Source organism: Zophobas morio, unplaced genomic scaffold (assembly GCF_036711695.1).
Source record: "Zophobas morio isolate AGI-343-1 ecotype UQ-CSIRO unplaced genomic scaffold, CSIRO_AGI_Zmor_V1 ptg000011l, whole genome shotgun sequence".
Classification (NCBI taxonomy): Eukaryota; Metazoa; Arthropoda; class Insecta; order Coleoptera; family Tenebrionidae; genus Zophobas; species Zophobas morio.
The window spans coordinates 3,675,094-3,747,182 of record NW_026972116.1 but is presented as its reverse complement, the minus strand read 5'-3'; the positions used below and the strand labels follow the sequence as shown (position 1 = coordinate 3,747,182).

The 72,089-nt window shown below is 34.5% G+C and overlaps 1 protein-coding gene and 2 long non-coding RNA genes across 3 annotated transcripts; 2 read left to right on the top strand and 1 right to left on the bottom strand.

Annotated features, from left to right (window-relative positions):
- Positions 1-37,818: 37,818 nt before the first annotated feature.
- On the bottom strand, positions 37,819-42,963 carry LOC135127182 (uncharacterized). The gene is made up of 4 exons (XM_064053561.1): positions 42,714-42,963; positions 41,943-42,656; positions 38,684-41,788; positions 37,819-38,579 (listed from the first exon to the last, which is right to left on the bottom strand). The coding sequence occupies exons 1-4, from the start codon at positions 42,961-42,963 to the stop codon at positions 37,819-37,821; spliced, it is 4,830 nt and encodes a 1,609-aa protein (XP_063909631.1).
- A 7,594-nt stretch (positions 42,964-50,557) lies between these two features.
- LOC135127416 (uncharacterized) lies at positions 50,558-51,231 on the top strand. The gene is made up of 2 exons (XR_010280223.1): positions 50,558-50,702; positions 50,773-51,231. It is a non-coding gene; the product is annotated as an uncharacterized LOC135127416 (long non-coding RNA).
- Positions 51,232-61,558: 10,327 nt separating this feature from the next.
- Positions 61,559-62,686, top strand: LOC135127415 (uncharacterized). The gene is made up of 3 exons (XR_010280222.1): positions 61,559-61,942; positions 62,080-62,275; positions 62,589-62,686. It is a non-coding gene; the product is annotated as an uncharacterized LOC135127415 (long non-coding RNA).
- The last annotated feature ends 9,403 nt before the right edge of the window (positions 62,687-72,089 follow it).

The following is a 72,089-nucleotide window of genomic DNA, read 5'->3' as shown; positions in this document are numbered from 1 at the left end:
TTGTATTGGATACAACTGCTGTACAATTTTGCTGAAAAGCAGCAGTACACACACGTTACGACCTTGCAGTTAAAAATTTGCGATCGTGGTGGCAACATGTCCGAAGAAAATGGACTTTTATACCTGCTTTCACGGTTTGTATAACATACACTGTCCCCACACGATTAAGTTTCCAACCAATACAACACGATTGTACTGCTGCAGACAGACTTGTTCACCAACCGGCCACATCCAACCGATTTGCTTGATCGCATACACAGATGTTCGAAAACACTTCAATTTTGTCATATCCTACACAATTGTACCGCGGCGTTGGAACGTGAGTGGCAGGCTTCAGTGACTAGGAACACGTGAAAGGGGTTACAGTCGTGATCTTTCCTGTGCCTGAGTTTGTAATTCATAGCGTCTATGCAGCCTGCAGCATGCCCTTGTATGCTGAAACACTGCAAGTGTAGCTTATTTCTAAACTGTTGCTTCACACTAACGGTCTTCTCATGCTATAATCATAAATAGAACAAACCAAAACAATAACAAGCCGACATGTTTGTTGACAGTTTTCAAACCGATTCATTTGTATAATAAACGTGGTAGACGCATGACGTCATACAGAGTCCGTGACGTGTACGCATTGCTTCGTGATCCTGACTATACAATATTTTTATTTTTATACACAAATAACTATCAAATAAAGTGTCACACAACTTAATGCCAACATAATTATTTTAAAGCTAAATTTCATGATAGGTAGTACAGGACTTTTTTCAATCGTATGGTATTCTGCTTTACATTTAATACAGTTGTTCATACCAATCGTTGAAACGAGAGATCCGCGACGGTTTCGATTACTCAGTTAATTAGCTTTTATGGTTACTTAACGGCAGCGTCTGGTTTTGAAAATCGCACTCCCGAACGATGATGCTTAAAGATGTCTAAAAATGTTTAAATCTCAGAATGTGTACATTATACAGTGCCTACCATTCATTACCACGTTTTAAACGACAGCTACATTTGTATCAGTAGTCATTACAGTGAGTGGTCGACCTTTTCGAAATTCGTCGCTATCAACTTATTGAACCACTCAAAAAAACCCCGACGTAAAAAGAAGAATGTTATAACTTTGACTGCTTTGTCTGTTTATTTATGGCACCGTAGCTCCCAAACGGATGAACCGATTTCAGTAAGGTATTTTGTTTGAAAGCTGATTTAATGGGGAGGTTCTGACAAGGATGGTTTGATAACAACTTAGTTCGCTTCATTTTGAAGGATGAAAACAAAAATAGCAATCACTGCATATGTAGACTTCCAGCAGGTTTCTGATAGATCACATTTTTATGATAAAGGGACAGTATGTCAGTAATATTGTTCAATTAATTAAACAGTAGTGTGTCGAGTAATTTTTAAAAGTGGAGAAAATTGTAGTTCGTAGTGTGATTTAGCTCTTCTTTTTGGAAGAGAAAACAGCGAAAGAAATCCATCAAAGGATTTTCCTTACATTGGGCGATCTGTATTCTCCTTATGAAGTAATTCATCTTTGGGTTAACAAGTTCAAGAGCGGGAAACATCCGTTGAAGGCGTACCGTGGTCCAAAAACTGCCATCATGTCAGAAATTATTGAAAATTTTCATGATATTGTTACGAAATAAACCCATACGCCGCCCCGGTATGAAGCCTATGCGTTTTCTAGTATGCACGGCGGTGATGGGTGAATCATCATCGGTGACGGCGGCGTTCGCATAAAGAAAAGCCTAGAAACGGTTGCCGAAAGTCTGGATGGCTGGCTCCAGAAACAACCTCGAAGCGACTATCACGAACCATCCAGAAAAACGCATGACTATTTAAATTGCGACCACCACCGGGAACAAGGAGTTGAGTCAATGAGAGAACTAGAGTCTAGTCTTGTCCAGCCGAGTCGATTAATGAGTATGAATCAAGTAGATTTGAAATTATTTGTTGTTACATTTTTGTAGTGTAGTTAATAGTTTAAATTTTTATTACTGAGAAATAATTTGTTGAGTTTTACCCACTCCGATTTTAATTACCGACGTTGCCTGACTTTTCCGCTTTGATTTTAATTGATTTTACTAGATTGTACCAAAGTATGTAAACTTTGTATAATTAGATCTTTCTAGTTGTACTTTTCAAATTCTCTTATAGGTACAAATATTTGCAGAAATATAGTTGACAGTTGTAACAATTTTCCCCAGTTCTACTTCGGTTTTATGATGATTAAAAGAAGTTAACTTTCTTAACGATAGATTACTACTGCCGGTGATGGGACAGTTACCGTTACCATTATAGTGTATAACAGTTAAATATAACGGTTAGATCCTTATTTATAAGTTATAAATAAGGATTTAACTGTTATAAATTAGAACTGTCCCATCAGCGGCAGTAGTAATCTATTGTTAAGGAAGTTAACTTTTACAAAATCGGGTACTATCATAAAACCGAATTAAAACTGGTGAAACTATACCTACATGCTTGTTTTTCAAATTTGTGTAGGTATACACACATGTGACAAGTCAGAAACTTAAATTTGTTTGAATCTGAAATAAGATCAGTTGCTATGCGATATACCTATATCGGAGAAGGTCTGAAGGCATAATATGGAAACAACAAAAGTTTGTAGGGAGTTGAGGTTTACTGCAAGCTTAATTAAGCTTAGGCGAGTAAAAGCCTAATACGCCTTCTAATACAGAAATGAGCTGAAACAAGTGTAGTAAGAGTTTTGGTCAAATGCCAAAATTATTCTTCTAATTTTAATTTGCCCATATTTCAAAATTCATGGTACTGACTACTATGATGAATGATGATAAAGAAAAGGGACACATTTTTGCGTTCAGTTTTCCAAGCAATTGAACCTGATAGTGAAAGTTTCGAGTTTCGTTGGTTTATACAGATTTCATTAGTTTTTATTTTACATTACAATTTTGGAACCACCGTATACTACAAGTACCAAGGTTTTAGAGACCATGAAATCCTTAATTTCTTAGATAATATGGACAGAATTCAAGTAAAATGCAGGGATTATAAATCGAAACGCATCGGAATTAAAACACTGATTGATTGTTGTTTTAATTTGGAAATTGCATAAATAATATGTAGGGTTACTTGCAATATATAAAGAAAGTACACAAGCAGGAAATTTTATGTTATTAATAATTTCTGAATTTACATGAGCAAATTGAAGAAAACCACGTTAAATTTGATATAAGCTCACGATCCCGTAAAATGAGTGTAAAACCTTCGAGTAAACATTTGGTTTCCTCTAATCTCCTACCTCGAGTAGTTGCGTAATTAAGATTTAAACCTGAAATTAATACGTTAAATAAAATATCAATGATTCTTGGAAGAACACTAGTTTTCGACAAAAGCATATACTTCTGTGGTATCGAGCAGTGACAGTATTTTTTGAAACTTCTTTGTTGCGTTTTAAAGCAATCTTTTTGAACAGTGTAAATTAATTTATAGGTATACAGGCATACGCCACAGAAAATGTTTAATTTTGTAATACTGTGAGAGAAATTTCACGTTAAACATTTAAAATAGCTGTTTGCCCTTACCATGAATATTATTTAAATTAAGCGGAATCGGGAGTAGATGTTACTTAACGAAATAAGGCAGCATTTATTAGAGAAGCCATTATTTTGAAGTTTTCTAAATGTAAGTATTGTTCAGATTGATAATGTTTCAAAAATGAAACTACGGCCAGTGATAAGCTCATAAAGAAAACGTGTATGACATAATTTGCCGAAGAAATAGGAAATTTATAATAGAGGGTTATGAACAAAATTTATAAATCCGTGTTTCTGGGCTATCGAAGGGTAAAATTTATGATCTTTTATGCACGAAGTACCTACATGTAACATTTAAACTTAAATTATTTACTTTATCTTCTGTTCAAAGAATGGATGAAAACTGTGGGAGAATACATTTTACTCCAATAAATTCCATTTTTTTTGGGTGATGGACATTTTTTGTGTTTATCGTAATTGTTGAATTCGTACTTAGTGCATAATCTCTTTCACATTAGAGCAAAATTGCTAAAGGTGACGGAAATGCTTTTGCCAATTGTTTTAAAATGACATCAGCGGATAATAATAATCAGATGCATACCTACGTATTATGTTTCCTCAACTCGACACTAGAAACTAATCTTACCTCTGAATAATACTTACGTAGTTAAATGTTATTTGGAAACAGTGTTAAATTACGAATCTGCGAAGGTGATATATAACGAGTGAAATAGCAAATAGCAGAAAACAGATGATCGGTTTTAACAATGCGAACTAAAGATGCAGAGTTCGTTTTAAGCTTAGTACTGCTCGCTGAGAATTTTACAGTTTCTTCACGGTTATCATTATTATCAGTCAAGAAAAATATAATTTGTGTAAAACTTATAAGTACATACTACAAAGATTTTGTTTTCATAGATGAACAAAAACAAAATGTGAAAAGAGCAACACATTGAAGAAGCTCTTAATTACGTTGATAAAAAAAACTACAACAATTATGTAAGCTCGCTACAAAACGTTGAAAATAAGGTAGAATTATTTCTCATGATGGCTAGGCCAAAATGTTTGAAACATTTACTTGGGTTTGTGTACCTGGTCGACAAATGATTGGATTTCTTTGTAGTGAAAAATTTTTGGATCGTGAATTCTTTACTTTTGAAACATTTATATAGAAAGATTATAAAAAGCAATAGCACCAGAATTTATTGTTTGAATGGAAGATTCACAGCAGAGAATAAAAATATAACTGAATTTAATTATTCCGGAAGGATTACATTTGTCTGCTAAGAAAAATATTTTTCGTTTACCTAGCTTAGCATTCTGAGCTGTAAGTCAGTAGCAGAAACATTAGATACCTGGCCAGTATAAACGAAATATGTAGAGCCATGCATATACAGGCTTTACTCTAAATGATTCTAAGGACGTAGTTGGCCATGGATTTCAAAAATCCCGCTTCGCTGAAATTATGCCTCATTATGACAGTTATAACCTGTCGTTTAAATTCGCCGTTTTTATTGTTTTAACGTCTTTTAAGTGTGAATTACAGTAATAATTCTCGATACATAGTCCTACACGTGCAGCCCCGTAGCTACGGGGGGGGGGGCAAGATGGGGCTCAGCCCCCCCTAGCAGTTGTGGTTGCCCCCCCTGGAAGACTTACACATTATAAATTTCAAATTAGTTATAAAATTTCAATATAATGCCGTTTGCCGAAGCATATTTGCTAGCCCCACACGCGCGCCATTTATTTTCTTGTAGGGTATGTTATTTGGAAATATCACCTTAACGTTGATGTTGACCATATAAAAAAACGAACTGACATGTCACATTTTATTCCATAGCCTACTACTAAACATACAAAAAAAAAATTGGTCTAAAGAGTTTAGACAGTACTTCCCTCGCTGTCGGAAACTTAACGACTGCATGCCTATTGTGTTTTTTTTTTCTCATTACATTTTTGTAGTGGGAATTTAAAAAAAAATTGTGATGACGTCATCAACATTTTTGCAAGGACACGTATATCAGTTGGGATAGATGTAGTGTAATACTAAGAATAAAATTATTGTATTCCCAAATTTTCGGGAAAATGAATTGGGTCGTTTTGAATATTGATTTCTTATAATCAATAAAATAACGAAACAATTTACTCACGTATACGGCGCCGGTGTGTAATATCTAGAGAGCGGATTTCTGTCGGGCTAGGCAAGGCCAAACTCGGTACGGCTCGTACGGGATGCGAATTCATTGCGGTTGCGGACTGCACTTCGTTTATTTGAGATTAGAATAACGCTGTTTCGTTGCACTCTGCTGTTAATTCTCGTTCTCATTTACTTAGCCGTTTGATTAATAAATCGTTAATTATATTTATGGAATTAGTACCGATTAAATTCAGTGATTATCTATCACCCGGCGATCCAGCACGTCCCCCCCTATAATCGTGACGTAGCCCGACAGAAATCCGCTGTCTAGTAATATGAGGGGCAACTGAAAATCGTTTATGTATAAACATTCTTAATTTAAGATGACAAGCGTAACAGCATACCTGAGAGTCAAACAGAGAAACTGTAAACAAAACGACCATCGGTTTTATTGCTTCGACTTCTGCTTATTATATAAGACATTGGGTTTTATTTTAATTCTTGACGGTGAAATTCACAATTGGTTGATTATAAACATGTCTATTCCACATTCGCGGAACCAAGTGAGCGCATAAAACAAATGCAGGTCTGTAATGTTAAAGTCGATGTAAATAAGCGTGCTACCCTTATGTTTCAACCGAGTTTTTCCTTTAACAAATTTTGTGTCTACCAAATTGGGTTGGTTGGGGTGTAATACTAATAATAAGTGTTGCCTTTAATTTAATCAATAAAATAAATTGACTTCATTAATTTTTTTGAACCACATCTTAAAAAAGTCTAAAAAATATGAATGGAATGATAAATCACAAGTACAAACTCATCAGATTTTTTGCATTTTAGATAGGATTTATTCAGCAAAATTTAAGGGTGACGTGATCAATTTTTTTAGGAGGGATGAACAAATACATTTTGAACAAAAGTTTACCATGCTTATAACTTTAAAATATTCCCAAGATTTCAAAGCATTCGGTTTTGTAATTCCTGATTAAATCGATAAAATAAATTCACGCATTCATTAATTTTTTTGAGTCACCCTGCATATGCAAATCCAAAAATATGAATGGAATAATAAATCACAAGTACAGACTCATCATATTTTGTACATTTTAGATACGATTTATTCGGCAAACTTTTGAGCTGACGTCATCAGTTTTTTGTAGAAGATAACCAAATATATTTTGACTAAAAATTGATTATGCTCTTTATAACCTTAAAACATCTGCAAGATTTCAAAGCATTCGGTTTTGTAGTTCCCGATTAAATCAATAAAATAAATTTACGCATTCATTAATTTTTTTGAGTCACCCTGTATATGCAAATCGAAAAAATTTGAATGAAATGATAAATCACAAGAAGAGACTCACCATATTTTGTACATTTTAGATAGGATTTATTCAGCAAAATTTTGTGGTGACGTCATAAATTTTTTAGGGGGGACGACCAAATACATTTTGATCAAAAATTTACCATGCCTATGATAATTTTAAAATATCTTCAAGATTTCGAAGCATTCGGTTTTGTAGTTCCTGAGTAAGTCAGTAAAATAAATTTACGCTTTCATTTATTTTTTTGAATCACCCTGTATATGCAAATCCAAAAAATATGAATGGAGTGATAGATCACAAGTACAGACTGATCATATTTTGTACATTTTGGATATGATTTATTCGGCAAATTTTCGAGCTGACGTCATCAAGTTTTTGGAGGGGATAAGCAAATATATTTTGACTAAACATTTATTATGCTCCTTATGACCTTAAAACATCTGCAAGATGTCAGAGCATTCCGTTTTGTAGTTCCTGATTAAATCAATAAAATATATTTACGCATTCATTAATTTTTTTGAGTCACTCTGTATATGCAAATCCAAAAAATATGAATGGAGTGATAAATGACAAGTACAGACTCATCATATTTTGTACATTTTAGATATGATTTATTCGGCAAACTTTCGAGCTGACGTCATCAAGTTTTTGGAGGGGATAAGCAAATATATTTTGACTAAACATTTATTATGCTCCTTATGACCTTAAAACATCTGCAAGATTTCAGAGCATTCGGTTTTGTAGTTCCTGATTAAATCAATAAAATATATTTACGCATTCATTAATTTTTTTGAGTCACCCTGTATATGCAAATCCAAAAAATATGAATGGATTGATAAATTACAAGTACAGACTCGTCATATTTTTACAGTTTAGATAGGATTTATTCGGCAAACTTTCGAGCTGACGTCATCAATTTTTTGGAGGGGATAAGCAAATATATTTTGACTAAACATTTATTATACTCATTATAACCTTAAAACATCTGCAAGATTTCAAAGCATTCGGTTTTGTAGTTTCTGAGTAAATCAGTAAAATAAATTTACGCATTCATTATTTTTTGAGTCATCCTGTATATGCAAATCCAAAAAATATGAATGGAGTGATAGATCACAAGTACAGACTCATCATATTTTGTACATTTTAGATATGATTTATTCCACAAACTTTTGAGCTGACGTCATCAAGTTTTTGGAGGGGATAAGCAAATATTTTTTGACTAAAGATTTATGATGCTCTTTATAGCCTTAAAACATCTGCAACATTTCAAAGCATTCTGGTTAGCAGATTAAAAATTAAATTTCAAAATGTTGTTTTATAATTTTGATTTTTTTTCCAAAAATCTGGACGTTTCGGGTGAAAAGTCGATCGGAGTTTTAAACTACATGTGTAGGACTATGTTATTTTATACAATTGAAAACCCATTTACTATGTACAATTTTGAAGTGACGTCATCGCATTAGTGGTGGGGATGATTAGACAAATTTTGGTTAGCGTTTTACCATCTACATGATATTCTTAATATAAGTACAAAATTTCACAACAATCGGTCGAGTACTTTCGGAGATTATCTGTCTAATAAAAATCCGGGACGGCAGACGGACAGACGGACAGACGGACAGACGGACAGACGGACAGACAGACGGAAATGGGAGACCTATTTCTTCGTCTTCTAGGGGTCATGAAAGATCGAGAAAACGTAAAAGTAGAGAGTCGGCCGACGGACTCGATTACAATACTTCCTTTGCTTACGCTCGGGAAGTAATAAACTCAAACAAATTGGTTGTTACCTAGTGTTACTGGCCACTGCACCAATTTTTGGATGTAGTACAGGTGTTTGTGAATCTACATTCTCTGTTTTAACCAGAATAGATCGCCCGGTGCATCCAATGATGCTTGGTTTTTCTGGATTTTGAGAAGTACCGTACCAATTCTTTGGACTTCAACAGGTTTTTATGAAAATTTAACAGTGTAAAAAATCGACGTTTACAATTATTTCAATGCTCTTTCAAATGTAAAAACTGAAAAAAAGTAAAGTAGTTATCTCAGTGTATTATTAAAATATATATACACATATTTACATCCAGCCCCCCCTGAATAAGTTTTCTAGCTACGGGGCTGTACACGTGTAGTATGAATTTGTGTTGAGTTTTTACTCGAAACGTCGGGATTTTTAGAAAAAAATCAAAATTATACATTTTGTAATTCAATTTTGAATTTGCAAAACCGAATGCTTCGAAGCTTTGAAGATGTTTTAAAGTTATCATAACTGTTAGGTCATAAATGGGTGACCTGACGGAAATTGTGACGATCCGGCTCGAAGTACCAAATGTTAGGTCATAAGTGGGTGACCTAACGGAAGGTTTTTGTATTTGCTCGAAGGACCAGCGATCACAAATGGGTGACCACAAATGTTGGTCACAATGGATGACCAAAATGATGAAGTGGTCACAATGGATGACCAAAATGATGTTGTTGAAACTATAAATATAGTTTCAGTGAGACACGACCTTTTCACTTGACGGTTTATTCGAATCTACACTATTTAAATTTACATATTTACAAGTGGTGGTGGTGGGTTAGAGGGTGGAGTCTGCTGCACCCCTTCTCCTTCGGTCTACCTGCCTGGACCGAACATCCCGGCCCGCATTGAACCGCAGGATCAATCTACTTAAATTAATTACTGTATGAACATGTGAATATGTAATTAATTTCCTAGCTTAATAACATGCTAATTATAATAAATGTTAATCTTGAAATGAAATTAAAATGAATGGAACAAGATAAAAAACAACCGTGAAAGTGTCTCTAATGTTAAACGTTTGATCACTCGGACGGCAACAAGCATAATGTTCGTAACGCTCGCCTCACAATCGCATCTCCAGTTCGTACGGATACCACTCTGATGTGTCCGTCAGCCCCTGGGTGTAGCTCCACGATGCGGCCGCGCCGCCAGGTCAAGGGTGGAGTTGGCTCCTTGAGAACCACTAGCATCCCTGGTCTTGCTGCCGTTGTTCCCTGTAGCTGCCACTTGGTCCGCTGCTGCAAATGGTGTAAATAATCGCGCGACCACCGGTTCCAGAAATGTTGTCGAATCTGTTCGGTGTGTTGCCACCGTGACAGGCGATTTACGCGTAGGTGTGTAACTTCTGGTTCAGGAATTGCAGTTAACGGTGCTCCAATTAAAAAGTGACCCGGGGTTAGCACCTCTTCGTCGTTAGGGTCTTCGCTTAGAGGACACAAAGGCCGCGAATTCAAGCAAGCCTCTATACCCGTCAACAAAGTATACATTTCCTCGTACGTTAACCTAGTCTCCCCTACTACGCGTTTCAAGTGGTACTTCACGGATTTTATCCCCGCTTCCCAAATACCGCCAAAATGCGGAGCCCTGGCCGGTATAAAATGCCAATTGATCTCCCTTTGGCTAAGATGCTGTTCAATTAGTGCAAAATTAGTATGTTTAAAAATATCTTTCAGTTCATTCCTGGCTCCTACAAAATTAGTCGCATTATCCGAATAAATATTTTTAACAATACCTCGTCGAGCAATGAATCTCTTCAACGCACTCAAGAAAGCTGATGCCGTTAGATCGCCGACTAATTCCAAATGAATAGCTTTTGTTGACAAGCAGATAAAAAGTGCTACATATGCCTTAACTGTTCGCTTATTACGTGTTTTACCATCTTTAATAAGCATAGGTGCTGCAAAATCGATTCCCGTGTTACCGAACGGTCGATCTGGAACTACCCGAACTGATGGTAGTTCTCCCATTATCGGATTAAATTCTATAGGTTTTACCCGAGCGCAATTAAAACATTTATGTATTACTTGTCTTACCTGGTTTCTACCTGCTAATGGCCAGAACCTAAGGCGTACCGATGAAAGGGTCGCTGTTGGACCAGCATGTAATTGAGCGACATGTATTTCCTTAATAATGAGATTTGTTATGTGAGGTTTCGGTAATACCATAGGGTGTTTTTGATCGTAACTTAAGTTAGCATTACGTAAACGCCCTCCTACGCGTATGATACCATTCGTGTCAATAACAGGATTGAGTCTCCTTAGTTTGCTGTTGTTGTTAATTGATTTATTAACGCTGAGGTTTTTAATTTCATCGGCAAATTCTACCCCTTGTAATAATTTAACAATTGCATTAGTGGATCGTGTGTATTCATCTTCCAATGGGTTTGCCACCAATTGCATATGATTAACTTCATTGTATTTGTGTAAAAATTGATGATAACTGGATTTTAAAGACGCATCTCGTTTAAATTTGTTTTCTACAGCCATAAATCGTTTTATGGCCCTGTCTTTGGATTTTCCCAAAATTGTGGGATTAGTCTTAAATGGCAAAGACACCGGAAACCGCCCAGCCGGGTTTCGTTTATGACTCTTTAGAAATTTTTCCTCGCATAGTATTTCCTCTGGAGTTCGACAAACTTTATCTGTAGTTGGCCGTTGTTCGATACCCCAACATGTCTCTACCTGCTTACTTAAACTAATTAGGGTTAAATTGCACACTGGTTTAGTGATGTTTTTATGCTTATTTAAAATACTTCCGCCCAGAAGGTACCCAAATACAGATTCTTGCAGGTGTACCGAATTATTACTTATTTTGAACTGACCTGTTCTAATGGATTTCCAGAACAGCTCAGCCCCCAATAAAATATCTATTGGACCGCTTTTGTGAAAGTTGTCATCCGCAAGTTGGATCCCAGATGGTAATTCTAAAGAGTTTTTGTCAATGGATATTGCCGGTAAATTTTGTGTTATGTGATTTAAGACCAAACATTTTACGTTAAAATTGTGATTATTGTACCTTGATTTTACCTTGATTTGCACCAATTTTTGTGATTGTACACTCGTGCCATTGATTCCTATTATCTCACCATGGAGATGCTTGGGAGACAATCCTAATTTATTACATAATTGTTCCGTAATAAAGTTGGACTGCGACCCCATGTCTAATAGCGCCCTACATACGATCCACTCATTAAAATGATTTTGAATTAAAACCTGCACTGTAGTCAATAAAACCATTGAAGATTCATCGTTTTTTACGTGTGAGACAATGACAGATTGATTGGGTTCGGGATCGGTACTTTGACTTTCCGTATGCAATAAAGAATTGTGTTTTTTATTACAATATTTGCAAGTCCTACCTCTGCATTTATCAGTTTGATGATTACGCTTAAAACAGTTTGTACATAACTTAAACCTTTTGACTTGATTCCAGCGATCTGTTATTGGTAATTTCAAAAACTCGAGACACTGATATAACGCATGTTCTTGTTTACATAAAAAACATTCAATTTGATGTCCTTCCTTAATGAAGGTAGCATTACACGTAACAGGTGCTTTATTAAAATGATTAGACGATCTGAAATTATTCTTTAAATTTGAATGCACTGAATGTTTTGCATGAGACTGAGATTTTCCAGCAGTTAACGATTCTAATAATGTGGTTTTCTTTGTCAAAAATGTAATTAATTCCTCTAATGTTGGAACATTGGTATCCAATGTACACTCCCAATCCCTCTTTGTAACAAAATCAAATTTTAATGTGATAAGTGGTACAATTAGCGCGTCCCATTGTTGAACTTGTATACCTACATTTTTTAATTCCGCAATATTTGTCAATATGTCGTCCAATAATTTACGCATGGCCACGGCTGAATTTTTAACTAAATTTGGAGAATTAATGATTGCCAAAACATGCTCTTGGACAATCAAACGCTTATTGTTGAACCTTTTTTCTAACAGGTCCCATGCTGATTTGTAATTTGCCTCTGATACTTTTATGGCCTCGATTGTTTTATGTGCGTCGCCCTTTAGGCACGATTTCAAATAATGCAGCTTTTCAACATCACTATATAATCTACTGTCATGGATTAATGATTTGAAAATGTCTGAAAATGCTGTCCACTCTAAATATGATCCCGAAAATATGGGTAATTCTAACGACGGCAGTCTAACTGGATTTAAACGCGCCTGATTATTGTCGTTATTAGTACTAGACGTTGAAGGAATAGGTTCTGTAACACGTGACTCGATTAACTTTAGGATCCTTGCTTCTAAATCATAATACCGATTTTCGAATTCATCGCGCTCGCATGTTTGTTCCTCGGTATCGCACTTTAATAATTCGATATCCCGCTGTATGGCATCAAATTCCTTGAAGGCATTTTGGAGATTCGGTAGCCTAGTTTTTAATTGATAGATATCATCGCCTGCTCTAAATTTATCCACGAATGTTTTAATTCTAGTAACCGAACCCTTGATTATTCCCCGTTTAGTTACTAATGTTTTTAACGCGTCGTTTGTTTCGTTAGTCATGTTTTTTATTGCGTATGAGGAAATGCAGTACAAAGTTGATAGATATAGATTCCTACCTTTACGTCCTTGTACCCTCGCTTGTGTGTGTCCTGGATCTCGTTGTCCGCGGAATACAGCTCAGACCACACTTGTCTGACTTGATGCTGAGCCACTTTACTTCGACACTTCGATTACGTAACACTGGATGACGATCCGGCTCGAAGGACCAAATGTTAGGTCATAATTGGGTGACCTGACGGAAATTGTGACGATCCGGCTCGAAGGACCAAATGTTAGGTCATAAATGGGTGACCTGACGGAAATTGTGACGATCCGGCTCGAAGTACCAAATGTTAGGTCATAAGTGGGTGACCTAACGGAAGGTTTTTGTATTTGCTCGAAGGACCAGCGATCACAAATGGGTGACCACAAATGTTGGTCACAATGGATGACCAAAATGATGAAGTGGTCACAATGGATGACCAAAATGATGTTGTTGAAACTATAAATATAGTTTCAGTGAGACACGACCTTTTCACTTGACGGTTTATTCGAATCTACACTATTTAAATTTACATATTTACAAGTGGTGGTGGTGGGTTAGAGGGTGGAGTCTGCTGCACCCCTTCTCCTTCGGTCTACCTGCCTGGACCGAACAATAACCACGGTAAATTTTTAATCAAAATATACATATTTGCTTATCCCCTCCAAAAAATTGATGCCGTCACCTCAAAATTTTAGCGAATAAATCGTATCTAAAATGTGCAAAATATGATGAGTCTTCACTTGTGATTTATGATTGCTTTATATATTATAGATTTGCTTATACAGGTGGCTCAAACAAATTAATGAATGAGTCAATATATTTTATTGATTAAATCAGGAACGGCTTAGTCCATTTTCCAGAAAATTTGGAAATACTAACCAGTTATTATTAATATTACACTGTACTAATCCAAATTGATATACGTGTCTTTGCAAAAATTTTGATATCTTCACAAAATTTTGCAAAGTAAAAACTCATTCGAAACGTACGCGTAACATGCTTCTTTACATTTATTTTAACATTACGTACATGTGTTTATATCAACTTATAGCGGTTCTCATAAAAAAAAATAAAATTCGCAAAATCAATAATATTTTTTATTTTATAATTTTTCGAAAATGCTGGGTATATTTCATTGTACTTGTTTGTTTGTTTTATACCATGACTGACGTGGTCTTTTACTTCCCGAGAATAAACTAAGGAAGTTTTGTTAATAGCTTCCATCGGGTGACCGGCTGCTTTCATATTTTCTAAATGTTTCATAACCCCTAGAGTATGAAAAAACAGTTTTACCATTTCCATCTGTCTATCTGTCTTTCGTCTGTGTCTGCTGTTTGTGTCGATTTTGTGGGGGTGTTATTTTACTCTATAAAAGCATTAGTTTTCACCCTGTAAAACTTATCAAAAAACAAGATTCTCAAAATCAAATTTTATAATTTTTGAACGAAACGGGATTTGCTAGACTGTACTTCAGGGATGAGTTCTGTCGAAAAAATCTTTCACCAATTGTTTGAATAATATGGAAAAACGTATAATCAAAGCTGGCGACTCAGTAACTGTGGGAATTTCAACAGTTATACAAATCAAGAATAAGGTCTTGTATTACCTACTGAATAAGAAATGGTATTGTGGCAACTGATACCGGCTGGAATAAACAACTCCAAACAAACAAAAAGAATAAATAAGTGTTAGTAATACGTATAATTTATAACGTAACAATTCTTCCAGATCATTTCCCTTCCGCCAATTACTTAACTGATTATAAAAAAAGTTGCAAAGTGTTGAAAAGATGTAGTTTAATTTAATTTTGTCTAGTGAATAATTCTTTAGACCATAATAGGTCGATTTCACTCCATTCTGACTTTTCAAAGGAAAAACACCGCGCTTCATGTCTTCACAATTATTGTTCTTCATATTTTGAAATGTCTACGTTAGTATTCAAATGTTTAGTCGTCTTCAATACAAGCGATTCGCACCATAAGGATGACGAAGACTGTAAAACATTTATATTTCCACAAAATACGCCAACATAAAGTTTTTCATTAGCACTGTCGACGTTTTTCCTCTCGCATCGACTTTTAAATAAATTGTGAATCATTCCTGCCTTTTCCTAGATTTCCCGGCGAAAACGGCAAAGAAGCAGTGTTAGCGGTCTCTTCAGTCTCAACAAGATCATGTGAATCTTGTTTCCCCGGCTCTTTTTCATTTCATGTTTATTGTTAGCATATGAATTATACACAACTGCTAAAATAAAATAACGAATAAATGCGCACACCAATGTTTCCATTGTCGTTTATTTTGACAATTATATTTCGCGACGCATGAAATTTATATCTTTAATAGACCTTCTAATATTCCCCAGGTGTATCTTTTTCCGTAAGTATTTTTGTGGTCTTGAACGTCCGGGAAACCTTGGTGTTTTTCCCACTGCAGTTTCGATTACGACTGTAGGTACTCACATATTTCCAATGATACACCTATGATTTTTTTATTTAAAGCTTTTTTGAACTTTTGATTATCTCCTCCATTATTAATTAACATGAGTTCACTAATGGCAAACAAAGGCTATTGCGTTCACAGAATTTCAATATCTCTATCCGTTTTCAAGATATATCTGGGAGACCTGTATTGTATTATGTACGTCCATACTCTTTCCAAGGTATGTATGATAATTGATAATCAACTTGATGAAGAATACTTACATCCGATAACGATACTAAAGAAGAACTACGGTTCTTTCAAAAGAATCCTTAATTCTTTTCACTGATCCAAAAATGTGAACCCTCGTTAAAAAGAGATATTTTAAAGTAACGCCAGATTGACTTTAATTTAATTTAAAATTTTAAATGTTTTCTTTAAATAAACTTGTGAGTTTAACAAGCTGACCGCAACATCTGCATTATTAACTCTTATAGAAGTAAGCATAAATTATTAAGCATCTGTGCTCACATGTCTAGGTAACTAAATACTAAAATTATATGACTATTTACACATTGAAAGGGTTGATCCTACGGTGCATTAAAGTGATATTCCGACCACGCCTTAATCGGTATGTGCTAAGGTAAGATCTTTGTGTAGAAATGCTCATAGAGGTGTGTTTATTCGTTTAAGGGAAGATTGCTCACGCGATTCATCACTTAAAGTTAATTCAGTTTTGGCACTAGTGTGAATGAAAGTAATTAAAGCTGAAGGTGCCGTGTTAGTGAAATCTGTACAGCCCATTGAAAATATTTATTACACAGTTAATAAATGGATGAGCCTAGAGGTGTTATTAAAGTGTCGGCGAATGGTCGCGATCAATCCTGTTAGCCACATTCACTAATCATGTGTCAGGGTGAAAACATGCAAAGGGAGGAGAACTCCAAGAATCGATCACGACCCATTATTCATTTGCAATGTATATTCGATAATATTTACGAATTACTTGGAACTGGCGACACGTTTTAATCTCCCCAATGTCGCAGCAAGCAAATCCACCTCCAGGATTCACAATTAATATCACTTCTCCTTTATTTAACGTTAAATTGAACGTGGGATTTTAATACAGCTCTGACCCGAATAATGATGAATTGCACTTACCTTCAGCCATTTATTATACATATATTGCTGGCGTAGCATCCAACTTGCTGTAAATATATGAAAAATCTTTGATAACGTATGAGATAAATCAATCTGACGGCCAGTATAATGAAGCCATTACAAATCGGAGCTTTTAGTTTTAAGCGTTCCAGATGATATTGCTCCATTTCACCTGGAGCTCGTCGATTTGATCAGTGTTACCAGATGTAAGATTTTCGCTCTATACGTTGACACAATTAATAAAAGACGCCGGAAAATTTTATAAGATCAATTATACGTAGGGATTTCCACGGCGCAATGCTATTTTATTTTATGGATGCATCAGGAATTATAAAAGACTCGACGTAGAATTTGGTTGCTTTAAATCCTACTTTATCTCAGTATAACTGTGTTGCTGTTCACCACTACCTTCAAAGTTTCTTAATGTTAAACGAATTCGTGAAATTTTAAATTACTAATGTACGAGATAAAGTAAGAATGAAAACAGTAGCTTTTGCACTGCATTGCGGAAGAAATGTCACGATGACGAAACGGAACACTCCATCTGATAAAAGTTACCAAAAATAATTTAATATATTATTTGAAAGTACATCTAAAATTGTCAAGCCATCGGTTTGCAGGTTACAGAAATGATCTCTCTAAAAATTTGCTTTTAGAAAGGGGCATTTTCATATTCCACGACTTGCGAAAGGTATGAAATTAGACATCCATTGAAATGGTAGTGTTAAGAAAACTTAACTATATTACTTAAGCATTTTTAGGAATAAACACAGTTATATGTTGTGAACATTCATTTCGATATTAAAATTTGACTGGAATATGCGCGAATTATTTAACTATATCGTGCCTCAATTCCGTTGAAGGGTGATATTAGTGTATAGCTATACCATGCTAAATTTCCCAGCGGTATTCTATACAAAACTCGTCCGATATACTTTTAAATAAAACTACAAAACTCAATTATTTAGTACCACGCTGTGTTTCAAATGTACTGTCTGATGGACTAATTACGTTGTAGAAGCTACCCTTGAGGAAAGTGTCGTTAAAGCTCCATGTACTTACTTTACGTTGAGCAAATTCATTTTCAGATCGTCTGTTAATGTCGGTAACTTAACATGACGTCGACAGCTGAATACATATTGCAACTCTTTAAGCACGTTTCACGTTATGATTTACTCTTTTAAATGTACTTTATGGAGTTTTTCTAGCTTTCTTTGTGACTGACGAGAAATGACCTCAGAGTAATAAAATTTATAGTTACTTCTCTACAGGTCATATCATCAATGTTTGTATTGATGAGGTGTTTACTTGGTTAAGCTCCATCTTATAGTATTTAACATTATTAGCATGGTAAAAGGGTTTTTACTGGAGCCAGTAAAAACTCGTTACCTTGCGTGTATTGTTCAATATTTTATTTGTTTCTCACTTGTAAATAACTATTATAAACTATTAAAAACTCTAGAAGGTCCAATATTTGAAGAAACATCGTATGAGCTTTAGACGTATTGCTTTGGAAACGCACGTCAGCATGGCACTTATCATAGCACTTATTGTGTTGTCTAGTTCTGTTATTTAGATTTTTCGATTTATCGTTTTCGATGTATTGAAATGAGTGTGGCGCAAGCTATATTACTGAGGAAGCAGCAATTGTGAGTGAAAATTTGCCTGAATCAACTTTGGCTGTCATTTCAACTTATAATAGTTTAAAATACATGGCTGTATGAGCACGAACAGGGCTGTAAAAATTTTACTCGCAGTTAAGTGACATTTTCAGGTTGAATACAGTGACTTGTTAAATTGATGTTTACAAGTGAGGACCAAATAAATATTATTAGAAATGAAAAACTTGAAAGTTTCTAATATTTATTTGTAGGACATTGACATACACGTGTTTCGGTACACAGAACTGTCTTCAGGCAAAAGAATAACTGGTTTTACAACATAGAATTTTCATTTACATACCTGAAATTTAGAAAGGATTTTACAACTTCCAATTTAGCAAAGAAGATTTGTTTGACTCCTTTTGGTCATTCATTAACCTACTCAAACAATTGTAACTATTAATTTCCCAACTTTCTAGACAATTTAGTTTTAAGCCTCTATCTCTACCTGTAAAATTCTAAAGTTGCTGTTAACATTATGGTTTTCTTCGATTAAGTGATTCGCGTATGTAGAATTCGATTTATTATTTTAGGATAAGATGCTTTATGTTCTTTTATTCTTTCTTCGAATTTTCTCCTGGTTTGTGTTGTATGTATACCATGGGACAATCATCGCAACTTACGTAACATGTAGACTCTTGAATTCAAAATTTTAGGTCAGTTGTCTTTGCAATGTTTATTAATTTATGCAGATAATTATTATTTAAAAAAGCTATTCTAGCCTGTATTTTGCAATTGTTCGGAAATTTTTACTGACCGTTTACCATAATAAGTTCTAGTATTATACTGAATCGTTTCTTTCACTGTTGGGAACACTAGTGCTGAAGTTGGTAAGTTATATAATCTCGTCAAAAAAACATTATTATTGCCAATTATTTTTATTCTATTACGTTCGTCATGAAAATTAGTCGCTTATAAGGATACTGTTAACGATCTATGTAACATCGATTGATAAGCAGCAAATTTATGATGTCGTGGGTGTAATGAATTTTTATGAATAGCAGTATTCGTGTACGCTGGTTTATGAAATATATTACATTCTTAGTAGGTTCTCTGGTAACTGATTTTAAGGTGAATTTGATTTTATTATGCAATGAATTAATGTAATGATGTAACATATCCAGTTATCTACTTGTGCTACTAAACACATTAAGATATCATCTACATACCTACCTCTTTGTCGGAAGAATTTAGCATTGAACCGAAAATAATTTTGAGATAGACAAATGTTTAAGAATCTCAAGATTTCGTTCATAAAAGATGAGGTCTTCTATTATGTTCGTCACTTTATCTGCTGGAATGTTAGTGAATAGATCTGTGACGTCAAGGAAACTAATTTATAGACAGAGGGCAGACTTTTTGACGATATTTTGCTTATTACTTCTTGTAGATTCTTTACAGAAAATTTGGAGTAAATCTTTAAATTATCTTTGAGAATTAATGCTATGAGTTGTCAGAATGGCATTCCTTATTCTGTAGGTATACAAAATCATCCAAAAAAGGAGCATCTTCAATCAGGCCTCTGCTGAACTTAAAAATCCACAAAAAACAAACAAACAACAACCGTCCTAATTCGTGTCATCTCCGATGACCCCTAAACCATTGCCACCCTTTTGATATTTGGCCTCAATTTGCGAACACCGAAGACTTCCTCGAGGATGGGTCGAAATCCACAGAACCAAGAATCTCTGCAATCCATGCTAAAGTTCTGATAGCATTTGCGACCAAATACTTCTTCGAATTCCTCCCTCACAAAAAAATTGGTTGGAGGTTATTTCAACAGAACTTGATATAAACACGTTTTTCGGGTTTGAAATGTGTGAAATTTAAAAAGGGTTTCGACGTTTCATCCACTCTCATAATGAGCATCTTCAAGAAGTGCAGGGCGAGAGAACAAAACCGAAAGTTAGACCTAAAGGGTTGTCTCTCTTCACTGAACTTCTCGTTCTGTCGTCTTTCACTTCCTGAAGATGTCCCTTACAAAAGAGCGCAAAACGTCGAAACCTTTTTTAAATTTCAGACATTCCAAACCCAAAAAACGTCTTTATGTTAATGACTCTCGTGAAAATACATACGATGACGACTGATGAAATCTCCCTCCAAGAAATCGAATCACATATCAAAAACTTAACCAAACAACCATTCAAGCCCCGGGCACAATATTTAACATGTATCTTAAAGCTTCATAGTTTCTGACTTCTTGGACATAAACTCTCACCATAATGATTTCGAAACAAGGCAAAGATACCCATGACTCTGATCTTTATTACCCCATCTTTCTCTTAAAGATCACAAGAAAAATCTTCGAGAAAATTCTTACAAACCGGCTAACAAACTATCTAGAATCCAACGACGTAATTTCTCAACAGCTTCCGCTTACAACGCTCCACAATGAATCTCATCCTTGTACTTCACACCGGCTTCACCCGTTTTATCAATTTTAAAGAATGCAGTACTGCCGTTTATCTAGAAATAATATTGGCGTACAAACAATTTTAATCAAAAATTGATGTCCTTAATACAAAAAGAATTTCAAAATCTAGCCTTTGATTTGGCAGAAGCATTAGACATTCATCGTCCTGCCATCTGTATAATGTTTTGCACTTATCTCCTTCTTTCCGTCCGGGTTTTCATAGAGCCTATGCTAATTTATGTGGCATCCAATGATGTGGTCCGTCTGTTGTTCGACGGATAATCTCCGAAACTACTGGACCCATTGTTATCAAATTTTATACGTATGTTAGGATTATTGTGTAGATGGTAAAACGCTAGCCAAAATTTATACAATCGGCTCCACCACCAATGGGATGAGTCATCTACAAAATTTATAATAGGAAATCTTATTTAAATTTTATAAAATTATCAACTCCAACACGTGTTGAGTTTTCACTCTAGACATGCAAATTTTTAGAAAAAAAAATCAAAACTCTTTACATCTCGCAATTTAACTTTGAAACTGCAAAAGCTTGTACACGTTTTAAAGTTATCGTAAGCATAGTAAATCATTACTTAAAATTTATACGTTTATTTGCTCCAAACAATTGATGACGTCATCTCAAAATTTGACACAAATCTTATCTAAAGTATTCAAAATATTATCAGTCTGTACTTGTGGTTTATCAATGTATTCACATTTTTTAGAAATACTTGCACAGGATGACTCAAAAGGTAGTCTGTTTTATTGATAAAATGAAGAATGCCGCATCCCATATTCCTGAAGACTGGAGTATGCAATACTGTTTTATTAGTATTGCACTGCAATTATTCTAATTGATATACGTGCCCTTGCTAAAATATTCATTACGTCATCACAAAATTTTGTTATGGAAAAACTCTCTCGAAATATACGCATAGCATGCTTTTTGTAGTTTAACAGTCCACACCTATCTTTTATTTAACTTATAAGTTTAGTTATAATAACTTTAGACCGATTTTTTATTACTTAATTTATATAGGTTTTAAAGCTCATATTTCTTCCAAATATGACTCCCAGATACCTAATTAATTTCTTGCTCTCCTTCTTTCATCTTTTCCTAGCTGGAGTGTGAGCTCTTTGACCTTCCCCCTTCCCTCTTCCCACCAGAAAATTGTTTATAAATCTTTAGAACTTTGTTGACAAAAAGATGTATGCGGAAATGTTTTAAAATATCAAGAAATAATTATTTTGTAGGCCCGTTTTAAATTTTGACTGTTTAATATGAAAACACAATGAAGTAGTCATGCAGTTTTAGATATTTATCAGTAGTGGAAAGTTTGAAAAGTATATAAATAAATGTTTCGATTTGTTAGTAACTGGTAATAAGACTTATTTATAAACGTCGCAAAAAATTCGATGCAATTTTTGTTCTCTTTTAGGTATTTTAGTTATCCTTGTATTATGACTGACACACCAAGTTTTGAAAACGAACAAACACACAATAAACAAATATAATGATAAAAACACAGAATATGCGGTTTACTGTACCAAGGAAAATAAAATAGAATAGCAAAATTCTGTTAAATTTGAAATATTAAATAAATTGTAACTATACAAATTTTTGTAGAAATAACGATTAAATTCCAAAAGGATTAAGTCGCCCACTGAAAATTTAGGTTTATTTGCAATAAAGTAAAAAAAAATTCAGGTTCCATGTCATGATTAATTGAAGCAATATTTTTGAAATATTTACACATATGGAAAGTTCATTCATATTAAAAATAGCAGGTTATAACATCGCAATCCATAATCACTCATTTGGCTGTATCAGGTCGTATTTGATTGAGTTGGCTAAAATGTTCCAATTTCAGTTTGATCAGCCTGCAATTGACTGTTATAACCTGGAATCTGATCAATACGCGTTGCCCTAACTGTGCCAGGTCAAGAGATCGACGATTTAAGATCCTCTCCATTTTGCCACAAATTTGCCCAGAATTGTAAATAATTTTGCTGTCTAAATTACGACGACTTGGATTATTTGTTGAGAGCTTTCGGTGAATTGATTTAGAAGGGCTTCCGGGGCACGGAAGATGCGCCTACATAAACTATAGAAGCTTATTCTCTCGAGTGTTTTCGATAATACTGATAGATTACACCGTAAATGCAATTTTACAAGATTGTCTACGAAAAATAATATGGAGTAAAATATTAAATCTATCGATCTGGGTGTAATAGCTTTAGGTATCCTGATTACTTGTTCATAACATTTCTAAAAGAATTATTGTAAATTGCGTTAGCTTAACGTAATTCAGGTGTACATAGCATTCCCTGGCTTCAATAAAGATTATCTAAGTGCGAGGACGGTGCAGTTAGTTCTCATAATTTAAATCCATTTATGAAAATCAATAACTTGTATAAAATGATGGCATTCACGTAACTGGTATAATTTAATCGTATTAACTGAAACCGCAAATTATTATTGCTTTACAGTGTACTAATATTACAAAAAGGAAGCTGCAACAGTTTACAATTCTATCCAGATTTCCACTATATATAGTAATAATTAGACACTAGCTGTTATATTTTACGAAACCTTTACTTATTTTATTTGATACGCATTCCATGTCCGAAATATGTAAAATTCTAAAGAATGAAATAAATAGTGAATGTAGATATGAATGGACATGGCTGATATTAAACAGAGCACTGTTTTTTCTGAATTGAACTTTGTCAGAAATTTATTAAAATGTTGTGCGAAGAAGCTTGAAGTTACAAAATGTTAAAAACATTAAAATTACCTATGTTACACTGAAATAATAAGCCAAACCTACAAAGTTTCGTTAGTGTAAAATCTGAGTTGAATAAAAACAGTCACAAGTTTATTTTGGATTATAGCGACAGATAGTGATTTTTCTCCATTTATTCTACACCTGGGAATACTTCCGTAACCACACTAACTGAAAAGGTTAAAATCAAAGTTGAGATATGGTTGCACAGTTCATTCTACAGAAATCGGAAATTTTTTCAGTGTGATCCGATCTTAACTAATCACCGCTTTCAAAAATGTGTGAGAAGCATCGTACATGTTATTATTCTGTATACACTTAAGTACAAGATAAGAAAGTTTAAAATTTACATTTTTTTACATTACCTGTTTTTCTTTGTAAATATTTCTTTTATTATAGAACAATTATAATTATTATTGGAGCTTACATACGCGCCGTCTTTCTGGACCTTTGTAAATTGCAGTTTTTCGTGATTTGCTCATAGTATATTACATTCATCAAATACTTTTGGACAAATTATAATTTTATGAACTTAGAGGAATTCCTGTGACCTTCATCGAGCCATACTTGACCAATCACAAGCAAATCGTAGAAATGAACGGTAAGTGCACTAACCTAGAGCCAATAATGATGGAGTCCCGCAAGGGTGCGTTTTAGATTTTTCTTGTTTATAATTTATGTTAATGACTTTTTCTATCATCTTTTACCCTTATTAACTGCACATGCACATGAGACAATACCATGATCATCCTGTAGCTTTATGACATCAAGGTAATAATGTACGTGAAATCCAGGATAAGGTAGAAACATGATTTACAGCTAAATGAGTTGAATTTCAAGTTTGCTGCAGCGCAAATTTGCGGCACCCCAACTACTACGACGCTTTGCTCTCTCGGTAATCTTTTGTAGTTTTCACTATCAGTTTTACTAGAATTTTCCAATAAATTAACAATACAAACACTGTGACGCGAGAATTTTATACATAAGGTCAAGAAATGTTATTGTGCCGTTTAATCAACTATGTGATTATTTGGGACTCATACCTCTACAAAAAAGACGGATTCATCTTCAGCTTTGCTTTCTTTATAAGATTGTAAATAATTTTGTAGACTCCGGTGAAATTCTGAGCCAGATTTTGTTTGCCACTCCTCACTACAGCACAAGATCCCAATCTCTGTTTAAATTTAACTGCTTTAAGACCAACTACTGTCTCCACTCATCTTTACAGAGACTTTTATGGTTGGGTGGTCTGTGCCGTACTGAGGTTGATTTTACAGGTGTGAGTTTTAAAGTTTTTAAGTCCCAGCTTAGGAATTTATTTTAGAATGTAAGTTGTGCGTTTCTGTTTATTGTAGTTTATTGTAGTTTTTGTCTTTATTTTACTCTGTAACAGCTTTATTGGCGTTAATAAATGCAATTATATTATAATGCATTATTATTTTAGAACAAATTTCATTACCATAAAAAAGGTTATACTGACTCGACCTTAAAAGATAGACATATGCTATCGCGGACTTTTCTTTAGAACTTTTAGAGGGGAACAATTTTGTCATACATGATTTTTACGTAACTTTAACCGTTTAAGCAGCGTAAGCAACGGAAGCTGTCAAAGGAGTAATAATTTTCCCGTTTTTCCGAATTTTTCATTGCTACTTCGCTCCTAATGATCGTAGCGTGATGTTATATAGCCTATATGTAGATATGATACATGTACTATCCAACACAAAAAGATTTTTTGAATTTGAACCAGTAGTTTCTGAGATTAGCGTGTTCAAATATACAAAAGGTTCAGCTTTATTGCATAAGTTAGTATAGAAGTATAGATGAAGATATTTTATTTACCACGTATTTGGTGTATGTCAAATGCAACGGACCTGTCGTCTAACTGACGTGTCATACAAAACTAATTCTTGCGTGCAATTTTGAAAAGTATATTGCATTTCAAATCGTTCTTTGTTTTTCGTAAAAAAAAACGTCGTTTATTTTAAAAAAAGTCTTGGTTAAAGTGAATTTAATTACACATTGCGAAAGTTTCTTATTAATTTTGATCTGCCATTCTATTTACCTATATTCACTTTGTTGGTTTCGACAAAACCTCAAACTTTACCGTTATTCGAGGATTTAATTCGAAGTTTTCAATATTTTAAAATTCTCAAGACAAAATTTACAGATTTGATTGACTGTGAAAATAATTCTGTGTCGTTTTATGAAGTTCATTAAAATGCCGAGAAGACGACAACCTCACATAGGTCCACGAAGTCAATCAAATGTGGGACGAACTACCTCAGATGCAAACCGCAATGATTTATTTCATGGGTAATTCGGATATGGAAGTTGATCAGCGTTGTACTCATAATCAACATAATCAAACATTGAAGCGAGACATTGGGTGGTATGAATAAAACTGAGTACAAACTAATATTCGAAGTACGAAGTACCTACTTCATTATTGCTCTTATATACCTGAGTATCTACTCTATGTACTGAGTAGATACTTCGTATTTCGAGTATGAGCATCTACTATGTTTTATTTATATCAATCATTGTCAAAAAATTGATCGAACGTTGTTTCAACAGAACTTCCTTCGCACCAAAATTATAATGAAACATATTCAGCATTTTCGACTTGAGTCTTTTCTTCATACAATTTTGTGATGACCTAATCAACATTTACGATCAACACGTATACCATCTTGGATTGGTGCAGTGTAATACTAAAAATATCTGTATTGTATCCTCAAAATTATCTGCGAAAATCGAGTGAGCCATTCCATCAATTATTTGGGGGGAATAAATAAATATTCTTAACTATTTACCATGCTTACAATAACTTTAAAACGTCTGCAAGATCTCAAAGTATTCATTTCTGCAACTCTTGAGTTATTCACTAAAATAAATTGACTGATCCAAATATTTTTTTGTGTCACTGAAAAAGCAAATCCAAAAAATATGAATGCAATGATAAATTACGAAAATATACTGATGATATTTTGCACATTTTAGATAGGATTTATTCGGCAAAATCTTGAGATGACGTCATCAAGTTTTTGGGCTTGATAAACAGATATATTTTGATTAAAAACCTACCATGTCAAACAGTAACTTCAAAACGTCTGCAATATTTCAAAATTCAGTTTTGCAATTCTTGATTCAATCAATAAAATAAATTGACTCAGTGATTAATTTTCTTGAGACACCCCCTGTAAACAAAACTAAAAAATATGAATGGAATGATAAATCACAAGTATAGTCTCATCCTATTTTCGACATTTGAGATAGGATTTATTCGGCAAAATTTTGGGCTGACGTCATCAATTTTTTGGAGGGGATAAGTAAATATATTTTGAAAAAAAAAATATTATGCTTATCATATGTTTAAAACATCTGCAAGATTTCAAAGCATTCGGTTTTGCAGATTCAAAATTAAATTGTAGGTGAAACGAAGTTCACGGGGTCAGCTAGTCTTTAAAAATAAAGGTAATAGTTATTTCGGTACAGAGGGCGTAGTAAGTTCTGACCACTATAGTAGTCAGCAAAGCCTCTCGCAAAACTATTTCTTGGGAAAGCAATGAAATTTTACCCAAGGTTTGTATACTATTTTATTCAGAATCGTTTTAAGTAGCTCTCAAATAAAATAAAAATATCCTAACTTAAAACATTGATCCCTGTAACATAAGTAACTCGAAAAAAGTTTAAAAATGCAAAAATTGACATTTTTAACTTGACAAGCATTACCATTTTTTGAGTTTTAGGCTATGGTTTTGGTTTGAACCTATGAAATGAAATAAATAATCGTCACGGGAATAATACATAGCTCCTATTATACCGAGCAATTTGTGAATAAAATAGTTTTTATGTTTTAAGGGTCCTACAGAAGAAAGAAAATTTTTAAGTAGAATTCTTTATAAATAGAGGGCTTCATAACTCACGAAATGTGAACAGTTGGGCAAATATAATTGTAAGTATGGCATCATTTATTAAATATTATTAGTAAAATACCGTTGAAATGGTAAGAATATTATATTTTTCAGTGAACATTTCGAGCAACGTAATTTCGGAATAATGTAGAACATAATTATAACTTATTTATATAAAGGAAGAAATACTATCTAAATAATATAACTGCAGGTAGACAATATAAATTATTGGCTTTCGTTGTATAAGATCATGGTGTAAAGACATTAATTTTGCTTGAGAGTTTGATTTATCCATCTCTTCCACATGTGCACTGTATCTTTCCTGCTTTGTTGGCTATACGCATTCACTGTCTTTGAATACAAATTAAAGAGAATAAAATAGCGTGTCATGTCATCCAGGGTTAGCTGACGATGAAGTAACACTCCCTGTTAGCATTTTACTAGTCGTTACAGTAAATTTCCCTTGACAGTGTCCGGTCCTGTGTGTGGGGATTGCAGAATCGTTGAACAGCGGACATTCAGCCGGCACATCGTTAGACCATGGGGGATGGTATCAAAGTCTGATAGCAAATTGAACCAATTCGTATTACGGCAGACACCATTAAAATAATAGCTGACATTTTAGGGTTTAATGGGCATGAGTTTTTTTGTGTGGAATTTTACCAATAAAAATGTTTGAATTGTATTGCTGCTTAAAATGGGTCTAAGTTCGTTTGTACTTAATGTTTTGAAGCGTGATATGATTAAAGATGTGCGTTACATGAATTTTAACGACTGCATTAATAGAGTATAAACTGAATGAATTTGAAATATTAGTTTTATCGAACCAAACATAAATATTATAAGCATAAATACAATATTTGTTTTTAATATTGGTGCTTATTTTAAAGTGCACTACACACCGACGTGATAAATTTTAAAATAAAATTAATGTTAACGGAATGAAACAGATTTACCCGCAATATAGCAAAAAAATTTTAATAATTGTTTGCTTCCTTGTGGTAGCTTGGGATTATATTAAGGTTACCTAATGAATGTCTAATCCATATTTTCTTAATGTTTAATAACCCACAAAATATATCTACATATTTATTTCTCTGCACGTGAAGAATTTTATATAAAATACCCAGTAGGAAGGTTTGTGTCACATTTCTCTTGTAGATCTTACAAGATAATGGTTGTCTGGTAAAAGAACTAACATTATTTATTGTATAAATGCGTTTTAAAACTTGTTTCACAAAGGTATTACCATAGCAGAAGGCCTTTAGTCACACGCCGTTATATCTGGTGGTAAGGAGAAAATAATGACGTTTCCTTGTTTGTTTGAATTTCTATAGGTTAACTTTAATTTTTTGTCTTGTGTTTTTCGTCATCTTAATTCGACTTGTGAATGTCGCGCTGAATGTTTGTGCTTAGGTAGCTCTATTTCAAATAGTGTAAATTGGGTAGATGTGATAAACTGATAAATATCTTAACAACCATAGTGGTTTGGAAAAATTGTTAACTTCGGAATTGGCTTTGAAAAAACTTTCTGCTCTTTTGTTCAGTAAATTGAAAACACAATGGGACCAACCATTCAAAATATTGAAAGTAAAGGTGGAACAACTTGGGACCGAACTGAATGAAGCGCAAAGCAAGATTGTGACTCTAAACCAAGGAAATCGATCGGCAAATCTAATATTTTACGGGATTCCAGCTGGACAAAATAACGAACCTAAAAAATTAGACCTGCCTTTATGTAAAAAGACATCCTGTTTACACAAAGGTTGCGATCTAAATGACTTTGAGCATGGAAACCAGGCCTGTATTGTATCGTTCAGCATACGAATCCTACAGAATACAATATTTGCAAATAAGAGTAATTTAGTAAATTGTTATAGTGACGACAATTTTCTTATCTCTAAATAACTTCTCTTTAGTGGAAGATCTGGTTTCGGAGAGGTATAGCTCTTATTTAGAGGCGACAAAAATTTAGGGTAAAAGATCTGGACTAGTAACGGACGAAGTCTATGTAAACATCAGAAATAAATTCTCATCTATACGGATGCTGACGACTTACTAAAATCTGTCTGCCTGAAGCATGAGCTAACCCACAAGAAGAGACGAGCTTGAGACAAAAAATATGGTTTAACAGTATAAACAGTTCTTGTGCCTGAAGCAGAGGTATTGGTTAATTTATATTTACATTTATACGAACATTTATTTTTAGAGGTTTTCCTGTACTTTAATATTTTATATTATATATAATTGCTAGCAAAATACGTTTGGTTCAGTTATTTTTTTTCGTTTCTTTTTTGTTTCCTGTATACACAGAAAACCGACAAAAACTAGAAATTATTATGTGTCATAAAATCCCCAATAGTCTTAAAACTGCGCATTTGGACATACGATAATTACACTAGTTTACAAATTTAAACTTTTTTTCGTATCCAAAAATAAAAAAAATATTTTTTACTTCTAAATTACTTACTGATAACAAATCCAAAAACAGATTATCCTTATCACGTCAGGTTTTTTCATAAATCAAAAATAATGAACTTTGCTCTTACCTTCACGTTAGTGTCAAACTGATTCATGTTAATACACCATTGTCACATAAAAAATGTCTTCGAGATCGTGCAAAGTAAGTGCAAATCAGTTTTGTTACGTTTATGTAAAATTATAGTACCTAAAGCAAGACCTGTTCAAATATGCTTAAAAAGAAGGTATCAAGGATTTTGGGACGAAAATGTGTTACTGTTGGTCCATTATAAGGGAAACTGTCAGTACTGTAAATAAAAGCAAAGCTACTGTTTATAATTTTTAATTTTCAGTCATAATGTTTATAATATATACTGGGTGTTGCTTTTATTTGATACAACCCCTGTAACTTCTTTATTCTTAAAGATAAACCTGTATTTCTTTGAGCAAATTTGTATCATTTTAAAAGATGTTTGTGAGGCCAACCTCACATTTTTATTATCACTTCCCGTAGAAAAATCAAAAGCAACCAATTATTCTAAAATCAATACTTGAAAAATTTTAAATAAAACATTGATGACAATCTAGTAGCTTGAAAAATTGACACTCATGTTATTTATTTACGTAAATGCTCTTTTAAAATGATACAAATTTGCTCAAAGAACTATATGTTCATATATATTTAAAAATAAAAACGTTACAAGAGTTGTATAAAAGAAAAGAAATACGGGGTATGTTTATATAAATATCTCAAAAACCTGACGTGATAGATTTTTTCTGCTTTCAGATTTGAATTTCCCGAGTCCAAATCCTTTAGATTCAGCTATTTTTGTCTTTGGATATAAAACCTTGTAAACTAGTGTTATTTATCTAACATTAACAGATTTTTTTCAACTTTGTTAACTCTAAACATTTTAATATAATTGCATTAACATTGTTTTTATAACATAGGTTTAGATGCTCATAATTTGTACCATAAGGGTAGCGTTTTAGTAGATGAGGAAGGGTACGTTTTGTTGCTAACAATAGGTAATGTCACCTATTATTGGTGTATTGTTGACTTTAGAGCCGCCTTAAGTGATTAAATGGAACATAAGTGGCTTAAATGTCAAATTAGCAAGACCCATATGCTTGTAGAGGTGATTTGTGGACCAAAAAGTAATATGTTAAAACTATTACTATTCTTCAAAATGTTCGTTTCTTCTCGTCGTGGCCTTGGAAGATTTCATTGTTGATATGGTCAATATTTTTGACACATTAGCAGAGCGTACGACTCTCTATGGTAAGTCATAAATTATTGACGAACCTACTATACGCTACTGTAACTAACCATTCTTCTAGAAAAATTACAAAAGTAGACAGCATATTTCACAAAACGTTTGTCATTTGAAAAATTGTATTAATTTTTTTACATCTTAAACAACTTAATTTTGTACTTAATGGCAATAAGGAATGCTCAATCTAATTCTCTCAATTACAAATCTTTTTGTTAACGACCCGGACCATCCGACTCTGATACTAATAATAAAATTTCACAAAGCTTCAAATAGAAACCTTTAGATATATTATTAATAATTTTGGTAATGTTTTTTAAAATATTTTGTTTGATGGCACCTGATCACTTAAAAATTTTCGATTAATCAGTTTCACGAAGAAAAATTTAATAAATGAGTAGTACACAGTATATTGCCGAAAATGTTGGCAAACATCTTTAAATTCATGTTTTCCACATAAATAATTTCCAAAGCTTTCGATCGCATGACAATTTCCTATCACAAGCTTTTTAATTTCGGTTTAAGTGCTTTATATTATACTCTGTCTGCATTAAAGAAATTATTTTATGGATTGTTGGAGTTCGGCAAGACTCCGCTTTTGGGCAGCTAATCTTCAGTATATATAGTCGTATTTATTAGTGGTACACTCAGATATTTGCAATATTCTGTTCGACTATAAGCGGACGATGTAAAACTGTATCGTCGTACCTCTTGAATAATTAGGAATATTACCTATTATTTCTTATTATTTAAATAGTTATTAGTATCTTGAAGTTCAGCTCAATTCACGGAACTTATATTCAATTTTAAATTGTCGTTCTCTGATTAAATAAAGTCGTTTATGTCCGCGGATATTAAAACTCCTGGCGTTATTATTATAGAAATAGCTTCGCAATTCAAAAATAAAGTCTTACTCAAAATGCTTTAATACTCTCGTGTATGAAGTAAACCGGAATATGAGCTGTCATCGTTTGGTTTCCTAAGTACAAAATCTATATAACGAGTGATCGAAAAGTTTTCAGATTACCCTTTATAAGACATCGGAAACGTACAATGTTTTTTCAAATTTCTGCATTTTAAGATATATCCATCTAGAAGGTATCTATAGGAAATACCTGGAGGATAGCTGTTGATCAGATAATCATGGTTATGAACCTTAGGAAGACCCTCATTACAATATGTTAAAATATAGAGTGTGTTCTATTTAAAAAACTAAGTTGTGTGCTATAGCTCAAAAGCAAACACTCTGTATAGTAAAAAATAATCTTTAATTCAAAGAGCTGCACAACTTTAGTCTGTGACTTTTTTCTGTCTCTAATAGTGAGATATCGAGGATCGCGTCCTGAGTAAATTGCTTGTATACAATGTTGTATATTTTTTATCCAAAAGTATTTAAGCTGAAAATTAAACCTTAAAAATTAGCCGTCTTGCATCCATAGCACCGATATTGGTACTAAGTATTTTTTGTAGTTTCCTTAATGGTAATTACAGTGGATGCGATGATCGAAACTGAATTTTGTTGGCTGTTTGCACAGGTTCTCAAGCTACCTCACTTGATGCAATTACTTGAGCAACCAATATTTTAAGCGATGTATAATTAATGCGACTCGAGAAGAGTAGTTTTTATCTATTATCTTTAGTGTCCTCGCCGTGTGAGAGAAAATCCCTACGGTGCAAGTAAATTTTAACGAAAAAATTGTTGGGCATTATTTATTTAGTGAAGTTCAGGCGCTTCTATATAATACATTAGTCCCAGGTGCGTTTTTTAAACTTAAACAAGAATGAATAGTTTTTGCCGTTTTGAAATCTTGAGTTCTTCCGCTGCCACACTGTGCCCCGCATCTCTCGGCGTCCCATTTTTCCGAGACCCCTAATTCAATTTAATGCAAATTGTTGAATATTATTAGGTGGCAGTGTTTTGTAAACCGAGCGATTGTAAATGTGCAGATATGATAAAAAAGTGTTTTCAAGTTCTTGATTAAATTTTTTGCCCCAAAACTGTGTGAAACTTCATGACGATACCGAGTCAAAGAAAATTGAATTGGTGCTATACGAAAAAGCTCACTCTTCGGCCATCTTTTAACGGATCAGAAAAACATTTTACGACGTGAGGAAAATGACCTTTGTGACGGGTTTCGACCAAAGACAACATTTAAAATTCGAACGGAACAAAGTTCGGATCTCTTGAAACAATCGGAAAGTGTGACTGTAATAAACCAGTGAACATCCCAGAGAGAAACGCCCTTAATCTGGGAAACTCCTCTGCTTAACCGCTCGCCAACGTGGGATGTTCGTAATGGCTTTTTCGCCAAATCTAAAACGTACTTACATTTTAATAATGGATTGGCTTACGGCAAATCAATAGCAAGTATGTCGTTATTACTCGTTGCCAATATCGGCGTCAATCTGCCAGTGTTGATGGAGATCCTGACAAATGTGTGAACAGGGGAGAAGAAACCAGTTTGAGTTTGAATGAATATTTGTTAAAATTGGCGGGATTATAAAAATAATTTGTTATGTAAAGATTTCGACTTTGTGTTGTGTCCCTCCTTTTTGTTGTTTTAGTGGAAGCCTGAAAAAATTAGAAACTGAAAACTAGAAAGAAGTTAGAAAAATTTGCATACACCTCCAAATTATTGTTAAAAAATTAATACTACTAATATATATATATATATATATATATATAGCGTATTGTCAAGAATTTATAAAAAAATACTAACTTGAATAATTAACTTCAGAAGTATAAAACTTTCGTAAGTTAAGTAAGTTTCGACAGCTGAAGTAATAAAAATATGGGTGACAAACTTTCGTACATAGAAAAGAATAAGAAGTTTTGCCTTATAGAAAAAGATATCTAATGTCTAATCTAGCCAGTCAATCCAAAAAAACATAATTTCTAATCCTCTTTATAACGAAGGATTCTGTCTTTGTCTAATCCATTTATACAGTAACCTAATTTTCATATGTACACATTGTATGCTGAGCACGAAATAATTATTTATACTGCAGCCAGTATGTAACTAGTATGATTTTCCGTGTTTACCAGCGATTATTTACACTTGCTCTAGTAGTACGTCATTTACTGCAATTACATGCAGCACCCCACAACATCAAAATGTGAGTAAAGTTTATCGTTAAAATAAAAAGCATAAAATTTCAAGATTATACGATTAGAATATTATTTCTAGAGGTTGCTATTAACAACATTGTTGAGTTAACGACGCCTATAATTTAACAACCGTCAATCACAGTATTATGCAAATGAGTGCACAGCGCGTCGAAATATCAAGTTAATTTATCTTTCGTAAAACTAGAAAACGCTATTTATGTGAACGTCACTTACCCTAAAAAGAAAATGAGTATGTGAGCTGACTTTAATTTAATTCAATAAACTTCGACTGTTAGATTTAAATTTAAACGCCAAGTTTCTACTTTATTGGATGTATTCTGCAAAGTTCTGCAAGAGAATTCTGTTGTGCTGTTTCGGTTAAACGAATTTATTGTGTTGAAATTGAGAAAGTGGGTTGAAAATTTAGACAGTTTTAGAAAGCATTTCTCCGCATGTGACATAGTCGTTACTATTTTCTTGAGAATGCACATACAGTTATTTTCATGTTTTCTCACATATCTTATAATCGCGCTTCAAAGGAATTAATAATTGTTTAACTACATTCACCGCCCTGTTAAAAAGCTTCAACATTAAAAAAGAGAGTAGCAAATATAGGTTTGCTTGTCTATATACCAAGAAAATCTTCTGCGAATACAAACACTAGTACACTTCCTGAAATCCGCGAACATAACTGCCATGATTGGAGGCCACACTGTGAGTACATTTTATTACGAAGATGAAATTCCCAGAAACGTAACACACACCATCATGTTAAGTGCCAATAAATGCAGTTTAAACATGAACAGAGCTTTAGTTTTAATATGTTGTCCATATCCTGATAGAAATCGTCGATTTTACGCACTTTCAGCTCTTTGCGCAATTATGCAAAATCAAATGCAAATTGCCCGTTTTGGTATTTGCATAGTACGGTTGAGTTAAAGGAACCACCCCGCTAGATTGTTTTAAATAAAACGATTTGTTTATCCTTCATCGATTGCTTTATACAAAAAGGAAATATGGTTACATGGTTGAAAGGAAAACAGTTTCAAACGTTTTTGTTTGATTTGCTTCCGAAAACTTGTGTACGCATTTATTGAGCGGAAGCTAAAAAGTGAAAGTTGTTGTCTTTTTAACTTAATAGTTCACGCCTCATTTTAATAAAGACCTAAAGCGTTAAAGCAATTGGGTTATAGACGTTAATGTTGCCGTAAATTTTATATTAACTATTTTTAGGGTAGATAACCGAGCGCGACGAGATAAATGCCGGTGGTTGTTCGCGTCCCTTGTGATAGGGTAGGGGAAACACGCACAATTTAAACTTCTAAAAGAAATATTATCCTAGGTTTCCGTCTGGAAAAATGGGCTATAAAACTATTTCCTTTATAACAAATTTTTGGGAACGAAAGCTGATAAAGAGACATTAACTTGAATTAAAGGAATCATTGACTTGTAGAGAAAGGGAAGAAAAATCATATTTACTGAGGGATTTATAGTATATAAAAACGAAGAAGAGTTGTCCCATACATAAATAATTATAGTTTATCATTATAAGCAATTACGATGCGATAACGTGAATATCTAGGTCTAGGTATTATTACAAGACTTACTACCTTTCCGAAAACTTGACAATTTTAAGGGAGAAGTTGTAGAAAAACTTAAAAAAGATTAAAAATACTACAAAAGTGAAAAATGAAGATATATAGTCTGGAATAAAATTCATAGCAAATTAAATAATGTTGGAACAGGTCAGTTATGTTAGATGCTGGGCTATTTTCTAGAAATAACATGGAAATTTATGTCTGTGTTACAAAATCATAAATATTGTTCTACAAGAAAATTCTATTTTATATGATATTTAAAAAATATGTATAACCTTTTTATTCATAATTCGTCATTTTGTAAAACATGAAAAGATAATACAAAAAAATATCTAAGGGTTTTTGATAACCTAAACATTCCACCAAAATTGAGACATGCCCACAAAATTCAAAAACCGCTGAAAAAGTAATCAACACCAAGAATTACAGAAAATACATCATCAAAGATCCGAACATAAGAAACGACTGCTGTCGCCTCTGCAAAGCAAAACCTGAAACGATCCAGCACATAATCTCTTCCTGCAGCATCCTAGCACAAACTGACTACAAAGCTAGACACGACAACGCCGCCAAAATCATTCACAAAGAATTAGCAACACTTATGAACTTAATCGAAGATACGACACCTTATAACACTTACATTCCATCTCCGTTCCTTGAAAATAACAAATACAAATTATACTGGGATCGCACAATACTTACAGACTCAAACATTACAGCTAACAGACCAGACATCATACTTATCAAAAAACACACGAACGAAGCCATTCTCATTGACATTGCTATTCCTAACACAAACAATATTATTCAAAGATACCACACCAAGATTTCAAAATATCTACAATTATCGATAGAAATGAAATCCATGTTGAATCTTAAAAAAAATTCAATTCTACCCCTAGTTATCACCAATGTAGGTGTAGTTCCAAATAGCTTAGTTGAGAATTTAAAGTCTTTGCATTTGAATGATTCAATAATTGTCAAAATTCAAAAAGCTGTTTTGTTAGGAACATGTCATATTGTTTGTAAGTTTCTCGAACAGTCTGATCATGTCAGTCAGATTAGATTAGCACCAGTAGGTCAGAGTAGTGTAGGTCACTTTCCAAGTGATACGCGGATAAATGGTCGGTAGTTACGCTAGACTTTTGGGGATGGGGTGAGATTAGAGAATAATAGCAGACTAATTTGTTTGCTGTAATTTTAGAATCTCGAAAGTTGTTTTGTTAATCTAATCAATGCATATCATTACTTGGTCTTAGTACCCGTAATGATAGAAGTCTTGTCTGAATGCCGGTTATTTCCGGGTCAGTGGTGGGTCTTAATATTAATTATCATTAGAAAAATATTTATGTGCACGCGGGGTGCCGTGAATTAACTTTGCGCGAAGGACCGAGAATAACTGAGAAGTACCACTAACCTGGAGTATCCTGCTGTAGGTGACAGGGGCCCCTGGTTCTTGGTAGCCTGATTTTGAGAAGCACAACGAGGAACACGCGAGAGCAAAACCCGTTCACTCATGCACCTTGTACGTTCAGTAGCGTACTACTTCCGCTCACTCGCGCGTGCGCCGGAATGGAGCAATTATGTTCGAACATAACCGCCCACCAAATTTTAACAAAATTTAACGAAAAATTAAACGAAAATTAAAGAGAGTTCCTTATGTACATTATGAGAGTTCACTCAATTCTCCATTGAGAATTGGGTTGGGAGAATCACGAGCTTGTTTACCGGACGCGTATATAAACCGGTCGCGGTTTTCACTGTGGCCACACGGACGACTCCATCGGTTCCAGGATGTACCTCTTGTACGCGTCCTAACGGCCATGAAAGGGGGGTAGTTTCTGCGCCATACAATGCGACAATGGCGCCGGGTTGAATGTTTGGTTGATCCTTATTCCACTTCTGACGTTGGAGTTGAGTATGGAGATACTCCGTAGACCACCTCTTCCAGAACCGCTGATACAGCTGGGAGAGTAGTTGCCACCGACAGGTCCAATTCAAGTTGTCCTCCAAGGGAGCTTCAGGAGGTTGCAATAACGGTCTGCCGACTAAGAAATGTCCAGGGCTTAGGTAATCTACAGCGTCTTCTGGGTTAGAGGTGACGGCACATAAGGGACGGCTGTTCAATACAGCCTCAATCTTACAAAATAGCGTGCTGTACTCTTCGAAAGTTAAGAGAGAGGTGCCGATTGATCGATACAAGAGACTCTTTGCGGATTTGATCGCAGCCTCCCATAGGCCGCCAAAATTGGGAGCGGCTGGAGGGTTAAAATGCCATTTTATCTCCAAAGAAGTTAAGGAACTCGTTATCTCAGAGGAGTGCGAACGTAGAAACTGACTCACCTCCCTCAGGTGGCGAGCGGCGCCGATAAAGTTACGTCCGCAATCAGAGTATATGTCAGAGGGTAGACCACGGCGTGCGGTGAATCTGTTGAGCGAGGCTAAAAGGCTTTCGTGGAGAGTTCCGAGACCATTTCTAAATGGACCGCTTTCGTAGACATACATATGAATAAACAGAGATACCCTTTGTATGTGTGGGCCTTACGTCGACGACTTTCCCTGACGGTGAAGGGTCCGGCAAAGTCAATGCCAACAGAGGAAAACGGTTTGCTAGGTTGAACTCGAGCTGGTGGTAGATCAGCCATGAAGGGAAATACAGGTTTCGATTTAAACTTAAAACAGCGAATGCAGCGAAAAATGCGCTGCCGTAGGAGGGATCGAATCGATATTATCCAGAACTTCTGCTGTATAAGCGTCTGCACGCTTCTAGGTCCAGCGTGGCAAGCGTACAGATGATAGTAGTCGCAAATTAAAGCCGAGAGATGAGCTTTCTGAGGTAAAAGCAGAGGGTGTTTCGCATCTAGGGGAAGGGCGGAGTGTCGTAGCCGTCCGCCCACCCTAACTATACCCATTGCATCCAAGAATGGGAACAGCTTCCTTAATGGAGTTGTGGTGTGACCTTTGGAACGCAACTCTTCTATAAGCAGAGGAAAATGGTTTTGCTGTGTGAGACGCACAAGCGATAAGGTCGAGTATCGCATCTCTTCGCTTGAGAGTGGACCCTTCATCTCGGGACATCTTATTCGGAGTAGCCATCGGCGAATAAATGCGAAAGCGCGTTGTAGTCTACTAAATGAAGAAAATCGTGACACAACTTCATACAGAGGATTTTCTGGGTCGGCTTGGATGCGCAAAACTATAGGATCGTTTTTACGCTCAGGGAGCTCAACGGGGGCGACATAATTATCGCCTCTTACGGGCCACTTGGACGGCGGATTCTGCATAAAATCTGGTCCATTCCACCAGGAATGACAATCCATGATCTCTTCGGGAAATAATCCTCGAGACGCAAAGTCGGCTGAATTTTGATTCGACACTGTGTGTGCCCATTGGTGAAGAGATGTATGCTCTAATGTGCGAACTACACGATTGGCCACGTAGGTTTTGAGAAGATGAGGAGAGGTGTGGAGCCATGCAAGGACAATCTGAGAATCGGTATAGAGATGAACATTTTCAAATCTTACGGCTTTAAGAGATTTAATCACATCACGAAGTAGTCTAGATAATAACAACGCTCCACAGAGTTCCAATCGAGGAATAGTCAATGTCTTGAGGGGTGCCACTTTGTTCTTGGCCTTCAAAAGATAATTGCTACAAGTGCTACTGGAATCATACGCATGTAAATAGATGCAAGCGGAGTATCCTTTAGAGGAAGCGTCCGAGAATCCCACCAAGAGCAAACGTGGCAAACTTTGGAGAATGTATCGAGGAATTTTAAATGCGCGTAGACACCGCATTTGAGAAGAAAACCTTCCCCAAGCCTCCGATAGGGAAGGCGGCAAGATATCATCATAGCCCACTTTAGAGATCCATATCTGTTGCAGAAAATGCTTAGCCCAAAATACAATTGGAGATAACCACCCCATGGGATCAAAGATTCGAGCGATATAAGAAAGAACAGTGCGCTTGGTAACTTGAGAATCAAATTCTTGTACATAATAGGTGAAAGTATCAGACCGAGGATCCCACCGTAATCCAAGAATCTTAATAGAAGGATCGTCACTTGAGAAATTCAACGGAGATTCACGATGCTGTTCTGGAACATGATCTAGAGCAATTGGATCATTACTAGCCCATTTTCTCAGCTGGAAACCGCCACGATTGAGTAGGTTTGCGAGTTGTAACTGTAGCGACTTCGCTTCCTCAACTGTAGAGGCACCATGCGCAATATCGTCCACATAGGTGCTTTCTGTGATAGCTTGTACTGCCAATGGGAACTCATGCCCTTCGTCCTCGACGAGCTGGAGAAGGACACGTTGAGCAAGATATGCTGATGGTGCTAAGCCATATGTCACTGTTTTTAACTCATACTCCTGCACATTAGAAGCGGGATCTGGCCTCCAGAATATGTGCTGGAGATAACGTTGCTTTGGATTCAACCAAATCTGTCTATACATCTGTTGAATATCCGCTGTGACTGCTATAGCATGAAGGCGAAAATTCATGAGAATGTGGCTCAAATCCTTTTGTAGCTTAGGACCGGGCAGAAGTTGCTGATTAAGCGTTGTCCCGTTTGAGTCAGAGGAGGATCCGTTAAACACAACTCGCACTTTGGTAGTTGAACTAGTTTCCTTTTGAACACAATGATGAGGCATTACGTACATGGAAGGTTGTGCGGCTAGTTGCATATGTCCGAGATCGCGGTATTCTTGGAGAAAAGTAATATAAGCAGCGTTGAGTTGGGGACGCCGAGACATTCGAGCTTCCATTTTGAGATAAGTGTTCAGAGTTGTCTCTCGGTTGCTGAGAAGCGGCGAGCGCTGCTCACGGACTGGCATTGATACCACATATCTGCCTGAGCGATCGCGATAATGCGTGTCCTTGAAATGAGCTTGACAAAAGTCATCTTCAGGATTGGAGACTGAAAGGTTATCAGCGAGAGTCTCAGTTTCCCAAAACTTACGAACGGTATCATCAAGAGAATCGTTGCATGTGAGAAGAGAACACAAGGGGGAATTTGTTGAAGATGAAATCGAGCCTATAATTATCCATCCAAAGATTGTGTCAATGGCAGAGGGTTGTCCTTGAATAACATTAGGCTGCGTATTACATAAAATGTGAGGATATAGATCTGCTCCAATTAAGAATTCAACTCGAGCAGCTTGATGGAAGTTTTCATCAGCTAACGTTAGATGACTGAACTGATCCTTAATGTGAGGAGGTAACGTCTGACTAGGAAATTTATTAGGAATATCCGAAAGTACAACAGCGTGAACGTTTACGACATCAGCACGAGTTCTAGAGCGTAGAGTGGTACGAATGAGACCTTGAGTTCGGACAGGAAAACTGGCGATGCCAGTAACTTCAATGGGAGATCTGCTTCTTTTTAATCCCAAATGTTGCGCCGTTGATGAAGTAATCACTGATACTTGAGAGCCGGGATCAACCACAGCTCTTATCTTGTGATAATCTCCATTACAGTCTTGGATCTGGGCTGTCACAGTCGCTAGTAAAACAGTGTTGCGCTCCGCTGAGGTCTTGCACGAAAACACAACGGGAGATTTTCTTTCCTCTACAGAGGGAGAAGTAGGTACTAGTTTCGGAGGTATCCGCCTTGGACTCCTGGTGTAACACGGAGTGATGCTTGTTGCTGTGACAAATACGACAAGTTTTACGAGATTGACATTCATTTCGATTATGAGCACCCAAACAGTTGAAACATCGTCTCAATCTCTTCAACGTATCATATTTCTGTTCATTTGTTTTCTGGAGAAATTCGCTGCATGCCGGAAAGGGATGTGAACCTTTGCAGAGCGCGCACGGGACAGAGCACGTAGAGGAGGCATCGGATTTGGCATTTGTCATGAGTGAAGCACGGAATGACTTAACTGATAGAGATTTACATTTCGGTGATTTTGTGTCCTGAGAGAGAAGTTCGTACGTTCGATTCTGATCCGTTATGAAATCAATTAACGCCTGATAGCTGGGAACGGAATTTGAACTTTGCCTATTCTCAAAAGCTTTTCTAGATACAGGATCCAAATTTGCAAACGATAATTGAAACAGCAAAAAATCACCAAGGTCTTGAAGATTCAAAGCCTTAAGAGCATTAATGGAATTCGAATGAATATTCAAAAAATGTCTCAAACTGCTAGAACTTGGGGATGATAAAGGAGTAAAACCTAGAATTTGATTGACGTAGTGAGTCGCCAACCGTCTTTTATTCTGGTAGCGAAGTTGCAATGCCTCATACGCCAGTGCGTAATTTTCGGGGGTTAAATGAAAATTGGCAATGACTGTTAATGCGTCATCTCGCAGATAAGAGCGCAAATACTGGAATTTTTCAGCTTCTGATAACGCATCGTTTTTGTGGACAACCGAATCGAACAGTGAGAAAAACGCCGACCATTCTTCGATGCGACCGGTGAACGTAGGGATATTTATTCTGGGCAAATGCTGGTTGCTGTTGGCGACCGAATTACTGCTGATTTGCTGCGGAGGTTGTGTCTTCACCAGGTCTAAATAACGACCACGTGTGTTAAATACTAAATCATCGAAAGCTGTTTGCACCTTACAGACTTCGAGAGCATGGCGATTATCCAATAAATCTGCATTTAGCTGAATAATTGCATTCTGAGTCTTATCCATTTCTATCTCAATAACCTCTAGTTTTTCGTACCGAGGCTTGAACTGAAGAGCTGTATCAACGGTGGTTCTCTTCACGGAGTCATAACAGTTTTGAACTTGAGCAAATAACTTTTCCCGTGTAGATTTCAGTACGGTGAGCTTCTTAATTTGAGATTGCAACACTTCTTCGTTAGTCATTGCGGCGATACGCGATAAAGCGTCGACCGAGAAACCGATAAATGTGAGGTTATGATCCGGCTCCGATTAGGACCAATGTGCACGCGGGGTGCCGTGAATTAACTTTGCGCGAAGGACCGAGAATAACTCAGAAGTACCACTAACCTGGAGTATCCTGCTGTAGGTGACAGGGGCCCCTGGTTCTTGGTAGCCTGATTTTGAGAAGCACAACGAGGAACACGCGAGAGCAAAACCCGTTCACTCATGCACCTTGTACGTTCAGTAGCGTACTACTTCCGCTCACTCGCGCGTGCGCCGGAATGGAGCAATTATGTTCGAACAATTTACTTTCGTTACAAACTCAATCTGTACATTACATATCAGAAATTATTAATTACGATAACTGAAGAAGTATGTTAAGATTGACAAGATTCAATTTTGTTCAAAAATCTCGAGAATACTACATCGGTAATCTGTTGTATTTATTAATATTTATTAATAATAATTATTACAGAAAAGAAAATATTCAACGAGTTATGGCGCGCGCCGCTTGTAGTCGTTTTACTCCCGTCCATGAAATGTCAATTTTTCGTAGTGAAATGTCAAACTTACATTTTTGGACTGATTGTCAGTTTTTCGGACTGACTTGTCCCTTTTTACTTTCTGAGCGTAAACTAAGGAAGTAGTCTCCTTTTTCCGGATCTGTCTATCTGTGTTTGTTTTTATTAAACCGATAATCTCCGAAACTACTGGACCGATTGTTCTCAAATGTTGTATGCATATTAGGACTATCATGTAGATTAGCGTAAAATGCTAATCATTTCTACCACCAATTGGATGACGTCATTGTGGTCTATGAATCCGTGTTGAGTTTTCACCTTAGACATCCAGATTTTTTCTTTGAAACTGCGAAACCGAATGCTCTGAAATCTTGCAAACGTTTTAAGGTTATCGTTAAAAAAAAATGTATTCCTTTATATTCTCCCGCAAAATGGATGACGTATCTCAAAATTTTGCCGGATAAATCATTTTTGAAATATCTGTGTGAAATATTATGACTCTCTATACTTATGCAGCATGACTCAAATAAATAATGAATGGGGCAATTATGAAATCACGAACGACTCACTCCATTTTCCTGAAAACTTAGGATTACAGTACTGTTATTATTAGTATTACACTGCATCTATTCAGATCGATATCCGCTTCCATGCAAAAATGTTCATACCGTCATCCCTAAATTTTGTAATAGAAAACCTCACTTGAAACAAACGCGTAGCACGCTTCTTTAGCTTTACTGTAACATTATACACGACTATTTACCAGCAGCTCCACGCCCGAAAAATTCAAAATGGAAACAATAATACAATTTTATAACAGTCTTTAATATTTACTATAATTTCTGTCGTAAATTAAACGCTGTTAGCTGTTGGGTTTCAATAATTGGAAAATAAACGTCTGTTATTAAGTTAAAATTAAAAACAAACAAATTCTAAACAAGAGCTCGTCGGGAATCTCCCGTACGTATAATATTCTATTACACAACCATATATTTATGTCACATCAGTGTTTTCGTTGTTTGAACACACTCTGCATTCATTCTGACAAAATGTCAGTTTTAACATGATAGTATCTGACACTACGTCAATGTTGTTACACAAAACAGACAACTATGTTTTACTTTCTTTTAAAAATGGTACGAATATCTAAGTTGGTTTTGAAGTTGTATTTCTGGTTGCGTTTTGAATTTTTTAGGCGTGGAGCATCTCGTGAACAACCTAGTACTTTTAAATTTTTATATTTCTATTTAATATTCTTCAAGTTTTTAGGATCTATGTTACAGTTTTTTATAGAGATATAAACAGAGGCATGCACTTTGTTGTGGTATCAGTTAAATACAATGTTAATACACAGAACAGAATAGCCTGTATTTTATTACTGTATTTTACTCTATTTGTCGGTGTGTTCCTTAAGAAAGTAAAGTAAATAATCTCAATAATTATCAACTTTTAACGTAGAACAAAAGCAAAATAATATGCATTAGGCACTAAGAAAATACCAGGTGTTCTATTTGAAAACACTGAAATGTCGATATCTGAAAGTTATTGTAATTTCCTCCTATTTTTTTTTTATAAACACAGCTCAGTTTATTCACAGCACAATGAAACCCGTATGTTTATTTATTAGGGATGTACCGACTAGTGGCCGACCGGTCGGATAAGCCGACTAAAATAAAAAATAAAATTATTGTATTCCCAAATTTTCGGGAAAATGAATTGGGTCGTTTTGAATATTGATTTGTTATAATCAATAAAATAACGAAACAATTTACTCACGTATACGGCGCCGGCGTGTAATATGAGAGGGAACTGAAAATCGTGTATGTATAAGCATTCTTAATTTAAGATGACAAGCGTAACAGCATACGTGAGAGTCAAACAGAGAAACTGTAAACAAAACGACCATCGGTTTTATTGCTTCGACTTCCGCTTATTATATAAAACATTGAGTTTTATTTTAATTTTTGACGGTGGAATTCACAACTGGTTGATTATAAACATGTTTATACCACATTCGCGGAAGCTTTTCAGCGCACAAAACAAATGCACGTCTGTAATGTTAAAGTAGATGTAAATAAGCGTGTTACCCTTATGTTTCAACCGAGTTTTTACTTTAAAAAATTTTGTGTCTACCAAATTGGGTTGGTCCAATGTAATACTAATAATAAGTGTTGCCTTTAATTTAATCAATAAAATAAATTGACTTCATTAATTTTTTTGAGCCACCTCTTAAGAAAATCTAAAAAATATGAATGGAATGATAAATCACAAGTACAAACTAATCATCTTTTTTGCATTTTAGATAGGATTTATTCAGCAAAATTTAAGGGTGACGTCATCAATTTTTTTAGGAGGGATGAACAAATAGATTTTGAACAAAAGTTTACCATGCTTATAATAACTTTAAAATATCTCCAAGATTTCAAAGCATTCGGTTTTATAATTCCTGATTAAATCGATTAAATAAATTCACGCATTCATTAATTTTTTTGAGTCACCCTGCATATGCAAATCCAAACATATGAATGGAATGATAATTCACAAGTACAGACTCATCATATTTTGTACATTTTAGATAGGATTTATTCAGCAAAATTTTGGGGTGACGTCATCAATTTTTTAGGGGGGATGAGCAAATACATTTTGATAAAAAATTTACCATGCTTATAATAACTTTAAAACATCTCCAAGATTTCAAAGCATTCGGTTCTGTAAATCCTGATTAAACCAATAAAATAAATTCATGCATTCATTAATCTTTTTGAGTCACCCTGTATATGCAAATCCAAAAAATATGAATGGAGTGATATATCACAAGTACAAACGCATCATATTTTGTACATTTTAGATAGGATTTATTCGGCAAACTTTTGAGCTGACGTCATCAAGTTTTTGGAGGGGATAGCCAAATATACTTTGACTAAAGATTTATCATGCCCTTTAGAGCCTTAAAACATCTGCAACATTTCAAAACATTCAGGTTAGCAGATTCAAAATTAAATTGCAAAATGTTGTTTTATAATTTTGATTTTTTTTCCAAAAAGCTGGACGTTTCGGGTAAAAACTCAATTCGGAGTCGTAAACTACATGTTTAGGACTATATTATTTTATACAATTTAAAACCCATTTACTATGTACAATTTTGAAGTGACGTCATCACATTAGTGGTGGGGATGATTAGACAAATTTTGGTTAGCGTTTTACCATCTACATGATATTCCTAATATAACTACAAAATTTCACAACAATCGGTCCAGTACTTTCGGAGATTATCTGTCTAATAAAAATCCGGGACGGCAGACAGACGGACAGACGGACAGACGGACAGACGGACGGACAGACAGACGGAAATGGGAGACCTATTTCTTCGTCTTCTAGGGGTCATGAAAGATCGAGAAAACGTAAAAGTAGAGAGTCGGCCGACGGACTCGATTACAATACTTCCTTTGCTTACGCTCGGGAAGTAATAACCACAAATAATAACCTGTTCTTTATTTGTCGTTATTTGGTTATGTGGTTTATTGTAGTTATATATAACAATTTAAAAGCGAAAAAAGCTTGTTAACTTTTCTGCATAGGTTAATTTTTGTTTTATGGTAGTGAATCTTTGTAGTGACAAAAGAATATTGCAAATACAAAGAATTGGTCGAACGTTATTTCGACAAGACTTCCCTCACTCCTGCAATACAATCCACTGAAATTAAATCCCGCTTCTCTAAAAATTATAAAATTTAATATTTTTGCGATAATCTCTATAACTTAAAACGAATAAATTAAATATATTTATATAATAAAACCGGCTATCCTTAAATATTTCCCATTATTCCAATATTTCATAACGGAAAAGTACACCAAGCAAAAATAATGGCTGTATTTCCGAATACAAAACAGTATCGGTCAACGGTTTGTATTTGATATTTGACATTTGATGCGGATAGGCAGAGACGTGAGACGATTCGATTCGGGGTGCCGTTCAGTCCCGATAAGAGACGAGAGTACTCGATTCCTCCACTGACGTCACAGATGTCGCTAAAGCACTATATTAATAGTATAAGTATAATAAAGTGCTTTAGATGTCGCTACTTCGTCCCCTCCCCTTAAGGCCAGTCCCCACGTTTTCTCAGCGGAATTTTCGCTCTATTTTCAAAATGTAATATCTCCGTTATTAACAGATCTATAGTTTTCAAATTTTAAATATATGTTGTCCATAACTTTCTTTATATAACGCAAGGGCAATTTTGTTAAAAACAGCTTGTGATCATATTATTTTTTTAATTTTAGGGAAATTTTTGCATAACGTATTTTTAAAAATCAATATCTCAATTATTAAATAAAATTTCAGAACACGGTTTTCAACACTGTTTTCAGCTTACAAAACTCCAGAAATCATACGAGACATATCGTCGATTTTATTTTTTAGAAACGATACACAGTTAAAAAAAGCGTATATCATGGAAGTTGCTAACTTTTATTTTCACTATATCTCAGTCCCAACAAATAAAGTCAAAAATCGACCTCGTAGAATTTCTCAAGTTTTGCAAGCTGAAAACAGTGGTGACAACCCCGTTCCATAAATAACTGAAATATTGATTTTTAAAAATACGTTATGCAAAAATTTCACTAAAATTAAAAAAATAATATGATCACAAGCTGTTTTTAACAAAATTGCCCTTGCGTTATATAAAGAAAGTTATGGACAACATATATTTAAAATTTGAAAACTATAGATCTGTTAATAACGGAGATATTACATTTTGAAAATAGAGCGAAAATTCCGCTGAGCAAACGTGGGGACTGGCCTTAAAGGGCCTATACACCAATTCCCTATACCCTTAGCATACCTTGTAAACCTCTAAATACCTTGGTTCGTATGTAACCGTCGTGGCGTATTTGTTAGACAAAACCTCCTCCTGTTAAAATCCAAGAAAATACATTATAACAGAGTCTGTTGTTATTTATTGCGATGATGGATGAGCTAACGAGAGAGATGAACAAATTAGTACATACAAGAGACACTTGTAGGAGCATATAATCTGAAAACTGTCTTTATAGGAGAAATAATGTATCTACCCAGATGATAAGGTGATTTTGGGCGAAACCCAAAAATAGCAACAAAGACCATTTCTCACCTGGAGTAGAGTATTCCATGGAAAACGGCCTAAAAATGAATGCACAGAAAACCAAAGTAATGGCACTCTAAAGAGACAAGAAACGCGTATATCGAAGAAGATGGCATAAAAATTAAACAAGTCGATGGTTCCAAATAATTAAGGACGAGGAGGTATATATGGAATGTCAACTTAATAGTAGTATAAGCAGTGGTATAACGTATAGGTAATATGACGTTTATGTCCACAACATTGAAAACACACAATTTTGCCAACGTGGTTAGCGAAACATGTTGACAAATATTTTGGCACCGAGTGATCAAAAAGATTCGATTGCTACAAAAGCTTATTTTTGAATGGAAAGGGTCTTTGGTAAAACAGAGATTTCGAAGGACACAAAAGTTTATAAATCAGTGATGGTACCGATAATAAGGATTAAGGTATGGTAGTGAATATTGGACATTAAGTGAGAGTCAGGAGTCCAAAAAATGACGTTCGAAATGAAAATGCTGCGGCGGATTAAAAAAGTAACACGGAGAGACTAAATATGGAACAGTGAAGTGCGTTATCGGTTCGTGGTAGGTTCAGTTTCAAAAACTATCGAGAAAAACTAGTTACGGTGCTTCGATCACTTGGTACTAATGTCCAATAAAAGAATAGTGAAAAAATGTGGAGAATGAGAGTGTACGGGAGAAAATCTAAGGGAAGATTACGCAAACGACGGAAACAAAACTTCCCTTTAATAAATGCATGTGTAATAAATGTTTTAGGGAAATTAATATTCACGGTTAACACGAACGTTTCATGAATGATGTTTTTACATAATGTTGACTAAATTACAAATACATAATAATGTTAGGGACAATTTTTTTTGGGACAACTAAGTAGTCGAGAACTGATTTAGAAAATTTAAATATAATAACAAGAAAAGTAATTGGACCATACAAAAGATATGGGGGATGAAATTTCTAGAACCTATCAAATTTATACAACCAACAAGTTTCAGAACTTGGCAACTATGTGCACACTTCACACACATCGAGACTATACGAACGTCTAATCCGTAAGCAAAGTTTAAATAGCAATACAAATTGTTAGTTCCAAGGAAGTTTAAATGTATAGAGAGAGTACTGGGCTCGTTGTTTTGTGTCGCACATATACAAGTCCTCTCTGCTGTTCGTATGGTGTTCGTACACATTCGTGAATTGACGGATAAGCAATTGAGCGAGTCAGTGGCGGAACTAGATTTTAATGTTGTCTATTAGTTTTAACACATTTGTCATTGTTCTAGATTTTAGTGGATGTTTGCAAAGACCAGATACGCGAACGTGTGGGAAGTGTATTAACCATATATTTTGTTTAAAAAGCAATATTTTTTGTTTTTCTTGAAATTGTATGAAATTGACCGGTAAAGTAAGGTTAGAATTTAGAATGCGCGGCAGTTCATAATTCAAAAATTCTACTATGGGTTTCTTATGGGAGCTTGATTTTACAGACAAAATACACCGCACAGGTAGAAATCTTAACTAGTTCATGCTACAAGCGATAAAGACTGTACAATTATCTTCCTGTTACTAAAGGTTTAACTATATAAAAAGCTTGTGTTAAAGAAATATCGCAAATTAAAAACAACGTTGTTCATCAAAGTAACGTACATCGTTTCTAATGCCTTGCGCATGAGTGAAACGGAAAATCCGGAAACACGCCGAACAGAAAAGGAACCCGAATATTTTGGAGGGCTAGTGACGTTTAGATCGTAAAAATCCCCAAAATATGACAGTTGATTTCGTATTTTCATCACAACAAACAATCATAATCACAATTTTTGGATGATATATTAGTTCTAAGATATTGGTTCACATTAGGTTGTATATGTCTGTGGACTGGTTTTATTGTATTTGTTATTAATAATGACAGAAAGACATGTATTAACAATAGGAGCAATTACCAGTTTTTTTTTTGTTGACGATCGGAAATGCATTGTGAACGGAGAAAATTCTTTGCAGTCAAATAATGCAGTGAAAGTCACTTGGTATACTGAATTAAATGTGCTTGAAGAGTTTATTCGAGCTAGAATGCGAAATAGCCAATGGTAAGTTAATGTATATTGATAAATTCTGTATCAAGTACAATTATGAAGTATTTTGTTTTATTTTGCATAGATATTCCTCAAGAGAGGCAACATGTAAAACCACAAGAGGTGCATTTGTATGTCACCATATGGCTACACCTGCCCTACACGGGCGTTATAATGTATTTTGGACCAATAATTTGCGTTCTTGGGACGTACATCTGAAGAAAAGTGAATCAGCCGAGGTCAAAGCTATGATCTCTGAAAATTCTTTCAATCCCCAAGTCAACCTAAAAACAGCTAATGTTGAGGTACAACTTTATGAAAGCTTACGACAAACTGATGGGAGCGAAGCACTGCTTTGGCTATTGGGCCCTGAACCAGAAAGATCTGAAGAAAATCTACTTCACAGTGTCGAAGAACTATTAGTGTCCGAGGACTATTTAAATGGCCCATCAATATAACAGTTTGTGGGTCAGTTTTTCACCAAAAGTGAATCAGATTTTGCATTAGGCGGTGCAATTTTTTATTGTAGAATATATATTTTTTTGTTTTGAAATAAATTGTTCTTTAAATTGTGATTTTTTTTTAAATGGGTGTTTCAGGCCCAATTCGTACTAAAATGAAAGTGATTTTTACTTGTACATGAAAGGTTTAATCACGAATGCTAAGTTTTTCATTTTCCACCAAAAAGTGTGAAAAGAAAAAAGCTTGGGATTGATGATGATTCTTAAATCAAAATTTGGCAATTGATTGAAAACATTTGCAAATATGAGATCTCCTTTATGTATTATTTTAAATTCACAGCCGTATCTCTAGCATGTGAAAATCAAAGCCATTTATGTGAAGGGGGAAGTCAATGGCAGTATGAACCACTATGCGACATACGTTCGAGCCAAATGTAGTGGTAAAAGTTGAATTCAAATATTTATTAAATACCACCGGTTCCGTTCGTGTTTGGTATCAAGATCAACAGTAAAAATATCAGTCTTAATGGTACAAGTAGTGGTATATATAAGAAAATTACTTTAATGGTAGAATTTAAGCGTTAAAATGACGCCTCGATTTCACCCATAAGGATTACACGGGGAACTGAAATTCGGGTCTCGTGTTATGAACTGAGTTCAAATTTCGCGCGTCATTCACTTTACTGGTCAATTGAAACTCGTCAGCCACTGTACTGCAGTACAGTAAACATCTCGCGCCTCACTCCTCTCACCCGGGAGATGTCGGCCAAACTTTGATATATGGAAGGTACACGGCATATTCTCTCTATACATTTAAACCTCATTGGTTAGTTCCATATCGAAAAGGGGAATATCCACCATGTAATTTAAAAAAATAAGTACATATAAATTTTTTCTCCTGCACTCGCTTTAACACAAAACCATTAACATGATGGTTCTGACTTCACACAATATAGCAATGTTAGTTTCACGGAGGTAGAAGAGACCGGAGGGAAGGTGTCGTGAATTTTGTGACACAGACTCAGGCACCGTTTATGACCCTACTTGAAATGCGCGCTGTGCTAAGCTCCACCCTCTAAATGTTTAGCAGTCATAACCAGTGGCGGGGCAACATATTTTATGTTGACTACCTTATATATAAGTCTGTAAAAGTTATTATGATCTTCATTTATTATCAAAGTCTATTCAAATTAAAAACACCACTAACGCGTCCAAAACTAAAACAGCACAACTAAATTCAAACTCAAGAACGAACAACTGCATATAAACAGCACGTGTTACGTGATAGTACGCCACTGGAAATCCAAACCCTGTCAGCTGTTGAGTGTAGGCGCGCGTTTGCGTCGGGCTGGCAAATATTGGCGGCTTGTTCAAATAAGATCATAACCGGTGTCTGACCGGGTCTTGAACGATGCCAGAATGGTTACATTGCTAGCATACGGTACGCTCCCTCCGGTCTCTTCTACCTCCGTGGTTAGTTTGGATCTAACAATAACTAAATATTTATTTTTCGATAGATTATTTACGTAGGTAACCCACATATTGAGCAAATGTAAGAGCAGAATCCGTAATCACGCCTAAATCTTTGGTTTCCTAGCAACTAGTGACAATGTGTATATTATTTAATTTCAACGCAGAAGTGTATATTGATTTTTTAGTCTTTTGCAGTATTATATATCACAAGACGCTAACGGAAAAGTACAAAACCGTGATTTTGTTAATTAAATATCAGAATCTAGTCCAGTCAAAGTAGGCATGTAACTTAGCCAAAATTCGCATAGAGCTGAAAATTGGTATAGACGTTAAATAAACCATTACAAATGAAATGTCAAAAATCTCCTGCGATCCTACTTCTGCAAAAAAATGTATCGAAAGTCAAAGGTCAAAATTCAGGGTTTTCCCATTTTTCTCTGACACCGTAAATTTTATCGTAAAAATAGGTTAGACAAAAGTTGTAGATCATACAATTCTCTACAAAAATTGTTCGAATACTTTTTTTCGTACGAATCACCCTTCGTGAGATATCGCGATTTGAAAAGTTGAAAAAGTCATTTTCTTCATAATATGCACACATTTCCGCACCACCCACCTATGATGTAATGTACTTGGCGCATGTTTTTTAACGTAGTTTCCCCAGTAGGCATACTCCACGATCTAGTGTGATAAAGAAATAAAAGTTTGATTAGTATGCAGATCGCATATTTTTGATTGAAAGAATGGTACTATTGCTAATATTCAAAGTGGAACAGGTTGATTTGTTCTAAATTTTATTATCTATACTTTCTATACTTATATAATAAAGCTGAAGCTGTTGTTTATTTGAACACGCTAATCTCAGAAACTACTGGTTCAAATTCAAAAAATCTTTTTGTGTTGGGTAGTCCATGTATCATATCTACATATAGGCTATATAAAATCACGCTACGATCATTAGGAGCGAAGTAGCAATGAAAAATTCGGAAAAACGGGAAAATTATTCCTCCTTTGACAGCTTCCGTTGCTTACGCTGCTTAAACGGTTAAAGTTACGTAAAAATCATGTATGACGAAATTGTTCCCCTCTAAAAGTTCTAAAGAAAAGTCCGCGACAGCATATGTCTATCTTTTAAGGTCGAGTCAGTATAACCTTTTTTATGGTAATGAAATTTGTTCTAAAATATTAATGCATTATGTATAAAATTCTCGCGTCACAATGTTTGTAACCGAACTTCTCCGAAATGGGTAAACCGATTTGTATGAAATTTTTTGTGTCTATTCGGTAGGTCTGACAATAGGTTGTAAACTATTTTTTAAACCCCTAATAAGTGATAAGGGTGGCCCACCCTAAAAAATTTTTGTCTATTTTTTGACAAATTTTTTTATTTTTATTTTTTTAAGATTTGGCATCAAAAAATACACATAACCCTAAATTTTCACCTTTCTACCACCAACCCCCATTTATTAATCATCTATAAAATAAAAATCAATTGCTGTTCCTATTAGTCTCGCTAAGACTCAAAAACGGCTTGACCGATTTGAAACATTTTTTATATTACGGGGATGCTTTATAAATAAAAAAAAATAAGGATAACTTAAAAGAACAGTAAAAAATTAAAAAATTCTAAAAATTTTGTATGGGAATCGCCACTTCGAATTACTTTCAATAGTTGGCGTCTCTGACGGACCTGTCGTCTAATTGACGTGTCATACAAAACTAATTCTTCCGTGCAATTGTGAAAAGTATATTGCATTTGAAATCGTTCTTTGTTTTTTCGTAAAAAAAAACGTCGTTTATTTTAAGACAAGTCTTGGTTAAAGTGAATTTAATTACACATTGCGAAAGTTTCTTATTCATTTTGATCTGCCATTCTATTTACCTATATTCAATTTGTTGGTTTTGACAAAACCTCAAACTTTACCGTTATTCGAGGATTTAATTTGAAGTTTTCAATATTTTAAAATTCTCAAGACAAAATTTACAGATTTGATTGACTGTGAAAATAATTCTGTGTCGTTTTATGAAGTTCATTAAAATGCCGAGAAGACGACAACCTCACATAGGTCCACGAATCAAATGTGCGACGAACTACCTCAGGTGCAAACCGCATTGATTTATTTCATGGGTAATTCGGATATGGAAGTTGATCAGCGTTGTGCTCATAATCAACATAATCAAACATTGAAGCGAGACATTGAGTGGTATGAATAAAACTGAGTAGATACTCATATTCGAAGTACGAAGTACCTACTTCATTATTACTCTTATATACCTGAGCATCTACTCTATGTAGTGAGTACCTACTGGGAAACATTGTATCTCCCCGGACACAAACTGAACATCTACGCGTTTTGTGAGCATTTAATCTAGAAATGAGCATCGGCGTGGCAAATAACTGAGCTGTCTGTAAAGTAGCTTAGAAAACCAGTAGGATCGTTGTAAGAGTGAATTTTAACTAAACATGGTGACTTTCATGAATGTGGAACGTCGTCAAAAGGTGCATTCAGTTTGAAAAACACATTAGGAGCAGGAATATCGAAAACTTTTCATGTAATTAAGTTTTATTTATTCATAAATTGTGCAGTGCGTTTTTTATAACACTGGCCATAGAGATTCCCATCTCAAGTTGTCTACCCCATACTAACTTATATTTTGGTGACTCGATTTTTGCCTTGATGGTTGAATACTGTCACTGTTGTCCTTTTTTGTTGTATCGAGATGCTACTTGAGCATCAAGTGTTACTTACTGAAGTATTAGTATCATCTAGAAAAACTAGAAATATTTTTATTTGATATTCGAGTAGATACTTCGTATTTCGAGTATGAGCATCTACTGAGTTTTATTTATATCAACCATTGTCAAAAAATTGATCGAACGTTGTTTCGACAGAACTTCCTTCGCACCAAAAGTATAATGAAACATATTCAGCATTTTCGAGTTGAGTCTTTTCTTCACACAATTTTGTGATGACCTAATCAGCATTTACTATCAACACGTAGATATACCACCTTGGATTGGTGCAGTGTAATACTAAAAATAACTGTATTGTATTCCCAAAATTATCTGCGAAAATCGAGTGAGCCATTCCACCAATTTTTTGGGGGGAATAAATAAATATTCTTAACAATTTACCATGCTTACAATAACTTTAAAACGTCTGCAAGATCTCAAAGTATTCATTTTTGCAACTCTTGAGTTATTTACTAAAATAAATTGACTGATCCATATATTTTTTTGAATCACTGTAAAAGCAAATCTAAAAAATATGAATGCAGTGATAAATTACGAAAATATACTGATGATATTTTCCACATTTTAGATAGGATTTATTCGGCAAAATCTTGAGATGACGTCTTCAAGTTTTTGGGCTTGATAAACAGATATATTTTGATTGAAAACCTACCATGTCAAACAGTAACTTCAAAACGTCTGCAATATTTCAAAATTCAGTTTTGCAATTCTTGATTCAATCAATAAAATAAATTGACTCAGTGATTAATTTTTTTGAGACACCCCCTATAAGCAAAACTAAAAAATATGAATGGAATGATAAATCACAAGTATAGTCTCATCCTATTTTGGACATTTTAGATAGGATTCATTTGGCAAAATTTTGGGCTGACGTCATCAATTTTTTGGAGGGGATAAGTAAATATATTTTGAACAAAAATTTATTATGCTTATCATATGTTTAAAACATCTGCAAGATTTCAAAGCATTCGATTTTGCAGATTCAAAATTAAATTGTAGTTGAAACGAAGTTCACGGGGTCAGCTAGTGATAGATAATTTTCCATTTTGGCGCAGGGACACTTTGGCGCAAGCCATCTTGGCGCGGATGAACTCGCACCAAGAAAAATAGATATAAATATACAAAAATTGCAGCTGTTGTTACCATAACCTAATTTTTATAGTCACCAACGCGTGGAGGGGTAATGTCGACTTTTTAATGGACACACGGGCGCTTCGCGCCCTGCTCCCCATTATAAACATACTCCTAACGTGGAACTTCTTGCTCCGTAGATCATTTAGTTATTGGAATTTGTGCGAATGAAACTGTGTATTTGGTTGCCTACATATGGCATAAATAACAGGGTGCTATAACCAGCCCCGTAGCTACGGGGGGCAAGATGGGGCTGAGCCCCCCCTAGCAGTTGTGGTTGCCCCCCCTGGAACACTTAGACATTATAAATTTCAAATTAGTAATAAAATTTCAATATAATGCCGATTGCTGAAGCATATTTAGTAGCCCCACCCGCCCACCCTTTATTTTCTTACAGGGTATGTTATTTGGCAATATATACGAATTTTTAGATGCAGTACAGCTGTTTGTAAATCTACATTCTCTGAATCGATCGCAATGACGCATCAAAGATTGGCAAACTTGGTTTTTCTGGCTTTTGAAAAGTACCGTACCAATTCTTTGGACTTGGACAGGTTTTTACGAAAATTTAATAGCGGAAAAAAACGACGTTTACAATTATTTTAATGAAAAAATAAAACAGTTATCTGAGTGTATTATTGAAATATATATATTTACATGAAGCTCCCTCTTTCGACAAACTTGCCCCTCCTGAATAAGTTTTCTAGCTACGGGGCTGGCTATAACCACAGTACGAACAAGAAATATTTTTATGTTATATACCGACGTGCTCGCGCCAAGATGGCTCGCGCCAAGATGGCTTGCGCCAAAGTGTCCCTGCGCCAAGTTGGCTTTGCGCCAAAATGCCTCGCACCAAGTGGGCCGCGCCACGTTGGCCGCGCCAAGTCGGCCGGGCCAAATAGTCCCATTCCGATAATTTTCTGATTCTACTTAAAAAATTATTTTTTCATCTTCACTTTTTTCTTCTTCTCCTTGCAGAATTTCTGTACGCTGTTCTAAGAAAAGAGATGGATCAGTTGTCTCTTCATTGATATCATAGGTATTGTCATCTGTTGTATTTGATTCAATATTGGAGCAAGTCTGACCCTAACAATTGATACATACTGGCCAACAAAATAATCCCACTTTTTGACAGCCACAATTCTTACTACAATCCGTCTTGCAGGTATAAAAAATAGTATTAAGCAGTTTTTCTGGAGCAGTCGGGAGTAGGGTGTGAATTGGTTCCAAAAAATTATCTCTTAATTTCCAACCCCATTCTTCTGGGTCCAGCTCATTTCCCAGCAACACTTGAACTTGATAATACACACCATACAAATGTTGAAAGGCAGAAGCAGATGTTGGAGGCAGACAAGACAACTGCACTGTTTTATTGTTCCATGCGGATTTTACAAGCCTTAAATATCTATACTTGTCTATGGAACCATTGTTTTTCTGGAGCACCATACACAAGAACAGCTTTCCCAGGTTTCAAAAAGTAAATAATTTTATCAATTGGAGTCCGTGCAGACAGTAGTATCAACAAATCAACATCTTCACGAACGACGACAGTTGTATTTGGTCTTTTGAATTGTTGTATTGCTGTTTCAATTATAAGGACATCAGCATCATTATCAGCATGTTTTATTGAAATACCAGCAGCTGTAAACTCTTCACATAGCATTGAAATGAAGCGAGACTTATTATGACATTATGAGTACCTATTTGCAAGAAACTGTTGTTGGTTTGTTGGAACTTCCATAAATCGATCAACAACGATATCTGCAGATGAAGATGTGTTTTTAGTTCGACGACGTTGTTCTGAAGCTTTAATATTTTTCTTATGATCAGTATAACCATCAAATACAATCGTAATGTTATGATCAAAATGTCTTTGCACATATTGAACATATTTATCAAAAATAACATGAAATGTTTCATTTCGATCCCATACCATACGGTGTAGTAGATAGCCTCCATCGATTATGTAGATAGCATTTGTGTACATTTGCGTATTATGTAGAATTTGTATTATATTTGCAGATTACGAGTATATTTGCCTATTATGTAGAATATGAATTTTTCAACTTTTAAAATCGCGATATCCCACGAATGGTGATTCGTACGAAACAAAGTATTGGAACAATTTTTGTAGAGAATTGTATGATCTACAACTTTTGTCTAGCCTATTTTTACGATAAAACTTACGGTCTCAGGGAAAAATGGGAAAAACCTGAATTTTTAACATTTGACCTTGGATAATTTTTTTTTCAGAAGTAGGATCGAAGGAGATTTTTGACATTTCATTGGTAATGGTTTATTTAACGTCTATACCAATTTTCAGCTCTATGCGAATTTTGTTAGGATTTTTTTTGTCTATTTTGACTGGATTAATCCTTAAATCGCTGCTTCTTCGATAATTGATAGACACACACTTCGGCAGTCTATGTGTAAACTGTTTATAAATTGAAAACTTGGTCAAAGATTATTTCGACAGAACTTCTCTCGCCTTATGATGACGTCATCAACATTTTTCCAAAGACATATTTTTTTAGATAGGTGCAGTATAATACTAATGATAACAGTATTGTACTCGCAAATTTTCGGGAAAACGGGGTGAGCCGTTCCTGAGTTAATCAATAAAATAAATTGACTCTTTTGTTAATTTTTCTGAGTCATGTATAAGAAATTTAAAAACTTTTAATGCAGTGATAAATCACAAGATGACGTCATCAATTTTTTGGGAGGAGATAAATGAATAAATTTTCCTTAGCGATATACCATGATTACGGTATTCTTAAAATATTTACAATATTTCAGAGCATTTGGTTTTGCAGTGTCAATCATCTGCCAACCCGATTGCATTTGGATCAATAACCATCGATGTTCTAAAGTATATTCGGTTGACTACTTAGTCTCCGAAAATAATTACCCTGTTATAAATAAACGGTGCATAATAATTCCGAGGCCTGGTCCAAATATACTTTTTATTGTACAAGCCGAGTACAAGCTTCGAACGTCCACATACAAAACAGTTGTCGTGTTCAATGACTAGTAAGTATTGCAATATTTGAAATTTCAAATGAACTTCGAAATATTTTATGTGTCGTTCAAATGTAATTTTCAATACCGCAGATATCTCTTTGCACCCGTCCATGAAAATATCATTGCGAGCTATTGACTTTGAGTCGGCTGTTACCGCTCTACATTTCACCATTTTCTCAAATTTATGAAGTATGTTGTATATATACATTACATCTTACCATTTCATGTACCTAATTTTTGAATTTGTTAGTAATTAAGAAAATGTGAATAGGTAGTTTATTAAATAAAATAAATTTGATGTTTATTTGTCATAATCCACTATATACTAAAGCTAAGTGACGCAAGAAAAAAGGTTATGAATAACGTTATGAGGTAATATTCATAAGGATGTAATGTAGTACTCATCTATTGACAATTTTAACGTTGAAGTTTTCTCAGTTTTGTTACGATACTTGAGACAGATATATAGTCTTTGCCATTTCGATTGAAACACCACTTGTTACGCGTAAATTTGGCAACGTTCATATTCTGACAATTTTCTAACTAAAAGCCGTTGTCAATCAACCGAAAGCTGTTCCCAACTGCAAAATTTTAAGCAAAATCAACAGGTGGTGTTTCAATAGAAATGAAAAAGACACTATTAAAGTAGTTTCATCGTTTAGCCACTGATAGCGTATTTACTGTGAAGTATTCAAAATATGTTGTGGACATCTAATTTCCTTGTAATGGTATAAAACAAGCATTGGGTGGAAACAGCTTACCATCTAATTTTCTTGTCTTCGTAGTAGGCAGTAAATATTTGCTTCTACTGTCAATGGCGACTACTTGAATTATAAATAAACTAGCTTTTGCCCGCGGCTTCGCACACGTTAAATTCGGAGTAAAACAATGTTATTGTGGGTTATCCATAAAAGATAGACATATACCATCGGGGAGTTTTCTGTAGACCTTTTCAAGGTGTACAATACTTAGTACATTATTTTTATAAATCTTGTAGGGTTCAGCCTGCGTTTACAATGTAAGCGGAAAAAATATAATTATTTACGACATCACATTAGAAACCTCAAAAATATCAGTATTTCTCTACTATATAATGGATGTTATTATACATATAAACCTTCCTCTTGAATCATTCTATCTATTAAAAAAAACCGCATCAAAATCCGTTGCCTAGTTTTAAAGGTCTAAGCATACATATGGACAGACAGCGGAAAGCGACTTTGTTTTATACAGGGTTTTCATAAATGATTATAGGGTCGCAGTAGGTTATGGATGTGTGCCGCCTTTCGCTTTATGTGTACTTTACTAAATGTGTCCTTGGGCACGACAAGCACCACATGCATCTGTATAACTGGTTGCCTAAATGCTTCATGATTAAATATCGAAAACGCATGCGTCAATACAATACACATGTGACTAACATAACAAGGCGATACTAGCGATAACAAGTGAAATTTTTGGTTGGATGTTGATATACACACGCACAAATTCCAATAACTAAATCATCCACGGAAAAAGAAGTTCCACGTTTAGGAGTATATTTGTAATGAAGTGCAGGAGGCGAAGCGCCCGTGTGTCCTTTCAAAAAGTTAGCACGCGTTGGTGACCATAAAAAGTTAGGTTATGTTAGCAACGGCTGCAATGCTGCAATTAAAGAATGCACGAATGCGAAATTTAACAAATTTTTGTGGCAAAAGGAAGCATTTGCATAACATTTGAAGATGAGGAACGTGATCAAAAGATGCTGTAGAAGTGCTTTGCACAAACAGTTTGTGCGAAATCGAGAAGCGCGTGTTCTGCGCGATGTTACGGAGTTAGATAAGCGCAAATGTAGTTCATTTTCAAACTGTTTTTCAGAAGTTGAAGGCGCATTGATGACCAGTGGGACCAAGGGCCTTTGGTGGTTAAATATGCCTTTATATACATGGACACCAGATGCATGTGCTTAGAAAGATGATTTTTGATTAAGAACTCAGAGCAAGAGTATCTTTAATGGTGTATACGAATTTGACAAACAACACATTTTAATGTCTGATAACTACATTTCCTATCCATCAGTTCTACTTCATGAAAGTTAGTTTTGGTTTGTGAGTGCATTAAATGTTTTACAGCAGATTCTTTAGCTACATTATCAAAACTTATCTGGGTGGCAAGTTTATGGGACTTACTGACCAAAAGGTCATGGTGAATAGCTGTAAGTCATAAAGTAGATGAAATTCTTGACCAAGATGTATCCTTCAGTAGTTTCTTCAAAGTGTCTAAATATGTTTCCAGCCCTCTATTGGTTTACCACCAAAATATTTGTATTTCAAAGATCTGTGCAAAGATTTGGCGTGCATGTTGGTGTTAATGCCTGCGTTCTTTTGATAACACTGGGCCCATGACTTCATGCGCTCTTTATTTTGAAAGTAGTAAGTGTTTAAATAATTCACAAATTTACTTTTTACCAAAAATTTAATCAGCTCTTGCTTCAGTCTTATAAATTTATTTTCATCTGTTTCTTTTAATACATAATCTAATTTTGTAAGAATCTGATTTATTGTTCCAGGCATTCCAATATGTAGCTGTAACTATCATCTGTCATGAAATAATTGGGTACCAAAACCGATATTAATGATTTTATTTCACCAACCAGAACCTCTTATATGTTGGTGTCCTTTCAGTTGGACAGAATAAATGTTACTGGATAATCAATATTTTTATCATCTAACACATGGACTTGTGGTCAATTCAATGTCATAGAGGTTTGTCGCATGTGTGCCATCTACACAAATGATTTTGGCGCCATATTTTTTTAACATATACTCCAGCCCACTGTACATGGAAGCTAATGCAGTCATTTTTGTGCAATTTTTCATGTTCTGATGCACAACAAGATTTTCCTTACTTCATTTACCAGATATATTATTTTTTCTGCAATGTGGGGAATGTCTTTCATAGTCAGAAGATTAAATCTGGTACATGAACTGAGTTCTAGATTTTTAACAGTTTCAATTATTTTTTCGTGTGTTACACCAGTGCGAATTTGTTCAACTAGATATGTCGTTTCTTTTGTAGTCAGGGGTTGACAGCGAAGATCATTGTGATGAACAACATGAATAGCAATAAACTGAACAAGTACCACTGAGGAAGAATGATCAAAGTGAGCTGTAATTCGTGAAAGACAGACTCCTTGCATTTTGATACGCCACTAATTTTAGGAGCTCGTATTTTACATTTACTAACAGAATTTGCTAGATTACTTCTGATATTCATAGTAGAAAATAATAATTCGTCATATAAAAGAATTAGTTTTTAACTCTAAATCGGCTTTTCGTGTAAAAAAAATCTTCCGTTTTCTTAAATTGTAGATCCTTTACTTCCAACTCAATGTTATAAACGATGTTGAAATGATTCGTTAATAAGTGAAAATGCTGAAGGTTTTCAAAGCATAGCGGACAAATTATTCTGCTAGTTTTTAATATTTTTGAAATTGTCGCCGTGAAAATATCTTAGATGTCGATTTGTACTTAAAATTATTTCACACAAGCACATTTTGTTAACACTTCAAACTTTTGGATGCTCATACTGAAATATGTTTTGTCATGTCTAGTGCTTGTTTTTACTTAATAAAATAATAGAACTTTATCTGTCCATTGTCCTTTTCATAAGAATTACACGAAATTCTTTAATTAGCCACAAAACAATAGTATATTACAAAATTAATATTTCACTTCCCGCCACAAAAGTACATATTCAACGAAAATGTATAAACGTAAAAGATAAAAATCCAAATATAACTTTGACTGCTGGGTAGCTTCTAAACCCTCATCGTAGAGTCATATAAAATCAAGGACCACCAGATGGGTGAACGGACACGGATAATAATCAGAGTTTTTACGGTTTGAGATTTCATTCATTCTATCAAAAATTTTGTTGTACATAATAAATAGGTATTTAGAACGTAGTGTGATTTCATTTTAAGTATCAAGCTTCAAAATATACTTTCGTTGCTAATTTTAAAGACTAGTTTTTGATTTTTGTTGTTTTTTTTGTGTACAGATTCGTTTCAATGCAAAATTAGGTCACCCACATAGAATTTGAACATTTGAAATTACGCGGGCGTAATTTGTTACCCTCATGCGCGGAACTCCAACATTCTTGATAGTCAATTTGTTGTTAAAAATAAAAATAATTCATAATGGAATAAACAAACAAATTTATTGTGGTTAAACATCACAGTAAATGTTGAAAATGTTCACCATTTAGTTCAAGGCACATATTCACTCTCTTTTTCTTACTTTCAAAAATGTTCTGTAACATCCTTCCATCAATGCTTTGAACCCATCGTTCAATTTCATGTTGCAACTCTGCCAAGTTATTCATTTGCCGTTGAAACACTTTGTCTTTCAAATATCCAAATATTGAAAAGTCCAATGGCGTAAGATCTGGGGAACGTGGTGGAAATGCATGCGGTACTCCTAAACTTATTACACGATCGTCATAATGTTGTTGTAAATATTCCAATGTAGCACGTGCAGTGTGTGCAGTCGCGCCGTCCTGTTGAAAGTACCCTAACTGCAGCTCTTCGTCATCAAGTTGTTGAATAAATGGTTCCAAAATCTGTTGCCTATACCTCTCTCCAGTCATAGTATCATGAAAGAAAATAGGTCCATATATTCGTCTACGAGAAACTGCCAACCATACTCCAATTTTTAAAGGATGAAGAGGCGTCTCTACAAAAACATGTGGATTTTCCGCGGACCAAATTCTAAAATTTTGCGAATTGACATAGCCAGATAAATGAAACCATGCTTCATCACTAAAAAATGTAAGGTCCAGTAACCCGTCATCATGAAAAGTATTCTGAAACCAATTGCAATATTCTACGCGGCGTGGAGGATCTATTGGTAAAAGTTGTTGCACAGTAGTTATTTTGTAAGGATGCATATGCAATCGTTTTTTCACTACTTTGTGACATGTGGTTACGGGAACTCCTGACTGTTGAGATAATCTTGTCAAAGATGTTTGGGGATTCTGCTCGAGTCTTTCTCTCAAATCATCAACAACTTCCTCAGATACTGCAGGTCTCCCAGAAGATTTCCCTTTGTTGACATTGCCAGTGCGAACAAATCTGTTGATGACATCTCTAATGTGAGCCTCTAATGATGTTTCTTGAATTTCCAAATCAGGGTAATTGGCCAGATATTCTTGCTTACAAGCGGCTACAGAATACAGCCACGCTCCGTCTACGAATGTCCCATTGCGATAATAAGACATAACGATGAAAGTGTTTTGCTCAACCGAATAAACCATTTTCACGGTCTTCGCTTCGAGCACAAAGTTTTCGCACGCAAGCACCAAGAGCCTTGAGAAAGGCTATTTTGTTGTTTTAAACTTGGATCAACGAGAATTACTGTAAATCACACTTGGAAAGTGGTAGAACAATAAAAGCGATGATTTTAAGTGACAGGTTACAAATGACAAGCACAATGACAAGTGAGAACTGTCAAATGAGACAATTTCAGCAAAGCGGCATTTTTGAAATCCATGGCCAACTACGCCCTTAGAATCATTTATGAAAGCCCTGTACTATGTAGTGATGATTTATGATATGGCGTTTGTGAAGGACCATTTTTGTTTTAATTTTCATACTTATTGGTACAATAATATTCATTACAAATAAATAAATAAATAAATAAATAAATAAATAAATAAATAAATAAATAAATAAATAAATAAATAAATAAATAAATAAATAAATAAATAAATAAATAAATAAATAAATAAATAAATAAATAAATAAATAAATAAATAAATAAATAAATAAATAAGTAAATAAATAAATAAACACGATCAAAGACAGGCACTTGTTTTTGAAGATTTGTCTTTGTTAAAATTTTCGTCTAGTAAGGTTACCATCAATTTGAAAGTTGAAAAGAGAAATCTTCAAACATCCATGACTGTCTTTGATCATGTTTTTATTGTTCTCTCGGTATTACAGCAATGTTATTTATATTCGATTACTATTACTGCTGTCATCATAGTTTTTGCTAATATGTACAAGAAACTTCTGGTTTTAAAAATTGGTGATGGGAGTAATATTAAGGGAACTCGGAGTTAATCCTGTTCATTTACAAACATCACACGCGAAAAACCTTATTATTTAGACATACTTGACTATCAGGTGAATTTTTAGATTTTATATCATAAATTCTCCGGGATTGTACAATAAAAAATAAAAAAAGCCTCTTTAAATAAAAATTTGACCATAACTTACGTGTCAAATATATAATTACCTCTCATAATTATTATTTTCAAACACCTTTCAGACTTAAAATATAGCCATCAGATTAATTTCGAATATTTCTAGTAAAACTCATAAAACTCATTAACAAATTTTGTTGGTTTCATAGGTTAGGTAATTGTTAGAGTTAATTAAATGATTTTCTGAGTGTTAGTTTGTTTTAAAACAGTTCACTAATGGAGTTGTTTGGATCCCTTGCGTTCGAGTCAAAAGGGTTTAAATTGAAAGTCCATTCTCCTTTAACGATAAGTTTACATTTAAAATTTAATTCAGCAATTTCAGCTTCGTATTTGCGATTTGGTAACATGGAGCTTGCCACACAACGAGTTAATAATACAAATCCGGAAGTCATAACACTGCAACAAATTTTGAGAACCTTCGCAACTACCTCTTAATAGAATAGTTAGATTTTGCTGACGGATAAGCATTCAATTTCTAACTTAAATTCTCTTATTTAATAAGTTACTTTGAAGCGCGCACTTCGAAATCGATTAAAATGAGCCAGCAAAAGTTCGGTAAGCCATGCAGAATTTTAGCAGAACTTCCGTCTGGAATTTAGTGTTATTGCCAGAAGCACTCAACATATGGCGTTCGTTTCGAAAACACTTAACCGAATTGTCATTACGTTGCTCATCTCTTAAAGTACCTTGATGATTTATCGCCAAGACAAGAATTACGCGCGTCCGATACGTACAATGAAGGGGCACTTAATGGAGCTTAAGCTTCAACATCCCTCGAGATTTCCATTCATAGGCAAATGCGCGCCAAGATTAATAACGGGGGAAAATATTTGCCTAATTTCTGTCCGCGGGGAATGGCAAATTTCTGCGCTCAATATTTAAGCACTCCAGGTGACAGAAAGAACGACGCAACAATTGTTCGAATCCACTATGAAAAGATAATACGAAAAGCCATTGTAATAAGCAACTGCTAAAAGGTATATGCATTTGAATTTCAAACGTTCTAGTTTACATTTCTTGCTCTCTGAGGTTTACTTTCTGGTAAGATAAATAGAACTAGATTGGAGAACACATTTTGTCTCCTGGTTTATTCCTTTAACTTTCCAGAGAAGTCGGAATAATAAATAATTCGGTGAGATAAACTAAAGGATTATTTAAATACCAAATTGCGATTGTGTAGCTGTAAAATTCAGAAAGATATTAGCCGAGGGGTTTTATTCACAATTAATTTCACCCGTCTGCTCCAAATAAAATCCTTATTCTTGAAGGCCTCGTGAAATTATTCTTTGTGTATTATTTCAGATGTTCAAATTATTTTCGACGACGGACTGAATTTAAGAGGTCATGGATTCGCGAATTTTCTCTCACGTGATTTTCTTCCGTTGTCTTCTTAATCTCTTTATTTAAATGAAATGCGGAATTAAATTATACGGCAAGTTTTAAAGACTAAAACGCGTTAAACATATTTTGTAATTTGCTTTACACATTGAAAGTTTATTTTAATAATTCTAAACTCAGATTTAAATAAAAAAAATAAATAAATATCGAATTACTACTTAAAATGCAAATTGGAAATAAAATGGACAGGTTATAAATAACTAATTAGTTTAACTGTAAAAATTTCAATATCTCAACTAAACTATATATATATATATACATAAGTTTTGTATTAAGTGGCACCCTGTAGGATGAATGTAATTGTGACGCCCGGTGCATATACCGATTTGATAAATAATGTAAAAGAAGCACAATCAAAATCAACAGTAATAAGGCACCCATCTGTATATAAATTGAGACAATCAACGCTTTTGTGGCACCTTGCGTTGTTGCCACTTTTTTATGTTCTTCTAAACAAACATATTACAACACCTTAGATGTTTCGTACCCACTTATCGTAAATTTAGTATATTTTGGCAGCATAAACTAAGAGGGAATTTGCGCGAATATTGTTATTATTAGTATTGAAAATTAAAATACCGTAAGAGACTATTGTTGACAATTGTCTAATGCTGGCATAAAAATTTGATAAGCAAATCTTAATTAAAATGCGAAAAATAATATGAGAAACAGGGTTGTGTAAAACAGCCTCTGTAGCTCTAGTTTTTTTAATTCAGTATAGTTTTAATTTTAAGCATGACTTCAAAAGGAAAGACATTTAAAATCCTATAAAAAAATTGTCAAAAATTTTTTCGACACAACGTCCCTCGCTCCTGAAGTACAATGAAATCGAGCATATTCGAATGGGCGCACCCTCAGAGGCGTCCGTCATCGCTTCTCTGTCATAGTGAACTTTTTTTATTCAGATTAGTGCCTAATCAATTCATCCGCATTCGTGCTAGTGTGTTAACCAGTTCACTTAAGTTTATGTTTCCACGTGTTATTGTTTGCGACTTCAAAAAATAAAGTTAAAAACCACCCCTTTCTGAAGTGTGCATGTTACGCTACTGACTGACAGTCTGTTAGATTCTGATGACGCACCATATTGAACTTAAAATAATCCATCTCTAATAACACTTGTCCACCAACACTAGGCAATAGCAATCTGATGGTGAAGTGTTTATTTATGTTTATACATCGAGAAAATGTCACATAGAAATTAGTTTGCTCTGAATGTGTTTATCTTTTCAAAACAAAGGCTAAATTTATTATTTAAACCACAATCGAACAAAATGTTCTGATCGTATAATACAGGGTGTTATTAAAAGGTACGTACAACAAAATTGACAGTTCTTTGCGAAGTCTAAGAAGCCTGAAAAATTTACTTTGTGTTATCAAAATTATAAGGGGAAAATTAACCCTTGTCCAACCTTTTTAGACGCTACTGAAGGATAAATCTGTAAAATTAATTTAGTTTAGTAAATCCTAGCAACTGTAACAATAAAACTTTTGTCAAGACTAAATGTTGCTGTAGAAGCGAAAGATGATCTTTTTATCAGAGGCGTACAAAGAATTTGGACATAAATTTTAATAATTTTAACACATTTACCTGAACTGTTTTTAATTTTTAGCACCCATACGTCGAGACCAATTGCCGATTTTATTTTGTACGTACCTTTCAATAACACGCCGTATAATTCTTATTTTAACATTATTATTATAAAGACATATTTTTCAAATTTTCGAGGAAATGGGATGACTGGTTCTTAATTTGACCAATAAAAATTTGTAATGAAGTCATCAACATGGATAATAATAGTCACATCACTAAAGAAAAGTTGTCACAGCGTATTACCAGTGCAAGAAAAAACAACGAGACCTATATCAATTTGGATTGGTGCAATGTAATACTAAAAAAACTGTATTGAATTCCCAAAATTTTCAGAGAAAATGGAGTGAGCCGTTCCTGATTTAATCAGTAAAATAAAATGACTCATTCATTAATTTTTTGAGACACCCCGCATTAGCAAATCTAAAAAATATTCATGCAGTGATAAATCACAAGTATAGACCTATCATATTTTGCACATCTAAGACAGAATTTATTCAACAATATTTTGAGGTGACGTCATAAATTTTTTAGAGGTGATGAGCAAAAACATTAAAAAAAAAATTATCATGCTATTGATAACTTTAAAAGATCTCCAAGATTTCAAAGCATTGGGTTTAACAGTTCCTGACTAAATCAATAAAATAAATTCATGCATTCATTAATTTTTTTGAGTCACCCTGTATCCGCAAATCCAAAAAATATTAATGGAATGATAAATCACAAGTATAGACTCATTATATTTGGACATTTAGACAGAATTTATTCAACAAAATTTTGAGCAGACGTCATCAATTTTTTGGGGAGGGGATAAGCAAGTGTATTTTGATTAAAAGTTTCTTATGCTTATCACAACTTTAAAACATCTGCAAGATTTCAAAGCATTCGGTTTTGCAAATTCAAAATTAAATTGCAAAATGTTGTTTTATAATAATTGTAATTTTTTTTCCAAAAATTTGGACGTTTTGGATAAAAACTCAGCACGGAGTCATAAACCATTGTCATTTAATACAATTTAAAACCCATTTACTATGTACAATTTTGAAACGACGTCATCCCACAATTGTGGTGGGGATGATTAGATAAATTTTGGTTAGCATTTTACCATCCACATGATTTCCTAATGTAAATACAAAATTTGGCAACAATTGGCCCAGTACTTTCGGAGATTATCTGTCTAATAAAAATGGGGACAGCAGGCAGAGACATATTCCTACATGTGTAATTTAAAAATCCGTGGTAAACTTTTACGCTAGAGATCCGCATTTTTGTGAAAAATTAAAAATTGTATTTTACAATTTAACTTTGAAATTACAAAACCGAATGCTCTGAAAACTTGCAAACGTTTTAAGGTTATAAAAAGCTTAATAAATGATTACTCAAAATTTACTTATTTATGACCTCCCCAAAAAATGATGACGCCATATCATGTAATTCTGCCGAATAAATACTTTAAAATTTTATAAAATGACATGCACTTGCATGTGTGATTTATAAATCTGTGTTGAGTCTTTACCCTTGATTTACCTAGATATTTGAAAAAAAATCAAAATTTTCTAACAATATTTTACAAATTAACTTCCAAATTGTAAAAGCTGAATGCTGTGAAATCTTGCAAATATCTTAAGTTTATTGGAAGCATGGTAATCGTCAATCAAACTTTGCCGATCATCTTATAATCTTGCAGGATAAATGTTCTTCAAATTTATGAGTGTTTTTGGGAAAAAACTGAATGTGATTAATTAATTAATCAGTCCTCTCTCTTGGTTTGAAAAGAAAAAATCAGTTTAATTTTCTTTTAACAGCTGATGCTTGTAATCTGAACTTGTTAGTTGTCTAATTACATAAGCAGTCGAAGTTAAACTTGTACTGAGAAACTGAGAATATCTACATTTTTTCCTGTGGGTTATCTACGATGCAGGGGGTTCAGGATCTTAATTCCGCCGCTGGTTTTTACTTTGTGGAGGTTATCACAGTGATTGGAACAATTACTCATTACCCACTAACAATTCATTACTTTAGCAAATACTTTTTGCACTTTGAAAACTTTGATGAAGATACAATTTTAGATATTTGTTGTATGGGTCCAAAAGGAAACAAACGTGCTAGAACGAAAAAGGCAGTGAGTGATTTATTTTACTAACGCATTTGTTGCATATCCACGTCAGTAAATACTTCACGTAAGAGGACTATATTCATAATTTAAATTCAATAATAACTGATATTCAAAATTTTCGTCAGCTAAAGCATGACGTTTTGTGTTAAAAACATCCGCGCCAACACTAAACATCCTTTCTATTGCGGCCCTAGATGGAATTGTTGTGGGGCAACATGTTACATATTTTACCAAAAATTGAAGAGCCGATTCTTTTGCGTCTAATTTCATTTCACTCTAGCTACGAATAAAAGTTCGATGCCAACTGCAACAACTTTTAAACAAAAATTTGCATTGGTGGGAGATTTCAAAATATCTTATTGGCTACGTGTAAATGTATCGTAAATATTAGTTCACTAATCTTTAATAAAAAATATGTTCCTAAATACTTAAAAGAGGGCTACAAGATAATGTAAACTTAAAACTCTGTCTTTAATTGCCTCTTACTTGGCGTTGTGACTTACAGATTAAATTTAGAAAGCCTTAGAGGGTGGACACTCTCGTAAAATTTCATGGGCGTAAGGTACGAGACAAAAAATTATCACGGTGCAATTTTTCAAGAATTTTTTATTATCTAGACCTTTGACTAAATAATACACCCAGTAGAAGTTAATTTAGTATACAAAAATGCTTTTTTCAGTGATATTTTTGCATCAAATAATTTCTGATCTGTGAAAACTCAATTGTGTCAAGAAATTTTGAGACAAAAAATTATCACGCATCACTTTTTGTATAAAAATCAATTAGAAAAACGTAGTATGCGTAATTGTTGTTTATTTGTATGATATGCACGATATGCAATTGTTTGTTAGAACTGATAAAGTGTCGAAATATAATTGGCTGAGCTACAATAATTGTCTTTCGCCATGGGCAAAGAAAACGATTTAACAGAACGTGAAAAAGGGCAGATTGAGGCATACTATGACCAAGGTTTGACTTTTGCGGAAATAGGATGAAAGACTGGAAGAGATCGGACCACAATCTCCAAGTTTGTAAGAAAGAAATACAGTGAAAATGGACGACAAAATTGTGGAAGAAAAGAAAAACTCACTGCACGTGCCAATAGATCCATTGTGACTCCGGGTATAAAGGATAACATGTCGTCTCAAATGATAAAGACGACCCTAGGACTATCTGTTCACAAAAGAACAGTTTTGCGAGTACTGGCTAA

Bases quoted from the DNA above. Each gene is read 5' to 3' on its own strand.
- LOC135127182 (XM_064053561.1), bottom strand. From the start codon at position 42,963: ATGACTAACGAAGAAGTGTTGCAATCTCAAATTAAGAAGCTCACCGTA. The intron at 42,657-42,713 runs GTAAGGTGCAAA...GTCGTTATTTAG, and splicing joins TCGCCATGCTCTCGAAGTCT to ACCTGGTGAAGACACAACCT. The intron at 38,580-38,683 runs GTAAGGCCCACA...AAAGCCTTTTAG, and splicing joins CGTCAGGGAAAGTCGTCGAC to CCTCGCTCAACAGATTCACC.